This window comes from Leptidea sinapis, chromosome 33 (assembly GCF_905404315.1).
Source record: "Leptidea sinapis chromosome 33, ilLepSina1.1, whole genome shotgun sequence".
Lineage (NCBI taxonomy): Eukaryota > Metazoa > Arthropoda > Insecta > Lepidoptera > Pieridae > Leptidea > Leptidea sinapis.
The window spans coordinates 5,293,033-5,365,121 of NC_066297.1; the positions used below are offsets into that span (position 1 = coordinate 5,293,033).

The following is a 72,089-nucleotide window of genomic DNA, read 5'->3' on the forward strand; positions in this document are numbered from 1 at the left end:
AGCTTCCCATTGGTAAAATATAATATGCATACTTTTCCCTCAAACAATCAAAACCTCTTTACTTCTTATATGTCTAAGTAAGGTTCTCAATATTCAATAGAATTAAGTTATAAAAAAATATTCTGTGGCACGAGCAGATCCTACTAACATATATTCCCGCCATTGTATAAATCGGGCTCTACATCTAACATATAAAAATGGTTTTCACGTGTTCGTAAAGTTTGAATCGAGTTGTAAGTATTTATTCTGTGGCATGAGTAGAACCACGGCATAAATTAGTTAAACAAATTAGCAAACTGTTCTTTATCAACTGTGATCGATCTTTCAAAGAAATCATTGAAAAAAAGGGCCAAGACAGCGCCATAATGCATACCATGAGCTCCATCTTGCTCTAACATACGTAAACGATTGCGACAGAGAGAGACGGGACACTTCTTATTCAATTGATCATGTTTTTCTTACGGCAGTTGACGTTCTATCGCTGTGGTGTATAGACGTGTGGTTTAAGTAAATGTGCGTTCTTAATTGTGTTTCATGAAACTTATATTGTGTGGTTGTGATTATTCGGATTATACAGTTATATTTAAGGTTAGTTGACTTAAAATTACTTTATTAAGTTAAGATTTAAAAAATGTCCTGAAGAATTCAACTCTTAATATTATTTAGGTCTTAGTATAATATTTATTAGACAGTGTGAATGGAACTTAGAGACAAATCTGGTATATTACGCTCAGTTTTATTTACATTTATATACTTTTATTTGATATTTAAACACAAAACTTTAGCATGGTTTTGCAAATAATATGACTCACTTTATAAGATTTAGATTACCACGTCTCTAACTTAATGTAGGCTTTAATATTCAGAGTAATTTTTAATGTATTAACATCCATGGACGACCCATCTTTATCTGCACGTATCCTGATCTCTATGACATTGTGAACTTAAAGGCGATCTCAGACGGACACAAGTTCCCAAGGATTAGTAATTACTCTCGTGTGTCAAACGGTTATCAATTAAAGTTAGATGACATCCAAGGTCTCCTACTAATAAATTAAAAGTATTTAAATTAAATTATAAAAAACACATTTATATCGCGTATATTTATAAAATTAGCACCAATAAGGTTAAGTTGATGATTTATGTTATTATTTAGTTATGTTTAGAAGAAGGCATAAGAACCTAATAAATTTCCAGTTTGAAATAGCTTATTAGATCTCTATTTAAACTGAAAAACATATAATAACTTAGTAGATAATTTAGAGAAACGAGCTGTAACTATTATATTATTAATATCTTATTGCATTAAAATAAAACCGAAATCAATAAATGTGCTTGAATATGTCTGTTCATTGTCAGTACAATATTGAAAATTGAATATAGGTAGATAGATACGTTCACAAAAATCGTCACGTTTTTGCTCTTAATAGTGATTTTCATTATTATAACACTAGAAATAAGGGATTGCTTGTGACTAATTCTAGTAGGCTTCATAAGATACATAATAGCTTTAAGGGTAAATGTATAAACATTTTTTAATATAAAGTCCTTGCCACTGTTCAGGCATTTAAGTGAACAGAGTTAGTCATATTTAAAAACATCATGCATAAGATAAATACAGTAGAAACTCGGTGTTAGAGTTTTCGGTTTGTAGAGGGAAAATAAATTCAACCTTTGCACGACACGCCACAAATTAGAATATCATCCCCACCGTCTGGATGTGTGGCGTTCCTCGTCTCCTCATTGTACAGTGCGGTTTTCAAGAAACTTTCTTCCACGTACAAACAAGCTGTGAGCTTCCTTGTGCGATGTTTCCGGGACGATATGACATGGTTACTTTCAAAAAAAGTGTCAACACCTTTCTAAAAGGCCAGCAACTTGATTCCTCTGGTGTTGCATGAGAAGGTGATCACTTAACACAAGGTGACCCGTACGCTCATATGCCCTCCTCTTCCATAAAAAAATAGATGTTTAAAAGGCTTGTACGAAAATACTAATTGCTGAAGCTTATACAGGGCTTAGATTTTGAGTAATGAAGGTTTTAAAAAAGCCTTAGGTGAAGAGATGAGACAATTTTTCAGATTGTAATTATTTTTGTATAAGGCCAGTGTGAATGAAAGTGTTAGCAGGGGAAGACCTAGGCGGACGTTTCAAGATCAAATCAGGGACGTCTTGGAAAAAGGCCAGGTCAAGAGTACCCTAAACCGAAGAGCATGTATGAAAGGAATAATGAAAGTGGACGAAGCAAAATAAGTATGTAAGGAACGTAGCAAGTGGAAAGAAGTGGTCTCTGCCTACCCCTACGGGAAAGAGGCGTGATTATATGTATGTATGTAATAATTTTTGACTTATTGTGGTTTGAGACATTGTGGTTTTGTACAAAGGATCATACAGTTAGATATCGTGAACGTTAAAAATTGTGAATGTTAAAGAATAGTGGTTTGTGAGAAGTTAAGTTCACTGACCTATCAAAACTAGACTTATACTGTGATCTATTGAGGGTACTTAGACTTTGCTCAGACTTTACTCACGTAAAACTCAACTTGACTTTTACATTCGGTTGTCTTAGCTTAAGCTCAGTATAATTTCAGCTGTCAAGTGGCTATAAAAAGGAATAATTTTTTTTTATGAAAATAAAGGACGAGACGAGCAGGTCGTTGAGTTGATGGTAATTGATACGCCCAAAATTCTGAGCAGCACTACAATTGCGCTCGTCACCTTGAGAGATAAGAGGTTAAGTCTCATTTGCCCAGTAATTTCACTAGCTACAGCGCCCTTCAGACCTAAACACAATCAAAGATTATGCTTATCTTACATTCAGCTACGTTTTACTTAAGTAAAGTCTGAGCAAAGTAAGTTCGCTCTATAGATCTCACCCTTAGTTTTATACACATATGACATTCTTTTCAGAGTGATATATATTTTCATAGCGGTGGTAGTACAATTAATGATGTGTTAAGAAAATTAATGATTTTTATCACTTTTACTCGATATTCTCATAAAATTTTAATCAAACGTCCCAGACTAGATAACTCGGAAAAACATAAAAAAAATCTGTGTTTTAGTAAAATTTTATATTAAATTAAATTTTTAATAGTTTTAATGTACACACACGGCATGTTTCCGGTTGTTGACGATAAACTTAGTTAAAAAAGTAACGCGTTGATGTCTTTTATTCGACAAATATTTTGTATTGATAGGAGTTCAACGCACTCTTGTTATCATTTCAATTAGTAGAAACCTATCTCAATATTCAATCAAAATATAAAAGATAAACTTAAATAACTTTTTATTGGCTTATTCGCAACCTGGAGGTTGATGCAGCAGTTTTTTGGTTGTTGGGTTTCTATTACGATCTTCTTACTTTTCGAGCATATGGTAGATTCAATAATTTAAATCAAATATTTGTAATGACGATTCAAAAGTGCTTGGTTTAAGCCTATTTATTTAAGTTTATGTGACGTGTACTTTTGTTATATATTTGATACTTGTGAGGACCCGCCTCCCTGCCGTGTGAAATATTTGTATAGTTTTTTATCCCGACCACCTAGAAACCAAAACCCAACGATTTTAAGGTTTTCACATCAAGATTATTCTTTACTTTAAACCAACAATCAACGTTACTTTCTATAAATTTTATGGTTCAACCTTGTGCTACTTTACTAAATTGCATTATTTTTACAATATATGTGGCAGTTGCACTAATTAGACGAAACACAACAAGGAAAAATTACAAACAAAAAAGGAATATTTATACAATATCAATGCTTGCAATATGCAATGCAATCCGTGTATCTTAGTATTTCAGAAACTAGGGAAGTCCACCCATAATTGAATGGTTCCCATGGAAAATTATGTCGAAGAGCGCGTCGAAAGATGCCAATGAACGCGGTAAAAGGTGCCATGGCTCAGGCAACTTTGCGAATGTACATGTCGGTGACGCGAACCCATAAGATTTTCCCCTACACAACGAAAAGAAGTTTTCACTAAAAAAAATCTAGAGAGTTACTTATGCAATAGATGTATCAATTCGTATAAAGTTATCGAATGACGTATTGAAATAAAGATCTCAATGTGTACTACGTACTAAAGAAGCTATTTGAAACAAATTACAGGGTGTTGTTTGACAGCAAGCCCAGGGGCGGCGCATAGAGCTATAATTAATAATAGTTAGGGGCTATCCATAAATTACGTCACACGATAAGGGGGAGGGAGGGGGTTGCCGAAGTGCGACAAGAGGCGGGGTGGGTCCCAAATTTTGTAACGTCACACTTTTTTCAAAACAAAATATCCAAGTGATATCTTTTAATGACATATTAGTTAAATCGGTCACGGAGACATACATAGAATATGTTATCAAAAACCTTAATAGGTAGTATTAATAATTCCAAATTTAAGCAGAATCTAAATCTGAAAACCTTAAAAATTATAATATGTAACTAAAATATATTATTAAAAAGAGTCTTTATCCCTTTAGGCAAGGTTCTGATACTGGTAGTGTTTGTCCGAGGTAGCTGCCAGCTTTTCGGTTTCCTGTGATGTCGACTAATCTATTTGCTATTTCCATATGTTTCTTCTGTAGATCTTTATATGTTTCTTCTGGGAAGAATGTATTTGTGGAGGTTGGTTTACAATACCCGGAGAAGTGTGAGTCCCCACAGACTGAGAAATTGATTTTCTGTTACTCTTTTTGCTAGAAGGGCCTGGAGCCTGGATAAAAAGCCTTATAGCGCTAGGACCCCACGGAACAAGGGTCTCAACACCGAATGAGACAAAATCGTATACGGAGCCTTGCTCCTTGTATTAGCATGCTTTAGCTTTTTCAGCCGCTTCACAAGCCGCACCAGCTCTGTTGTTGGTTCCATGTAGATGAGAAGGGGCCAGCCAGTCTGTGTATTCTTTAAGGTTTTTAGTTTTAGGTTAATTGTTCTAAAATATTTTTTTATGTATAAATAAATGATAGACTATAGTACGTAATTCACGTTTATAAAATTATTACTTTTCTTGAGCACATCTAGATGTATATGTAATAAGATCTATATCCATATCTAAGTATTTTAACATACGTTTTTTTAAGAGGAGGAAAATACATTTACCTATTGAAGACCCCGAAACGCGGCATGTATGTCAGGCTCGGTTGTTAAGTTTTTTGTGAAGCACAAATGTGTAAAGTGTTCTTCGCGACTTTTACATTTCGTCCATGAAGTTCAAATAGTGCTCGAATGATTTTCGTATTTGTAGAAGATAATTTGCGGTGATCACTTAACATCATGTCACCATAGTCAGTTTATTCTCAGATCCATAAAAAAAATAGCTCTTAAAGTCCACTATCAGTTAGAGTTAGTAGAGAAAGGCTTTAGTCGTTAAATATAGCCGTTTCCTTTTATCTTATAGTATATGTTGCAGTTTCGTTATCAAAATGGTGTTTGGTATTTATGTTTGTGATAAGAATTGTGTGGACTTAAGTTCTAAGTGATTATAAAAGTATTACCGACAAAATTACTAGCTTTGGTAACTATAACATCGATTTTTCTAACATAAATTTATTTTTATTATGTAGGTATTTAAAATAAAAAAGAACTTCCTTGGGGGGGAAGCATGCAAAAGTTTTTTGCGCTATTTATGACTTAGATCCCAAAGAATCAATAAGAAATTTCTTATATGGTCTTTCAGTATAGGATTCTTAATAATGTAATGTATGTTTCTAACACATGTGCGAAGTTTCTAGAAACTGTGATTATCTTAACGGTAACACCAAAAATAAACATAAACTTGTGATATCTACTACTCGGTTATGTATTAAATTTATTTATTATAACATTAACTTGTTAACTTACAGTTTTACCCAAAGCGCCTACAGGGCGGTTAAGTTGAGTTAGGAAGTCTTTTGTTGGGCGATATCATAAAAATATGCTTAGATCCTTTATACGTCCAGACAAACTATGACACCTGTGAAAACGTCGACAAGTCTTCTAATAAATTTGTTTTCTATATTTTATGGGATCCCGTCGTAAAAGCATATTTTCTTAGATAATTTATACGTCTAAATAGAGTCTCTTGCTTTTAGAGAGATAAAAACAGGCAAGGGTTTAGTGTGCGTGACAAGCTAGGTCTTACACTCGCGATTTGTATGACACTTTGTATTAGCTTGCTTGCATTACTCAAAATAGAGGCAAACTGTCAACCTCACATGATCTATGTACCTACCTATGTAATCGTAATACAAATAATTCAGTCAATGACAATTTGGGATGTTGGAGGTTCGGGTATTAAATGATTATAAGTCTGACTGCGATTATAAGCTCCTTTATTACTCTATGCAACTCCTTATATACTAGTTGGAGATATTAGTGTGTGCATAGGTGTATAAAGGTAATACACACACTACAAACTCATTTTCTTCTTCTTCGTCGGATTACTCTTGACAGAGCAGTCGTGGTCACGTCGAACGACGAACGATTCTACGCCAGTTATCCTGTTGCTTCTCTGGCACATGTGTTGAGGGGAGTATTGGTTAGGGCTTTGATCTGATCTGTCCAGCGTATAGGGGAGCGTCCTCTTGACCTATTGCCTCATACAAACTCATTACATACTAATAATAATTCATTCTATATAATGGTAAAATAGTGTTTGCCGGGTCAGCAATTGTTTACACATAAAACAATCGCACATGTGACCAAATATAACTAATTTAAGGCCAATTTCTAAAACGTGCCTTGAAATGAAATAAAACATGAGTCCTACCCAAAAATAATGCAACAAGAAATAATTCTGGGTATCATAAAAACAAGATTCTGATATTAAAATAAAACCGTTTTCTCTGCCGACCGTACCGTGGTATCTCGGGGTAAATTTTAGGAATTCCAACCGACCGACGGTTGATCGTATCGCTTCTTCGATTCCTGTCTTGCTTCGACAACTCTATTGGTTTTAATGTACAATATATTAACATATAACTATAATATGTTTAATATTTATCATATTTACCTGCTGTCTCACTGTGGTGTCATAAACTTATAGTCGGAGTTTTAGTTCAAGATGTTCGAGAGAGTGAAGAATGATGTTGCCAACTAAAAATAATAACCTTTGCCATTGTGCGCGTTGAAATACACTAAAATATAATTTAGTAATTATAAGTGTAGTTTAAATACATAAAAACAAATATTGCATAAGGTTTTATCTTTGTAATGTAGCATAAAATATATCCGAAAATTAAAATGTTAATTTTTTGTGCAAAATTTACTTTGACACTGGCAATAAGATAGAGGCTCTAAACATTTGGCTGGTCTATATAAAAAAAACGTAAATGATGTTACAGGTAAGACTAGTCTTATTAAATTATCTATTTTATGTTTGGTAACCATTATCAAATAAAGACATTTGTAAATAAAATTCATTTTTATATATTTATGTTTTATATACTATAAATCAATATAAGTTAATAATTAAATTACCTAGAAAAATGTTGGTTATCTCTGAATTGTCATTTTGACAGTGACATTTCTTTGCTTACATTATTGATCTTGAATTACATTTCCGACTATAGTATAGACAGCGTAATAGAGAAACACTCTCCTCATTACGGCGAGACAAAATTTAATATGTTCATGTGTACTAGTTTTACAGATGTGTTAGTGAGTTAGTGCAGTATGTAGTATTTTGCTTTTGGTCAATCCCTATAACAAATATTAACGGCATCATATTCACGTATACAATATTTTTTATCATACATTATTTATTATCTAACACAATTTTTTTAATTAATGTATTCTGTAAAAAATAGAGTGCTTACTGCGTCTATAAAATGTAATATTTTTTACCAGCTGACCCGACAGACGTTGTTCTGTTCATATTTAAAAAAAACTTGCGGGTGGAATTTCGTAAAATCCGTTCTTAGCTGAGCGAAAGGAATATTCCTACCAAATTTCAAGTCTCAACGCCTAATGGTTCCAGAGATATCGTGATGAGTGACTATATACGTGGAAATCTCTTATATATACGAGTATATCGATTTTAGTGCATATGTTATATGAAAATAAACACATCACGAGAGTAGTATTGAAGAATCAGTATTTAGATTTGCAATGTTTTTTTTTTTAGTTGTATAGTTGGTATATGTAACAACACAATCTGATACAGAACACGAAACCATTATATTTTTAATTAATATCCGTTAGAAAACCTTACTTCTGGGATTACTTATACAAATAAAATTTGAAAATAAAATTTATTAACGACCTAGTACTCGAACCCGCGACCTCTCGAAGCCACAACCTGAGAGTTGAACAAGATGTACAAGATTAATCAACGATACGTCACTCAAACGGTTGGCTCAGAGGAATAGCGCTCACACGGAACGCAAGAGTTTGTGGGTTCGTGTCCCGCATCGTTCATAAATTTTGCCTATATTACATCAATCTACTATGAATTTGAACACACCAAAATGATAAATTAAATTGTTTTTCGAAAAATATCTATCAAATGTTAGCTTTTTTTTTAAAACACGAAAGTGACCGCAGAACTGTCCGACATAATGTTAAACGAGGTTTGTAAACCGAAAAAAAAACTGATTGGTGTGCAAGTATATCAAGAATTTTTATTCAGTATTGTTCTACAGTAAACCACAATATACCGGGTTTTGTTATTTGAGTTCTTGTTGCGTAAGTCGGGTTAAACAGTATTTTTCCACGCCGAGTCACACAAATCAAATTGAAAACAAAATTTATGAAAGATGTGGGAATTGAAGCCGCGACATCTCGCGTTCCGTGTGAGCGCTCTTCCACTGCGCCAACCGTTCGAGTTACGTATCGTTGATAAATATTGTATGTCTTGTTCAACTCTCGAGTTGTGGGTTTATCTACTGGATCTACTTTTCATTTGATAACCTGCTCAACCCCAATATTATATTAGGAAATTGACTTACGGCCGTTTTCAATAACGTACCTATCTCTCGTTACGGATACTTGCTATCACCGTTTAATGAATCACACAGGTTCTGCGAACTTAAAAGGGAAGTCCTTCAAATACTATTTACTAAAATGCAAAATAAATAAATTTTTGATTTTTGGCTTTTTTTTTTAATGACAAGATTTTATCTATCCATAGTTATGTCCAATATAGTTATAGTCCAATGCTTTATGTCGACAGGTTATTTAAATGTAAGTAAGCGTGAAGGATAGATTTGTCTACCTCGATAGTTAAACTAAGGATAAATAGGTTATTGAAAACGGATGTTAGAAGTCGCTCTTTCGAATCTAAGCAATTTGATATTTTTTCAAGTGATAATCCCCACTTCTGGGATTAATTACACAAATTAAATTTGAAAATAAAATTTATGAACGATGCCGGAATCGAACGCCGAGTCATTCACATTCGTTCAGTCAACAATTCCGATACGTCCATATTCAACATACAAATGTTTGCATCTACCGGGCTCGAATAAATGGGAATAAATAAATTAAAAAAAATAATACTTTTAAAAGCAAAACTTAAAGGCATTTATCCAAATCCAATAAAAAAGACAGTCCCAATAAAATGAGTTGATCAATTAATTCGCGACGCCTCGGACAAGATAAGCGAAGTGGAGTCAATAAAAATGATTGCATATACAAACACCTTTACGACAATTTACGTCGAACCTGTTCATGTTTCCTATGAGAAAATGTAAACCAGTTTATAAGAAGGGTGGTCGGAATTTAATTTAAACTTTTTTAAATATATTAGGGGGACAAAGGAGCGTAACACCTGACGGTTAGTGCTTGAGGCGAGTCGTGGGGCGGGTCACACACACACAAACGCTTCAATAATTGAATTGAATGTACAAATTAAAACTTAACAAAATTCATAATATTTTATATATACTAGCCGTTCCCGCCCGCTTCGCTTTTTTTGGCGAATTTTAAAAGGAAATAAATTAATGAAGGAACGTTGAAATTCGAAAAATAATGTAGCTATAAATCATCTAGGATAAATTTCGCATCGAATGGTGGTAGTTTCACGTCGATACGATCAGTGGTTTAGGCGTGAAAGAGCCTTAAACAAGGACCATTTTCATTATATATATACAGTATAAAGAATAAGAATATAGAAGATATACGGCCTTACAAATAAACTTGGTATAAAGTTATAACTGATTATAAACAAAGAAAATGCAAAATGTTTACAATATCGTTGACAACACTGTCAATACAATGATAATTATGAAGTTTTCCGAATGACAAGCTGCCTTGCAAATAAACGCGGGAAACTTTATAAGTTCGAACAAACCATTCGTAAGCAAAATGTCTATTTGTAAATATTTTACATATTCTTGGTTTATGCTTAGTTCTAACTTTATGTAAATTTTATTTGTAAGGCCGATACTGTATATATTTATTTGGAAACAAATACAAACATACAAACGATGCAGTTTGCCCGAACCGATACGACTTAGGGACCTTCAACCACACAGCATACTCTCAGCTTAAAGACCGGCAATATCTTGAACCCTTTTTGCAGATTTTCATGTTGCAAGGCCCTCTTATATAAAAGGTACAGATACAGCCATACACGCGAAATAGATAAAATAAGATTTAAATAAGGACATAAGCTTGTCTCGATATAAACAATTCTCCCAAACTCATCATCATCATCAGCCGGAAGACGTCCAGCTGTGGACGTGGATGGATGAAGCTCGGTACTGCACTGCCCTTACTGACTAGTTCATAACTAATCACAAATTATTTGTCGTATATTCCTGAGATAATTTATACGTCTAGATAGAGTCTGTTGCTGTTAGAAAATCGATAAGAACAGGCCAGGAATATAGTTTAGTGTGCGTGATAACCTATGTCTTACACTCGCGATTTGTATGACACTTTGTGTTAGTGTGTGTGCATTACTCAAAATAGGTTAACTCTAAACTCAATTTTTTCGACGTTTTACAGCTGTATCTAGACGTATAAATGTTCTAAGATATATCCAATCAGTCTTCTTTTTTTATGCCAATACTGGACAAGACGAATAGTAATTGATACGCCCTGTCCATTACAATGCAGTGCCGCTCAGTATTCTTGAAAAACCCAAAAACTCTGAGCGGCATTAAAATTGAGCTCGTCACCCTGAGACATAAAATGTTAAGTCTGATTTGCCCAGTAATTTCACTAGCTACGGCGCCCTTAACAAAACACAATAACGCTTACACATTACTGCTTCACGGCAGAATTAGGCACCGTTGTGGTACCCATAATCTAGCCGGCATCCTGTGCAAAGGAGCCACTGGTAAAGACTCTGGTATGGTCTTTAGACCTAAGTCCATTTCAATTTGAATGGCATTCAATGGAATCGAGAATCAATTAAATTTTTGTCTAATTTCAAATCACTGATAAAATCCAAGTCTCCTCACCCCGCGGTTTCCTAATTACTTCACAAGAACGTGAGTAATTTAAACAATAGGACAAAACCTTTAATTGTGACTTCTGAGAAGGAATACCATTCACAAAGGCATTCTTATATCATTAGACTAAGGCGAGTTTTTGCGATGACATATCGACTGCGACGGTTATGTGAACATTTAAGAGTTTTAATTATTCACCTGTGGATGTCTGGTAAAGCCGAATTTGGTTATTATATACATATACACACATATATAATTTTATTACAATAATAATAATAATGCCATTTTATTCCGAACTAAAAAATATTTAACATTTGAATAACTAATAATCTTAAGCTATAAAGTATAAACTATAAAATGTCTCTTAGTTCGGCGTGCCGATCGGCAAAGGCCTCCTCCAACGATTTCCACTCTTTTCTGTTTTGGGCAACTCTTCTCCAGTTAGGTTCTGCTGTCAATTTTATTTCATCTTCCCACCTTGTGTGCTGTCTTCCTCGTTTTCTTTTGCCATCCTTTGGGTACCATTCGGTAAGTCCTTTGCTCCATTATTTTCTCCCCACTTTGTATTTTTTTTTTTTTTTTTTTTTATGGAATAGGAGGACAAACGAGCGTACGGGTCACCTGGTGTTAAGTGATCACCGCCGCCCACATTCTCTTGCAACACCAGAGGAATCACAAGAGCGTTGCCGGCCTTTAAGGAAGGTGTACGCGCTTTTTTTGAAGGTACCCATGTCGTATCGTCCCCGAAACACCGCACAAGGAAGCTCATTCCACAGCTTTGTAGTACGAGGGAGAAAGCTTCTTGAAAACCGCACTGTGGAGGACCGCCACACATCCAGATGGTGGGGATGATATCCTAACTTGTGGCGTGTCGTGCGATGGTGAAATTCGGCGGCAGGAATCAGGTTAAACAGCTCTTCGGAACACTCCCCGTGATAAATGCGGTAGAAGACACACAATGAAGCGACGTCTCTACGCAACGCCAAGTGATCCAGCCGTTCACAGAGCACTGAGTCCCCGACAATTCGAGCTGCTCTACGTTGCACGCGGTCAAATGGATCGAGCAGATACTGGGGTGCACCAGACCAGAGATGACAGCAATACTCCATGTGTGGCCGGACCTGCGCCTTGTAGAGCGCTAGAATGTGGGCCGGCTTGAAGTATTGCCGTGCTCTATTGATGACGCCCAGCTTCTTCGAAGCCAATTTGGCTTTGCCCTCCAGATGGCCACGGAATTGGCAATCGCTCGAGATTTCGAGACCCAGTATTCCGATACTAGGCGCGGCTTTAAGAGAAGTGTTCTCGAAGAGCGGTGATACGACAAATGGGTTTTTTTTTTTAGTGGTAAACGCGCAAACTTGAGTCTTCTGGGGGTTAAATTGGACAAGGTTCAATTTACCCCATTCCGCGACCTTCTCGAGAGAGGACTCGATAGAAGACACAAGTTTCTCCCGGCACTGGTCGACGATTTCCCGAGAGAGACCTGCATGGCCCGTGTATACGGCATCACCAGTGCTGTCATCTGCATAGCAATAAATAATATAATAATTTTATTTAATTTTTTTATTAATAAATAATAATTTTATTACACACGGCCAAAAAATATTTTATTTATCATATCAATGTCAATTAAACTTTATTCAATTAGGTTTAAACTAAACGCTTTTGAATCGTCACTATAAATATTACTTTTAATTACTGTATCTACCATATGTTCGGAAAAAGTTGAGCTCGTGAGAATAACATACAAGAAACGGCTACTCTTTTCAATCAAATAGAGTATTTTACAATGACTGTAATATACATAAAAAATTAGTTTGTAAGGTGCTGCATCTAATATATGAATTGCGATTAAATAATATAAAATATTTCATAAAAAGTAATAAATAATGAACTGTATTAATATAATTAATACTTTATTGGATGCATCAACCTTAAAAGCTTAAATTCATTGTTTGTGTAAGGATGCTTCATGAACATGATGGTCGTGATTACAGTCACAATTAGTAATTGCATCCAACAAATACAATGATATATTAACTATAACAGGTCGTCCTGGAACCACAAGTAGCACCCGTTCATGAGTTGACGCATGGACCAGCCATCTTTCCCGTAATGAAATTATTCCTTTGCATAATCGTAGTTCTTAATTATATCTCAATCACATCCCCCATGACGCAGTATCCTCAGGGGATACAAGTAGCTAACTACCAAGAGAGATCACTAGATGTAAGGTAAAAATAAAAGTTAAATTTTTTTTGGGGCCTGGATCCGTCGCTGACATCCCCATAACACTCTATCAAATTTACTAATAAGTTGTTTTTGTTGAATTGAATACTTCTTTAGCCACTTGGGCACTTTTTTTAGGGGAAAACCTTATGGCTTCACGCAATAAATATAGTTAGACACTTTTTAGATGGGTGAAATCTAGTGAGATCGCGTCACCCAAATGTTTATAGCAGTATATCTGTAGCTATACAGCTGATGTATTGTGCAACATTAGCGCTTATCTTATAAGTGAAATTTAATGGATTTAGTCAAAATTTCAATAAATTTATACTGTGCTTTGTTGAAATAGTGTTTTTGAAAATTAAATTTAAAAATAAATTGATATTAATAATTGTCTTCCAAGATTTAAAATTTTAAAACTTAAAAGTTCTAAGTTTTCTTTTCTACCGGCAGTTTCCACAACTGTCAATTACTGTTTAAATGTAGTCAACGATTTTAGGGACATTTTTTTTTAAATATTTTAAAACTTATTATTATGGTTAACCATTGCATGAACCCAGTGTCAAAGTACAACATAAAAAGCGACAATGACCCAAGTTCAAGGAATTCGGTTCGTGAGGACCACATTTCAAGCTCTAAGGTCACAATGTCACGAGTTTCATTGTGGTAAAGAATTTAATTCAACACTGTATTCCCACGAAACTAACAATTTCAATTATATGCTTTATAATAGATTTTAAGAAGAAAAAACTCGGATTAGTCAGTTTTAGATCCGACGTGAAGGGCCTACTATCGTCTAAAATATATATTTTTTTTATATAAGAGGGGGCAAAAAATGGTGTGGAAGCCGCCCATGGACATCTGCAACAACAGGGGCGAAGAGATGCGTTGCCGACCTTTAAGGTGGGAGTACGCTCTACACTTGAAGGTCCTTAATTCGTATCATCAGCATCAGCTGGAAGACGTCCACTGCTGGGCAAAGGCTTCCACCAAAGATGTCCACCACGATCGGTCTTGGGCTGGCCTCATCCATTCCGGCGATCCTGACCAGATCGTTGGTCCATCTTGTGTGAGGCTTATCAACCAGCGGAAGGCTCTTTTCCACCAGATACCAGCTAGATTATGGGTACCACAACAGTGCCTATCTCTGCCGTGAAACAGTAATGTGTAAGCATTACTGTATTTTGGTCTGAAGGGCGCCGTAGCTGATGAAATAACTGGGAAGTGAGAATTGCCATCTTATGTCTCATGGTGACGAGCGCAGTTGTAATGCCGCTCAGAATTTTTGGTTTTTTCAATCATCTTGGGCGATACTGCATTTTAATTGGCAGGGCGTATCAATCACCATCTGCTGAACGTCCTGCTCGTCTCATCCTTTATTTTAACTTAGAGGAAAGTCGAAGAAAAAACAGGATGTATTTTCTTTTAAATCAGGATGTATTTTCTTTTAAATCATTCGGGTCGATTTCTGTCGAAAGTTCAAGGAATGTTAATAAACTAAATATGCGGTTATTGGTTACTTATAAATCGAGGACATGACTCCTTTCACGACTTTCTTCTAAGTCACGAAAATTCCGACTTGGCCATCACTGCCCTTCAATATATTTATTTATGCTACCCCGCCATAACAATGACTATCTTTTTCGTAACACATTACAAAATTAATTAAGGCGTAGCGTAATGCAACACAACTAGAATCACAACAGTTTACGCTCGTCAGTTTGGTATAGACTGAGAATATACCAGCCTATAGACAAATTGACAGCCCGATAATGCGTGACCAATTTTGATTTGATATTCAAAACACTAAGAAGCTTATTCCTAATGTTGCTGACTGTTTACGACTTGTCAAATGAAATCAGTTACAGTAACATTCGATTCGCTTTTCTCTTCTATCTTCCTGTATATCCGTTATAGATTTTCGTCTCTCTATGGTGTCGTAATGTCGAATTTAACTGTTATGATTATTGTTTTGAAGTGATAACTTGTTATGGGACGGTAAACCGCTTCGTAACGTAACGCGTTATGGCGCCAGTCTGTCTGGCTTCCCTTTCTCTCACGCATACCACAGCGGTAGGCAGACTCCGCCTCTCTCACTCTAACCAATTGTTACTTTTATAGGATTAAATAATGTACATACACAAAACTCTGATGTACATATTCAAGAATTGTAACTAAGAATCAAATATATTTTATAATCAATAAAAGAATTTATTAATAAATCAACTTTCCTTACATTATCATATTTAAAATATACATAAAATTTAAGTAATAACGTAAGTTTTTCTCAAGTTAAACAATGTCAGTAATAAAATAGTTCAACTTAGATTAGTTCAAGTAAGTACTTCAAAAATGGTTATAAGACAGGATGTATCAAAAATCATAAAGGAAAAAAAAAAACTTTTATTAGAATAGTAAATTTTATTTGAAATGGGTCCGGTCTACTTTTCGGCTAAAAGGACGTGTTGCAAAACAAAACCACATTATTATGTACCTCATTAAATATTCATGGATAAAATATAAATAACAAAAGCATAGATATATTGTTTATTACTTTTATAATGACATCGGTGCAAAATGGAAAGATTTGTCGGAATATTCATTTTACACTTCAGAGCTTTTGCAATATATCTAAATAGTAGTGAGGTAAAAATACGAACAAAAGATTTATTAAAATATAATATCAATATTGGTAGGTATTATTTAAAAAGTCACTCAAATCTTACTTAATAAAAAAAGCATACTACTCATTAAAAGATTTTCTTGACGATAAAATAGTAAATAATAAAAAATAGCTTCGACTGAACTCAATATCATTGTGTAGCTAATGACATTATATTATAAATTAAAATGAATAAGCCTATGAAATAATAACTATTGTATGATTGATGTTAATCTAAGTTTGCTTGGGATGTATATTTTTTTTAGTATAGTACAGTATATTATAATTGTTACATAAATTAAAACGTGAACTATGTATTCCTCTATAAGTTTGCATGCCTTATGGGTTAGGATAAGAGCACCTGTTAATTATAAGCCAACAACATCTTATTATTACCTTATCTTGCAAATAAAGATGATTTGATTTGATTTAATTATTATATTTTATAATAAACATAAGCTACAGGATCTAAAGGATGAGGATAAAATATTATTGAGATCGTCATAATACTATGATAAAAAAAATGTAAGGAATCTCATTTAATATTAACCGCCTTATTCATAATAAAACGCTCATCGAAGGTATAAACCTATACTTAGTTAAAACGTGTTTTAAGCCTATCGAATTTTCGATAAAATTCCTTATAATATATAATAATATTCCTGATAAATCTCCGATAACTTATGTATATCTCTATAGTTGTCTATGTTGCCATTTCGTACAAAATAAAAAATCATGATTTAAATGATTTACCGAGGAACTGTCTATTGAAACTGACATCTTTTCAATGTCAATGGCTTGTCAATTGTCAAAAGTCGATGTCAAAATAAGTTCACTACTACAACACTACTAAAAAATTAAAGTTTTGAGTAGCGAGCCTATTCTCTAGGTTGGTAATGATAAATAACAACAGCAGCGAACTGACTGACATAGACAAAACAAACGTCAAATGGATCGTCGGCTGATCGATGACGGCCATGTTTTTTGCTATCGAGGGCTCAAAATAGGTTCATAGAAGGGTCCTACTAAGCTACTATATAAATCATGTCCGATATATCGAAGAGATAATTTTAGCTCTAATATGTGATTATGAATACCATTTTTCAACAAGCGTCTATTGGTGATGTTTTAAACGTTTAATAAGATCGTCGTCTAAAAGTAGAAAGTCTAAAGTGATATTGATTATAGATACCGACTTAGAACGACAGGAGCGCCCCATTTCTCCGCCATCTTTAAGCGCGGCTTACGCATAAAGTAAGACGCCATTTTGTACACATTAAAAATAATTTATAATGTCACAATGACATTCGCAATGGCGGGAAATAACAATAAATAGCTTTATTTGTTTTGTCTATGACATTCGATATTGTAACGAGCTGTAGCATTCTGCGTTTTATTCTCGACTTCATTAGTAATAAACCAATCTTAGTGCCGTATAAAAATGTTGAATTTATAATCCTTTAGTTTATGCCTGTCGGCTTCAACCGAATGGTTATATTTTAATATCGCTTTAAATATTGTGAAATAAACCGACACAACTAAAATGAGATACACAAGTGATTACAAAACCAACTCTATCCTCATGATTCCTTTATGTATTTTAAGAGATAAATTGTTAAGAATAAATTATAAGAATCTTATTAAACGAGTTTAATTTGCACCTAAAGTATCGTGTAAACCTTTTGTGTTTCAATTATTAGGAAAGTTTAACAGAACATGTGGCACGTAAACACATTGTTCGAGACTGGCTCGAGTACGCCCACTTGGTCGTAGTATTAGTTGCCGCACTTTACGACTAGGCCTGCGGTATCTACTTGGAGCGCAGCGGAGACCAATCCTAAATCTAAGAGTATATACATTATTGCAGCGACTAGCTGAAGAGGTGATGGACGAACGTGTAATACGTTAGTCCATCAATACCTAGTTGTAGCCAAGGCTTATAAAGTACTTTTCTCAAACAATGCGCGGACTTAAAAACCTTAATTTTTTCAAAGTCAAAGTCAATTAAACTTTATTCAATTAGGCTTAAATTAATCGCTTTTGGATCGTCATTATAAATATTTCTTTTAAATAACTGAATTTACCATAAAGGTATTCGTAAAAAGTAGAGCTCGTGAGAAGAACATACAAGAAACTCAACGGCCACTCGTTTCAATCAATAGAGTATTTTACAATGGCTGTAATATACAGAACAAATTAGTTTGTAAGGTGTTACATCCAAAATATGAATTCTGTTAGTTAAAAAAGTTTTTAATACCAAATATTTAAAAAAACTTAATAAAGAATAAACTGTAGAAATATAAATTATCATATATTGGATGCATCAACCTTTAGAGCTTGTATTCATTGCTTTTTGTTAAAGATTTCAAAATAATAAAAATAGTATATGCGCCCAATAAATAAATAAAATAAAAATAAAATAAGCCTTTACTGCTAATAATAACATTATTTTTTAAATATATATCCTTAAACTATTTCTTACGATTTTTTTAACAGCTTGTCGTTCGACATAGGCCTCTTTCAAAGACTTCCATCTTTCTCTCTCTTTCGCCATTCTTATCCATTCTGGGCCAGCCGCTCTCTTAAGGTCATCCTTCCATCGTTTTATTTGTCGACCTTTGCTTCTTTTGCATTCTCGTGGATACCACTCCGTTATGATTTTTGTCCATTTTTCGCTTTTGTCACGTAGCATATTATGTCCCGCCCATTTCCACTCTAATGTTTTGAACACAGTTTTGACATCTTTGAATTTAGTTGTACTCTTAATTTTTGTTAGTTTTATTTTATCACTTCTTTTAAATCCAATAACACTTCTTTCGATTCCGTTTGTTGTGTGCCCAAAGGATACATTAAATTGTTATTATTATTATAAATTTAAAATTTCTATGTGCATTTATAATAATGCTTGAAAAGGCTACATTAATTAGATTTAAATATATAGACTATTCAAATCAGTCACTATCTTTCAAACCAGCTTAGACTCTTTTAATGTGCTTTTGTGAATATTTTGTGCTTCGAAGGTAGTCGGTTTTATTTACGAGTCTTTCTTGTGTTTTTTATGTATTCAGACTGTTATTAAGCAATGTTTTGACAAGATTATTTATTGAAATGTTTAACTTTATTCACACGAATAACATGTTTGTGTGGTAAATGTATTTTTATACGCTTTTTATTAGCTTCACCTGTATGTATGAATTTTTTGTTTGTAGGTAATCGACTCATTTGGACGACTCATTTTTAACCCACTATAAACGGCCAGATTTCGTTCAAACTTCGTAGATATACGTTAATTTGAAAATTTATTCCATTTTTCAATTTGCAAAATAAGATTTTTGTTAATTTATATATTATTTTCATCTATCGTCGATAAGGCAGGAATTGATGTTCATTTTAAATTTCAACCATTATTTTTTCAACCAATAATGGTTGCAGGTTCGATGCCCACTTGACATTAATTTTTTATGTAAAATTAGCATTATTTATTCAAAACAACGCATTTACAATCAACATGGTTACAAGCAACTAAATGTAGATAATTGATTTTATAATTCAAATATTATTATCAACTTATTAATGATAAATAATGAATTTATAATAATTATAGATTCTATTTACTTATTCATCCAGATAGGATATCTGTGAGAAAATTGAGGTTGACAGTTAACTTCTATTTTGAGCAATACACGGACACAAACACAAAGTGACTTACAAATCGCGAGTGTGAGGGTCACGCACACTAAAGTAATTTTCCTGGCGTGTTCTCATCGTTTGACTAGCAACAGCCCTATCTAGACGTATAAATTATCTAAGGTATTTTCTAGAATCAATTCTTACATATTTCAACATAATTCTTTAAGTAAATGATTTAAAAATGCTTTAAATGGTGTTTGGCGCTATTGACTAACTTCTTAACTCTTATTCATAAGGACTTAGCGGAGATTTAAAACATCGCTAATATACGCTTGTTAAAAGATGGTATTCATAATCGCATATTAGAGCTATAACGCTCATTATCTCTTCGATAAAGCTAACGTGACTTAAAGTAGCTAGGACCCTTCTATAAACCTATTCTAAGCACTCGAAGGCAAAAAAACATGGCCGACATCGATCAGCTGTTCGTTAAATAATGTGATTTATAGCATCCCGCTCAAAGTTGTCGGATATACATCATAGATTGACAACCGACAGACTTCAAAACTTTGATTTTTGAAGTTTGAAATTATTTTGACATCGACTTTTGACAACTGACAAACCATTGACATCGAAAATATGTCTGTTTCCATTGACAGTTCATCATTAAATTAGTTAAAATCATGTTATCGTACGAAATGGCAACATTGCGTACTATAGAGATTTATATAAAGAATATGAATAAGGAATTTTATCTAACGTTCGGTAGGCTTAAAACACGTTTTAACTAATGTAGCTTTATACATTCGAAAAGAGTTTTATTATGATTAAGCCAGTAAAAATAAACAAATGTAGGTACATCACAAACTATGACGATATTTTAACAGCGCCATCTGTTGGCAGTATTGACAACAAAGTAATTAGATAGATTTCCGTAAACATTATTACCTATATCAAATGAAACAAGAATAACATTTAAATGTTCGCAAACCAAGAACAAGACTAGTTGAATCAAATCATTTATCAAACACATCATTGCTTGAACCAATCATACATTAAATTGATTTATACTATTAGTATTTTGATGATGCTGTGTTAATATTTTAAAGACATTCTTGGACCAGCAAGGTTTTAACTAGTGGGAGATTTTTTGTACAGGATTAGTATTGGAATTGTCGGGGATCCAGTACTCTGTGAACGGCTAGATCACTTGGCGTTGCGTATAGACGTTGTTTCTTTCTATGTCTTCTATAAGAGCTGTTAACCTAATTCCTGCCGCCGAATTCCACCTCCGCACGACATGCCACAAATTAGGATATCATCCCCTCCATCTGCCTATCTGGCGTCCCTCCACACTGCGGTTTTAAAGAAACTCTCTTCCACGTAAAACCAAGCTGTTCAATGAAGTTCCTTCGACATGAGTACCTTCCAAAAAGCGTGTACATCTTTCTAAAAGGTCGGAAACGCTCCTATAATTCCTCTGGTGTCGCAAGAGAAAACATTAGGTGACCCGTACGCTCGTCACCTCGCATTTTCTTATAAAAAAATTTGGTGACCTATCGCCCTAGTGGTAACTGACCCTAACTTTATTCCTGGGTTCTAATATCGAATCGTAAAAATCGTCTGACTCTATTCGTTTCATATCTCTTGTTGGGACTCTAATTCGGCTTCGAATCCTAATTCGTTAATTAATTCTAATTGAAATTGATATATATTTTTGGTGTGGGATGCGACTGGCTCCTTCTCATGTCCAAGTTACGTCAGTTGGTGCTAGGGCTGCTGCTTCAACTGTCGAAGATAGCAAACGACGGAAATATATCGGTCTCAATGAGTCTTACATCTTTGTGCCGTTTGGTGTCTAGACACTTGGTCCGTGGGGCCCAGAGGCGCTTCTCAATAGGGCTACTGGAATCCCAAGCGCTGGCAACTATTTCAGTGAACAGATCAGCCTGACTATCCATCGCAGAAATGCTGCCAGTATTCTTGGCACACTTCCCCATAATTTATTTATTTATTAAGGCTTACCAACTAGATACATAATTAAACATAAACGAGTAAGATAAACATTAATAAATGTTACTATTTACAAATCTAAATTAAAGGTATGTACAGTGTTACTAAACTTAAACAAATGCTAAAACCATTTTATAAAAATAAAAATAGTGAATTTACTAGAGACTAAATACTTACTGATCCATATTTAAGCTTTTTAATGACAAGGACACCTGTTTTTTGTAAAAGTTAAAATTTGAAAAAATATCAATATTATGATCTAATTTAAATATTTTAAAATAGCTTACACATATGAGTTGAATGGGAGAGTTAAGACCGTAATTATTTCTAGAAAATTAAACAAATATTGGGAAATAAGTACATATTAGACAATTAAATACTGGTACACAAATGCCAATTCGTAAAATCTTCTCGTCCCAAATACCACAGTGTCTGAAGACGAAGCTTTTCAACCAGTGTGTGTTGCCAGTGGTTGCTAACTATGGGCCTGATGAGAAAGCTCATGGTCACACAGAGGGCAATGGAGAAGGCTATGCTCGGAGTTTCCCTGCGAGATCGAATCAGAAATCAGGAGATCCGTAGAAGTACCAAAGTCAATGACATAGCCCAAATGATTGCGAAACGGAAATGGCAGTGGGCAGAGCACATAGTTCGACGGACAGATGGCCGTTGGCACAGTAAAGTCCAGGAATGGCGACCACGTACTGGTAGACGTAGTGTTGGACAAGATGGACCGACGATCTGGTCAAGATCGCCGGAATACGTTGGATGAGGGCAGCGCAGGACCGATCGTCGTGGAAATCTTTGGAGGAGGCCTTTGCCCAGCAGTAGACGTCTTGCCATGCCAATGTTTTAAAGAACATCTGGACAGTCCTTAAGGTTGTTTATGAGTTTGTAAAGTAAAATCAACTGGGACGCCTTTCGACGCATTTACAATTTCAAGTTCATATAGCCTTTTTTGGTTATTATAATTAATATAATCGACATGATGGAGTCTCGACACGATTTTTCTGCGCTGATTCTATTCGAGTTATTTTTAGTATATATTTTATTATAAGATTATTTATCTATATCACTGATTCGGAAAGGTAAGAAGAAGTAAATATAGTGACTGGAATCGTCAAGCGACTCAACAATTGGTGGATATATGATCTGATACAAAATATATATTTAAATACATCGGAAACCAGTCGTCATAAGTCGTTTCCAGTAATATGACTCGTAAATGGATGCACGTCTGTTTGTTAACGTGCTGGAAACATAAGCCAACTTTAATTTATTTGTGTATTACTTACAGGTGGGACTTACTCTTGCAATGAAATAATTATAATTGATCCTTTGTTATCTTATATGTGATAAAAAAGGTGTATGTATAGTATAAGAGACTTCTTATAAAATGATTTGAGTTATGGATTTCCGCAATAATAATTCTGCGACGATACGACATGGCTACCTTCAAAAAAAAAGCGCGTACACATTCCTTACAGGCCGACAACGCTCCTGTGATTCCTCTATTGTTGCAAGAGAATGTGGGTGTCGGTGATCACTTAATACCAGGTGATCCGTACGCTCGTTTGTCCTCATTTGTCATAAAAAAATATTAATACTAGGAATAACAATAAAAAGAAAAAGAATAAATGTATATATTATATATAATGCTGTACTCAATCATAAAAATTATGTAAAAAAAACTCTTTGTCATGTGTGAGGTTTGAACCCACGCTCTCGAGAATCACAGCTTAAATCTTGCGTATTAAATAACTCTGCCAAACTGACTCGAAAGCAGTAGTTGAAATTAATGATTCATCTTAACCCCTACTACGCAATTGGCTGTAATGCAATATGCGAGAGGTGGACAAAAAAATTGAGGCGATGTAAAACAATTTTCACCTTAACAAATCTCCAAATTACCTAAAAGTTCATATCGCAGTGGATCCCCGATATTTCGAGCAGTTCTGCGTATCGAGCGGTCAAATGGTTTGTTCTCCCATAAAAAAGCACGCACGGAAAATTTCATCTCATTTTCACTATCAGAATTAAATTTCCTTTGCTAGATTGACTAATACAATCTGTTTACTAACAAATGTACAGAGTTTCTTGCGCCGCTTCTTCTCTCTCGGAGCGCCATTTGTTTCCGAAGCGATAGTAGTATCTAGTGTACTATAAATGGCATCAAAAAGAATTCTAAACGCACCAAGTTTGAGAAAATAAACGCCTTTTATGCCTATACCATTAATATATTTTACTCATAATACGGCAACTTTAAGAAGTCCCTATATAAAAGTCTATAAAATATAGTTATAATAGAACATCCATTTTTCACACATCTTCATAATCCGCACACAGCACTTCTAGTAAACTAAAAATCGAAGTATTTGTCAATGTATACAAAAAGTGCAAAAACTCAACTGGAATAACTTAAGTTACGATTATGAGCTTTACGGCGTAGGTGATAAAGTTGATAACGGTATAGTTTACGGTGTGTAAGAAGTTGTATAAATGTGAACACATAGAGTTGTCCGACATGTTAATAAAGTGATAGATTTACGTTAAGAGCGGGTTCCAAAGGGCAGCTTGTAGCATTTTCCGTTTTAAAGTTGCGTACGACGAAATAAAACAGAGATCTACAAGTTTTTTTGTATGAGAATTCTCCTAAGAGAATTTTAAATTTTTTTTTTCTGTGGGACCTCATTTTTTTATGACAATAAGCGATGAGACGAGCAAGGACGTTCAGCTGATGGTAATTGATACGCCCTGCCTACAATATAGAGCGGCTTAGGATTCTTGAAAAACCGAAAAGCCCTGAGCGGCACTAGAATGATTGCACTCGTCACCTTGAGACATAAGATGCTGAGTCTCATTTGCCCAGTAATTTCATGAATGCTTACACAATAAGTGATCACCGCCCATCACGGCAGAAAAAGGCGCCGTTGTGGTACCCATAATCTAATCGGCATCCTGTGCAACGGCGCCTCCCACTGGTAAATGCCCTTAGTCGCCTCTTATGACACCCTTGGATCTGAGACTTTCCTATTATTTTTACGTCCCGAGGAAGCACAGGGCTAAATTTTGAAGATTACTAAAATGCGTACGCTAAATATGTATGTTGTAGTCGTACAGTTGCGGAATATGGCGCGTGATTACCTACTAACAATATGCGTATTTCTTCTATGGAGAAGAACCCATCGTTCTTGGGGTCCCGTAGACTTAAAAACTCATCAAGTAGATGTCAAGGCTTCGTCGAGATTAGATATCTGACACAGAATAAGTTATCGCGGATTCAAAGAGCTAATGTTGCCAGTTTTTTGGGTTTATCTGTCAGTGTTTGCGAGAAAAAAAAATAAATTTACTTCAATCACACGTAAAATACAGCATAGACAAATTTTTGTGTTAATTCGTAATAGGGAACGCCAATCCATGATGGCTGGTCCATGCGTCAACTGTTGAACGGGTGCTACTTATGAAGCGTGGTCGATCTGTTGTAGTTAATAAATCGTTGTATTTTTTGATGTGATAACTAATTATGACAGTAATCGTGAACATCACGTTCACGAAGCATCTTTATGCAAACAATGAATTCAAACTCTACAGGTCGATGCCTCCAATATTGATAATTTATATTTATACACTTTTTCTTATTACTTTTTGTGAAATATCTGATATTTAAAACGCTTTATAACTTTGGACATAAATTTATATATTGGATGAAAATTATTACATGAAGAAAATTTCAAACTAATTTGTTATGTAGGTAAGCTTAGATAGATTATACATCTAGATAGAGTCTCTTGTTGTTAGACAACCGATAAAAACAGGCCAGGGATATTAGTTTAGTGTGCGTGACACTACGCGTCACTTTACTATTTATTAGCTATACGTTTACACTCACGATTTGTAAAAAAACTATGTGTTAGTGTGCGTGAATTGCTCAAAATAGAGGTTAATTCGAAAGGGATTTTTTTTTGATGTTTTCACTGCTATCATGATATAGACTATATTATAGTCTATCTAGACGTATAAATGATCTAAGTAGGTAAGTAAATATCAGCTATTTCAAAATACTCTATTGGTTTAAAAGATTGGCCGTTGAGTTTCTTGTCTTCTCACGAGCTCTACATTTTAAATGAAAATCATTGGCACAATATTCTCTTGTTCATTTGCATAGTTCTGTTTATTGAGACATAATTTTTTTGTCAAATTGTGTTTAATAATTTATGGTGGGCGGTGATCACTTATTGTATAATGAAACTTTCTGATTGAACCCGAAAAGCATGGGTTGTAGTCTGTGACTATATCGTTAAAAGGATTCGTATGGCAAAACAAAAATGCAATTTTGAAAATGAGCAATCGAGCTCAGTTAAATGGTTAATTTAGTGGCTTTTTCTGTTAAAAATTAAAAGTATTTATTATTTCAAATAATGCTACTCTAGTGTTTACAAAATAAAATTACCAATACATTGACGTAAATGTTATTTTAAAATGATTATCTAGTATGGAGGTAGCTCGACTTAGAATTTAAAATAGAGGCATATTTAGGGCAGGTCATTATAATAAGGGACAGTAAAAGAAAATGTACAAAATATGTTATTGAATGCAAATTTAAATACGGAAAAGAAAATAGAGGAAGACTAATAATCAGATGGGAAGATGATTTAAGAAAGGTGGCAGGAACCACCTGGAGAAAAACTGCTATGAATAGATAGTCATGGAAGATCTGGAGGAGGCCTATGTCGGAAGATTAGCTGATAATAAAGAAACTAGAAAGTGAAACAATTGCCATGTTAATGTACTGTATTGTTTGCAAATAAAGACTTTCAATTATTCATTATATAGTTATGTTATGGAATTTCACGTGACGATGGTAAGAGGCCTGATGGCATGACGTTGATTCCTTGGAGTCGTGGAAAGCCACTGGTGTGGGATGCGACTTGTGTGGACACGCTCCCTCTCATATTGAACATTCATCTAGAGCGGGAGGTGCAGCGGCGGTATCTGCCGAAAACCTAAAGCGGAGGAAATATTCATCACTCGGTGATGGATACATATTTGTTCCCTTTGGGGTGGAGACGATGGGTCCTTTGTGTTCATCCGCACAAAAACTCGTAAAAGAGCTATCCAGGCGTCTAAACGATTTAACAGGTGACCCAAGATCTGCTACGTATCTCTGTCAAAGAATAAGTTTGGCTATACAAAGAGGTAACGTTGCCAGCTTCATGGGCACCTTACCTGCCGATAGCGATCTTAATGATATTTTCTATATGTAATTAATTAAATTTGTTAGATTATTTAAGTTTTATTTTATTATTACTTATATAAATAGCGTTATTAATTATTAAGTCATATGTAAATAATCTGTAATATTAAATGACTGTTAATTAAAAAAAAAAAAGAGTAAGTTATGAAAAAAAGACATTATATACTAGTACTTAACTTCATAGAACTAAAATTTTTGTTTAAAGTTTTATAAAATGTAAAAATTTTCGTTAAATGTCCTATAGAGTCCTCTTAAGACTGCAACTTCCTCAATTACCGTACCGTTCCCCCAATCTGAATTTACGATCATTTTACCCAAATGCAATTTATTTCACGACCTAAACTGTTATTACGAAATATCGAACGAGATTTTTGCGTAAAAAATGGTGTTATACCGACGTTAATATTGCCATACTTGAGATGATGTGCCATAAATTCGGTGTAAACGCGTGACAATATAAGGCTTGGACTGTCTTGTTGATAATACAGAAATAAATTTCGAATTTGATGCGGTATACTGTCATTCAGATGTGCCCACAAGTTTCAATGAAACGACTCACACTGTAATGAAGAAAGGGGCATAATAAATAACTGTATGTACAGTGTATGTCCGACGCTGTTCTGCAACTACAAATATTTCTGTACCAGCAGTATAATTAGCTGTATATGCAGTGTTCTTCCTTCTTCTGGGGCAGTACTGCCGTCACACAACTGTTAGTGGGCAGTACTGCCTACCTGAATTACTAACATTTTACCATTTATACGTATACCCTATTGAGTAACTCTTTAATTTAAATTATTTGGTTAAATAAAGACTTTATTTACAATACAATATATTAATAACAAAATGTCACTTTGAAATTTAATTACTGATTACCGTTTATATAAATTATTATCATTTAGTATGAATGCATTTAGTTTGAATGCATATTCGACTGCGCACAAAAGAGGATCATGTCGATTTAAAATCACTGACGATTTAAGCGATTTGATTACATTGTCGTAATTTTAATTATCTATATTTATATAGTTTTTCTTGAACTATTTAGTAAACCACGTGTTATTCCATTTATATATTTCAAATCGAATTATTTAGCACGTTATAAATAACATAAGAGTAAACATTGTTTCGTCAAGTCGTGAAAGACAGTCGGAAGAACACAGATATTGATAGTAATTCAGATTTACAACAAACAGATGGCGTGGGCGAATAAAGCCGAGTGTGGGCGAGATATTAAATTATTTGCTGTATCTAATCGTAAATCAGGGCTGTTTTGATATTATGCTTCATGTTGAGTCTTTGTTTTAGTTCAGAGGTCCTCGGCCATTTGAAAAGTTTTCTATTGTAGGTAGACCCAGTAGCTAAGTATTTTTTTTCATCAAATTTTATGTTGTCTGTTGCATGAGATGTCTGATGAGATGAGATGCATGAGTATTTTGCCCTTTACCAAGGTGTACACTCGGGCCTCCTCTTAGAAGATCATCTAGGGCCTCCTCTTAGAAGATCATCTAGGGCCTCCTCTTAGAAGATCATCTAGGGCCTCCTCTTAGAAGATCATCTAGGCTTTTTAGTTATGATAATAGTAAATATTCTGAGTAAGAAAAGATTAAATCTCAGTCAAAAGTTTGCTGCATCCACAAACGATGAACTAATCGACTATGTACCTGATGAGAAAGCGCATGGTTGCTCAGAGGGCTATGCTCAGAGCGAGATCCCTGCGAGATCGAATCAAAAATGAGAAGATCCGTAGGAGAATCAAAGTCACATAGCCGAAATGATTGCGAAGTGAGAGATAGCCTTTGGAGCAGTAAATTCCTCTAATTGCGACCACGTACCGGAAGACGCAGTGTTGGTAAGGCCCTCACAAGATGGCCCGACAGTAAGGGAAAAATCACCGGAATACGTTGAATGAGGTTAGCGCAGGACTGATCATCGTGGAGATATTTGGGGGAGGCTTTTATCCAGCAGTGGACGTCCTCCGGCTGATATGATGATGATGATCACAAAAATCTACATAAAAGGCATAAAAGGCATTTATTTTCTAAAATTGGTTCCTGTAGAATTCTACTACCGCTTTAGAAACAAACGGCGCTCTGAGAGCTCTCCCAGCATTTTTTTGCGCTCCTAAAGATACTTACACGCAAGTCGGATGACCAAGCCGTAAAAGCTATAATTTTTACACATTCTGACTTACGTCAGCTTTTCAAAATCAGTTATTGGATATTTACCGTTATGTCCCAGTTGTTCACTTAGAAATGCACAACTTGCAGCCTTGTATTAAGTCAAGTCATGATAATTAATCATTAGAAAGCATTTAACAATTAAAATATGAAATTTAATTGATACGTTTTCTAAATCTTTTGTTAACCGTGTTTATTTAACTTCGAGTTATCAATAAAGCCAACACTAACGAGTTGAAAAATGGAAATGGTTTTAATCTCAATTTTTCTGTAAGTATTTGTTGTCTAGCAAATATGAACTGATTTTAATGATTATTTGTTGCTTGAATAAGTTATATATCTCGATTATAGTCCTAAATTTAATGTACTAATACCAATCCAAAGGTTGGTATAAACGCGGTGAAAACTAACTTTGTTTATAAATTGTAATTGATTTCAAAATATTCAAAAAATAAAACAAACATAATTATTTTATTTTTCGGCCCAGTTGCAAATATAAAAGCACTTTCTGAAAAGGTGTAGATGTATTTAAATCAATCATTACTTTTATATCTTGTGTCGAATGTTTTTTTTTTGTTAAAAGCTACACGAAAAGGTCAAAAGGTGACATACATTTTTAAAACAAGGCTAATAAAAAGAAAGTTAGTAGTGTATTGACGTATAGACCTACTATCAAAGGACCCTGTCGATAAGTAACGAGTCAAAATGTTATGATAAATAAAATACATGTACAAGATAATGTTTAACAAAATTCTTACAAGCTGCAGGAAAAAAACGAGCAAAGAATGAACATAAAAAATGTTGTACGGTCAAGGATATCTATAGAGTTGTTACAACGTTTGATTTTTCGTTTATCAACGCTAATCGATGAGATATTAAGGATCTATCAAAATTAAATCAATTCAACTTCTATTATGTTCTTCTAAACTAAAGATATGGCTAGTTATTACCTTAATTAATTTGGTACATATGATAAAGAATTAAGATTGTATAAATTAAATTAATAATTTTTAAAATATAATTGAACAATAAAATTTGAGCATTTTAATAAATCTATTCAATGTTGCAGTGAATTGTTGCCCGATTGTAATTGATAACTGAAGCACTATCATCTGATATACTTCAGAAAATGAGGATATTTTTTGAGATGGCTGCGGTATGGATTATTTTATATATTATTGATGTCGATGAGAACATTTTATTACAGAGTTAAATATTTAGAATGCACATCTAGCGAATTTTGTTGCTTATAAGTATATTTTTAGTATAGATTTTTAAGTTTCCTATTCAGTCATTTACACATGCTGTAATATTTAATGAAAATTCAACATATATACAAATATCTTATACAGGAATGAAAATAGCATTTTAAAAAAGCTGGGATTTTATATTTTACTATAATTTATGTTATTTATTCATAAAGGCTTACCAACTAAATACAATTTATTAAATTATGCACTAAGAATTAAACAAATATAATAAAATAGTGTAAATGTACTTAAATTATAGGTAGGCACAACATTACTATAAGAAATACATGTGGTATTTTAAAATCTAAAATCTATAAATTTTGGAGAGCAATATATTTTTTTTTTTAATTAAGAAAGTTAAAAGAAGATATCAGTGTTTTCATCTATATTAAAAATACAATTATATAATTGTAAGATTAGCTGTAGAGGAGAGTTTAAGCCATAATTACGGTGGTGGAATTTAATGTGCATTGGGGAAAAAGTACTAAGCCGTCAATTGAAGGCAGGCACATGCAAACCGATTTGTGATAAAAGCGAAGGTCAGTCCATATCATAGCTTAAAAGTTTATGTAAACACAGCAATTGTGAAGCATTTCTACGTTATATACATTGATATATTCTATTTAGCTTTTAGTATTAATTTACATAAACTGTTGTCAACATGTGCAATGCGCACTTCAATGGCTATATTGTCTGTGAATTTTGTTGGCCCGTCGGAATTATTAGCCCGTGTAGGAAACTTTCAAATAGATGAGTATAATTTTCAAAAAAGCAATATAATTAAAAAATCTGTTATAACAACTCTCTACAGTTCCGCCTAACAACCGGTTATTACACATAAACAAGCGTCTAATAGAATTATTATAACAGAACTAACTCAATAATTGGTGGGTGTTGCTAACTGTGTATAATCTTCATTATTGTTTATTTAACCGCAGTTTAGCGCCTAGTTAGTTAAACTGTTCTCAGTCGATGGTAAATTATGGGTAATTAATTGTTTTTGGGGTTCTTAAACGTAAAAAAAAAAATATTTTATAGCTAATAAAACGACTTCTGTTAATGTTTGTCTGTCTGTATATCAGTCTCTGACAACTAATTTATATAACGCGTTTTTTTATCTAGCTGTGGAAATACAAAGTCTAGTCTTTATTGAATTAGGCTTAAAATAAATGATTATTTTAAATTACTAAATCTACCATATGTTCAAGAAGAGCTCGTGAGAAGAACATACAAGAAACTGAAAGGCCACTCTATTCAATCAAATAGAGTAATTTATAATGTAATTATACAAAACAAATTATTTTGTAAGGTGATGCATCAAATATATGAATCGTGTTTGAATAATATAAAATATTTCATAGAAAAGTGTATAAATATAAATTATCGTATATTGGATGCACCAACCTTTAGAGCTTTTACAAGTTTGAAGTTTCATTGTCTACGTTATCGAAGAATGAGTCTGTTTTATAGAACAGAAAGGTTAACTTGTTGGTATTTAATAACTTTGCAATTAAAATAAAGTCATAGTGTAGGACATAGTTTTATAGAATAAAACGATATACTGGTCACCTTATGGCAAGTGATCACTGCTGCCCATTCTATCAGGCAACACCAGAGGGGTCGCTTGAGCGTTGTCGGCCTTTTAGAGTATGTGTTTTTTTATGTTCGATCAACCAGAAAGCGCAAGGAAATTAATAAATAAATAAATAATAACATTATTTTAGTAAACCAGAGGTTGTTTTATGGAAAAGGAGGACAAACGAGCATTCGCGTCACCTGGTGTATAAATTTTCATGCAACGACAGAATCACAGGAGCGTGTATGTGTCGAAGGGGTTGGTAATTTAAACGCACTTAATAAAATTGAAATATCTGTATTTTACAGTTTCCACTAATAATAATTATAATAACTGACTCAATACATTTTGGGCAGCACCTTACTATTCACAATAAGTAATGCCTACTCGAACTTAGCGCTCTAGCTTATGTAGAGCACGACCGTCTACCGTGATGATGCTACCAACTGTTAGTTGGCACTGCTGTAGTGCCAACTAACTAACACGAATCAAGTTAACTAAAGATCTCAATATTATATGCTATTAGGGTTATTTCTAAGCATAGTGATAATTATATTAAATAGTATTCAAATATTAACAGTAGTTACATAAATATAATTATTAATTGGGATATCTTATTCGTTCATGACATTGGTAACGCTTGTTATCACATCAAGCTGATATATGTGAGTCGTATTGTACTGGGAACACCGCACAAGGAAGCTCATTGTACACACACCCACAGCTTGGTTGTACGTGGAAGCAAGTTTCTTGAAAACAGTACTGTGAAGGAACGCCACACATCCAGATGGTGGGGATGATATCCTGTTCTGTTATGTGTTGTGTGAAGGTGGAATTCGGCAGCAGGAATCAGATCAAACAGCTCTTCAGACACTCCCCGTGATAAACGCGATAGAAGGCACACAATGAAGCGACGTCACTCCGTAACGCCAAGTGATCTACCCGATCACAGAGCACTGGATCTCTGACAATTTGAGCAACTTTGCTTTGCACGCGGTTAAATGGATCGAGCTCATACTGGGGTCCGCCGGCAGGAAACGCGCTGTGTAGAGCTAGAGAAATATTTTAGACACAAAATCAGCAATTGGCAATTAATTATAATACTTACTTATAGAAATTGTATAAGTTTTTTTGGTTTTATAAAGAAAACGTTGAATTTGAAGGTTCGTAACTTATATAGAGAAATACCGACACACACTTGACCGATATACGCTTTGCCTAATGTACTTGTCGGTGTTAACAATAAGAGGCGATAAAGTAGTGACGTGGGAGAGGACATTATACTTATCTCAACTTGAACAGGGCATAAATAATGTGACATTATTACAAAACGGCTTAAAACTTACTTATACAAAGGCTTTGCTTATGTAAACGTACATTATTTATGGAATATTTTGCTGGTAAATGAAGAGTTCCGAAGAGCTGTTCGGCCAGATCACTACTGCTAATTCGAACATCACATCCATTAATAATTATTATAATAATAATGACACACTCTTACAAATATTATCTTGCCCTAAACTAGGCATAGCCTGTACTATGGGCACAAGACAACGATATATTTAATACAATATACATACTTAAACATACATAAACACAAATTAACATCCATGCCTCGGAAACGAACATTCATATTCATCATATAAATGATTGCACCTACCCGGATTCGAACCCTCTATCTCAGTGGTCCCTAACCACTGGGCTAAAGGAGTCGTCAAAATCACACCCCTTGACGCACTATAAACAATTTCCCTCACAATCGCCTATTAAAAGGTCGTCAAATTTTTCTGACGACATTTGTCCGAGTAGATCATACGAGATTGTGGTGCGAAATGTGCGAAAGGGATGGACATCTCTTTCGCACATATCGTGGGCGATGTATTTTTTTTTATCAATTGAAATGTAATTATTTAGCAAAATGATTAAAAACGTCATGTGAGTTACACAATTTTGTCAATTTAAACGAGCACTTACCTTAAGTATTTAATTTTTTAATTAAAAACGTCAAGTTCGTTACACAATTTTGTCAATTTTAACGAGCACTTACCTTAAATACTACATTCCATCCTTTTTAAGTTTGGATATGCTGTTATTTGGATAGTTTTTCGTTGAACACTTTGTCATTGCGTGGCGTTGTATTCAAAGCGCGGTCAAAGCACAACTGAACGAAAACTCTGCCTTATTTTTGAGCGTGATTATGGGTCTAGTTATTTATTGTACGTCATTAATCATACTACATGTTACCAACTAATATATTATTATGACCACTTAAATGTGTGGCGTCATAGGTACAGAGTGGTTTTCAACAAAAATTCTTCGGCATAAACTCACCCGAACTGTGAAATCAACTTCTTAATCACACTTTATAAACCAAATCGTTTTCTTTTGTACACACAACAAGATATTATAAATTTTTGGTACGGTTAATATTTATTGCTATGAAAGAGCGCGGCCTTCTGTCACAGGTATTCCTCACCTAATCGAAGGTCACATCTAGGCACTATATTTGTACCATATTTTTTACTGAAATAAATATTTTTCAATTATCAGCTATTACCGCTTTTTATTAGGGCTTATTTAATAATACATTTTTAATCAAATGAACTGAAAATGTAATCCCATTCGACTTTGCATCTCTGGTAGCATATGGAAGTGAGAACGGAACACCAACGACGTAATTATTTGAAAACTGTCAACTGCCAGTTGTAAACAATACCTACGCAGGGCCGCCATTGCTAATGGTCAATTTAACGAACTACGCCGTTTCAGCGTACTTACTATGACAGTACTACTTTTATGACAGTAAGGGACGAGACAATAAGGACGTTCAGCTGATGCTAATTTATAAGCCCTGCCGTAATAATGCAGTGCCGCTCAGGATTCTTGAAAATCCCAAAAATTCTGGGCGGCACCACAATTACACTCGTCACCATGAGACTTAAGATGTTAAGTCTAATTTGCCTAGTAATTTAACTAGCTAGGGCGCCCTTCAGATCGAAACACAATAATGCTTACACATTACTGCTTCACGGCAGAAAAATGTGCCGTTGTGGTACCCATAATTTAGCCGGCATCATGTGCAAAGGAGCCTCCCACTGGTGCAACGCCTAATTACTGGGCGCGTTGACGATTTCTCGTTTGTACTGTATTCTAATAATACAGCCTACTGAAGAATGCTGGGAGAGTTTTTTAATATTTTAAGCTTTGATTTATTTATTAGCTTCACCTGTATGTATGTTTGTTTGTAACCGTCTCATTTGGGCGCGATTTTGACCTACTTTAAACGGCCAAACTTCGTAGATATATCGAGGACCGAAGACAATATATTAATTTGATAAAATTATTCCATTTTTCAATTTGCAAAATAAGATTTATGTTAATTTATATAATTTTCCCATTTATCGTCGATAATGCAGGAATTGATATTCATTACATTTAGATTTTTAATTTCCACCATTACCTTTTCAACCAATGCGTATTTTTTTTAGTTTTTTAAGCTATTTTTATTTAAAAGTTCGTTTTGAATCTGTACTATCTAAATGACCGTAATGACTAATAATGAAAAAACGGAGAGTTCAAAGATCTTTCTTTAACACATATTTATAAGTCTAAGCGACCAAAGAGCAATTAACATATTTAAAACCCAACCCGGAAACACGCAAGCTCGTAAAAACCTTATCAGCAATATGTATCTCTTGTCGAGTAATTAAAACATAAACTGACATATATACACGTCAATCAAATCTGGATTAGACAGACAGACTGTTTTTATTCATATTTTGTGTACAAAGTCTTTATTAACAAATCTTCTAAACTAGATCCTTAAGCGATCATTAAAATTATTACATTAAAATAAAATACCTTATTAAATGATTTAAAACACAAGTAAGGACTGTATTTACTATTAAAATTTGCCATAATATTTTTTATAGAAACATAATTTGTTCTAAAATGTATGGACCATGCGGGACTCGAAGCCGCGCCTTTCGCGTTCAGAGTAGATACAGTAATTAAAAGAAATATTTTTAGTGATGTTTTAAAATCATGACAGCTCGGTGTTATTCAAACAGCACAAATAAAGATTCTGCGCGACTGAACAAGATTTAATTTTCAAATTGTTTCTTTTACAAAAGTATTAAAAATGAACACATTGTATTTACGTCAAAAACTGTTTCTTGGAATATTTTTTGAAAAATATAAGTTATTATTTCGTGTTTACTGGGTAAACGCCTCCATTTCACGCAGGAATGCCCTTGAAGATTGTTAAATAGATTAATTAATTCTGGGAATCCGTTTTTGCGATCCTTCTTTGAAGGCTTTGGCAATGATCAAGGCTCGGAACCTGGCCTTATAACTCAACAACCTCGGAAGATGTCATATAAATATACGTCTTTTTATTATAAGTTAATTTCATTGTTCAGGGGCACATAGATCAAATTACGCATCGCCTTTCTGACTATTATGACAGCTATACGACTTAGATAATGTATTTCATTGAAATATTTAAAACGGATGATTTATGCATTATTAAATGCTAGTTTATTTTGTATTTTTAATTTTATTATATAATTTTCTAAACATTTATTGCTAAGACATGATCTGATATCACTTTTGAAGTATTAAATTTAATAAATTAGAGAATTTAAATTACATACTTTTTAAATTACATTTTTGCGTAAAAGATAAATTTTTATTATTACTCAATTTAACCTTTAGAAAGTATTTTATTATGTGTAACACTCGCGTTAATCAAAGAAGAATATACTAAATTACAGAATTACAAAATATATTTTTTTGTAAAATTACATTTAATTGTACAATATATAGTCGCATAACTAACATTATCATTCTCTTGTTACAGATGATCAACAAAATGGTGTAAGATACAAAATCAAAATGGCCGAAGAAGTGATACAACATACTTACAACCAGAAAACAAAGGAACCGAAGAAATCAATGAATGAATTAATTAACATCAAAAATATACACAAACCAATTGATATAATAATTTACAATATGAAAAGTCCCAACTGTGTAGTGTACAACCACTTCAGCAATAAAGAAGACTACAGGAAAGGCAGAAGGGAATATAGTCTTTACAAATACTGTTTTATAAGCGTTTGTCTCAGTTTTACACTTGGTTTTGTAATAGGGGCTTTTATTATGGGATCCCAAATAACCAAAACACCAAATTTTAGTCAAAGAAGAATAACCCTTAATAATACTTTAAGTAATCTTAGAACATTAAACTCAGTGAAAGTGCCAAATGAATTAAAGGAAATAGAAACTAAAGAAAGAGATTTCACCGCTGTATCGTTTACTGGTGATAACAATAGACATAAGATGGATATATACCCGAAAAGTTTAACAGAAGATATGAAAGAGATTCTGAAAGATAATAAAGTCAATCACCATAAACATAAAATAGAAAATGTATTCAATACAACATTGCATGTACCCAATTCAGAGACTATTCTTTATGAGAATATATTTTGGGGGCCAGAGGTCGAAAATGCTATGCCTCAAGGATATGGAGAAAGTACAGCAAATATTTGGGAGAAATATGTTAATCAAAGTGAAATTGTTAAAATGGAAGCGGGTTGCGGTCGCATGCAGAATCGTCTAGTCACTTTCAACAGTGGTCTCCAAGCTTGCGTAAGATATCGTCAAAATACAGACCAAATACAAGGAGAAATCTTTAGTTTCTATGTAGCTAGGCTGCTCAATCTTACAAATCTCGCACCATCTGTTGTTAAAGTTGTTGATCTTAAAGATAAGCTATGGGCAAACGTAGCTAACGACATATCAAATGCACAGTGGAATACAAATAGAGCAGTGGTACTAACGCAGTTTATTCCAAGCTTAGAATCAGCTACGATTCCAGAAATTTTCAAACCATCCAATCGTCATTTAAACAAGAATGATATCCTAGAAATGGTTTCTAAAGAAAAAGAAGCAGTTAGTAATAAACAGTTTCTAATTGATAAGATAAAGTCGAAAAGTATTAAAGCTAAGAATGATAAAAAGAAAGCTTTTGACCATATCGATATGAAACTAAGTAAGAAAACGACGGAATTATTTGTTGAATTAGCGCAATGGTCGGATTTGATTATTTTCGACTATCTAACAGCAAATTTAGATAGAATTGTAAATAATTTGTTTAACTATCAATGGAATGTAAATATAATGGATGGGCCAGCGCATAATTTAGCTAGGAAAATGGACAGTGGGTTGCTTGTGTTTTTGGATAATGAATCCGGATTACTTCATGGTTATAGACTACTGAAGAAGTATAACGTTTATCACAGCTTAATGTTGGATAATTTGTGTGTGTTCAGAAAAAAGACAGTGGACTCACTAAAGACTTTACACCAAGGACTGATTGGTGAAAAGTTAAGTGATATATTTCATAAGAAAAATAATGCTGTAATTAGAGATATTTTGCCTCCGTTACCGGAGAAAAATTCTAAAATATTACACGAAAGAATAGGAAAGGTTTTGAGTCAAATCGAGAAATGTGAACAATCTTTTGGTAGATAGTTTTAAATGTCTGTGATAGAGCATTTATTTAAAGACTGCTTGTATTAGACTTAAATTATAAAATAACTTGGTCTCATTATGAGTTTATAAGGAATTACTGCTCGTTTAAACACTCGTAATTTACCATGTCATATCTTGTCCAGTGTTAATTTCCAATTATAACCCCCAGTTGAGTTGTTTGATAGACAAATATTGGTTGCAGCCAAAAATCCAGGATCATCAAAGTAAGACACGTATTGTCCAAAAAGTCGTGTAGTTTACTGATTGTTGCAAAGTTATTTTGACGCGTTACGGTTCCTTAAATAGTTTAATTCTGTAACACGCCTTTATAAAGACATCAATAATTATATCATACCCTCAAAAACAGAATTTCGTGCGACTTCGCTTTAATTGTATTTTATATGTAAACAAATGTAATATATTATCTATTTAAGTGTTTTGCAAGTGATATCATTTGATACCAAATATTATTTATTGTATAAATTTAAATTTTGTGCCAGTGTTAGATATAGTATTAATTTGTATATTTTGTAAATGTTTTAATGCGGGAATTAAATGAGTTTCGCTATTAATTACATAATGGTAAATTATTAAAGGTATTGTTTCAGTTATCATTTCAGAATTAAACGGAAATATGTTTAAAAATGTACTTGACATAAGAAGACATTCAGATGTTTTTTATTTCACGTTTTAGTGCCCTAGTACTTATAAAGTGTCAACATTAGTCTAAGTTAGTGTAAATTTGTTAAGACTATGTTTATCTAGGTATATTGTGATATGTGTATTTATTTTAGCACCAGACTTATTTGTAACGGCAAAATGTGCTAACAGCAACGCAACGAAAAAAATTAATGTGAAATTTAAAAAATGTGAAATCTTGAAAAAAATTAAATGAATTATATATTGAAACCTATAAATAAAATATCACTTAAAAGCTGAAAATGCTTTTATACTTGTCTTGTAATGTCTTTACGCCAAGCCTCAGGAAATAAATTTAATTCAAGTATTTTGTAAAACCTTTAAAGATATGTGTCAAAGATAATAATGTTTGTAATTATACAATTAAATATTTGGAAATATTAATTTAATTTATTTATCAAGTTAAATACATTATAATGTTTATTTTTGGAAATAATTCATTTCAAAATTCAGCAACATACGTTTAACCCATTTATTAAAATGATATATTTAATAATATGTTAACTATTGATCATATTACTACTTGTAAAAGAATTTTACTTACAAGTTTATTCAATACAAACAAAAACATTTTATCTCTTTCCCATCCACGTTCTTTAAATTCAAAAGCTCATAGATTTTGACAATTATGAATAAGTCTTTCGTAACCGTATCAGTTACGGGAACTTATGTAAATAAATGTAAAATATGTAATTTTAATAAAAAAAGATCTTTCATACTCTGTGTTTGTAATTCAAGCCTCATACATAATTAATGACTACTTGCATGATTTGTGGTGTAAGGGCGCTGTCAGACAGGTGGGACTAGATTCAGCGTGATTGCTAGCGTTTCTTTGTGTAAGAAGTGTATATCTGATCGCGTTGCAGATCTATAATCGTGTGTATTGGGCGCTCAATAAAAGATACTCATATCATATGTAGGTACTTGGAAACACCGTAAATTTTTTTTTCACTTTTCCACAATCAGCTTTTACGTGGATAAAATAAATTGTTTAAGAATCGCAATGTGGATTCACCCTGAAAACTTGAGACTTTCTGGCGTAGAGTGAGTTGGTGCATTTTGGCGTAGAAATGAAGTCCAGCAGATCTTCTGAACACTTCCCGTGATAGATGCAGTCTCTAATAGCAGGACATTGAACTGTCCACAGAGTAATGGATGCCCGAATTCAAAACAGCCTTTGTACCAACAACAAAATTGAATCGTAATCCACATTAATGACATTTAGACATGATTGTAGGAGTCATAATTAACAACTAGGTTGAAATTCGCTTGAACATACATTTCCTGAAAAACTGTTATCATTTTATTAGACACTGACAGTTATCCAATTGTCATAGAATCTCTTTCGTGCAAATGTATAACTAACTGTTTTTATGATTTCAAAAGAATTATCAGCAAAGTGGGGCTAGAATCAACTTCTTCGATGTTACACTCATAAATTTGTTGCGAAAACTTTGCACCCGATTTAATCACATTGTCTGCACAGATGCGAGTGTGAGTTTTGGCATGGAGAAAATTTACATTAAGAAAAAGTGCAGACAGCTGATCTGTTTTACCTTGATAATTTGTTACTTAGTGTGCTATCACTTTTTTTAAGTAATTGACGGACGAGTTTGTAGTGACCCTATCTACTTAGTGGCCTCCTAAGATTTTGGATGCGTAGGATGAGATGCTGATATGCCAAATGCTTGCATGATAAATATGACAGTATGCTTGTGGGTCACGATTATTTCTAATCACATAAATATATATTTGATAATGTGTATTGCATTAAAATATATCAAAACCGGTAGAGGTTTACTGCAAAATTTTCCTTATAAAGTACATTATATAAAGTAAATGTTACAAGGTACATAAGTAAATCACTTTACTTTACACGCTATCCAAATATTTATTTATAAATTCAGATATTTTACTGGGTTGAAAAAGTAGAATTCCTACTTATTAATAATAAATACAATCAAATACAATTGTAGTAAATACTCACGTTAAAATTTAATTATAGACTTACCTGTTCTCTTCTGAGCTTCCAAGTAATTTTCAAAATGTTACATCAGAGTGCGTTATTCAAGAATTCGAGCAACCAAGAACAGCACAATATAGTATTTAATTAGTATTTGCCAAGTTTAGTAAGTACTTGCACTTATTTCAATTTGTTAGTATTTAAACCCTTGTACCTAAGTTGATTTACCTACTGACTCAAAAAAAATGTAGTACTATTTTGGTGAATGATGATGATGAAATCTATGCTCACCTAAGTATAAATTAAGTATCATAATTAAATAATATAGTCAATTTACCTATAACGCTATTTCACTTCCCATATAATGCATATAACTTGGGGATTTCCCATAGACATATCTCTGCACTGTGAAATTTATAATGATTAGTACAGTTCATAATAAGCTTCGCAAACCTTATGTTGTTACAAAATTATATTATTTTCTTAAATTTGTTAAATAATAGAGTAAAACTAGGTAAACAATTGGAAATACTGGTTACGAATTGTGATTAATTATTATACATATAACGAATTATGAGGTCATAAAAATGCGTTATGTGAAATAACCTATATAACGCATTTTCCGATAACACGGACCCACTCTACCGCGTTATAGGAAACATTACGTATATATTAATATGAGGTAAGTAAACTTTATATTACAAAACCATGTTCTTTTATTAAAACACGCAGTAAAAAAGCCGCAGTTTACTCGCCTGGTGTGGAACACCTTTAGACCACAGAATAAATATCAATGCTTAATCAGTAGACAATGTATTAATAAAACATCTGTTTAGACTTAAACACTTGTTTAACATGATGCTGTGAGATGACTTAATGTTGTTAGAAATACAATGTACCTACTCGTACATTGAGCGGAACAAAATATGAGAAGTTATGAGAAACATGAGGTTGAAATTTTTCCGAATAATTTATCTTTTTTGCTTCTGGTTTGTATATATTACGTAATAAGTCAAGTTAAGTCTCTTGAGACACGGCTTCGGCCTAGAGTTTCTCAAGGTATGGAAGATGGTACGTGTAAAAGGGGGTGGTTATTTAAATCATACAGAATTCTCGTTATCACTATATTTGGGTATTATTTAAATCACACAGAATTCCTGTAATATTTGGTTAAATTTTCCACCTATTAGATTTTTTACTATAAGTAATGAATACTCGAAACATAACCAATAGTGTTAATGCTTACAAATTACAGCAGTGCTAAATAACTTTCAGTTATACATAAGTCATATTGAAGTTACTTTAAAAATAGTTGTTTATAATTATGACAAAGCAATAATAGTAAGTAAGTAGCCAAACTTATCCTCTGACAGAGGTGCCAAACCTTGTTTTTTTTTTGTTATGGAAAAAGGAGGACAAACGAGCGTACGGGTCACCTGGTGTTAAGTGATCACCGCCGCCCATATTCTCTTGCAACACCAGCGGAGTCGCAGGAGGTGAGGCAAGGGCCTCACCTCTTAAAATATGACTTATTGTGCCGATGAACCCCAAGGACACATCGTCTCCACCCCAAAGGGAACTAATATGTATCCATCACCGAGTGATGCATATTCCTCGCTTTAGATTTTCGGCAGTTTCCACTCCACTGCACCTGCTGGATGTATGTTCAATATGAGTGGAAGCTACCGTGTCCACACAAGGCGGCATGTCAAAGTCAAAGTCAAATAAACTTTATTCAGTTAGACTCAAACTAAGCGCTTTCGAATAGTGACTATAAATATTTTTTTTAAATTACTGAATCTACCATATGTTCGAAAAAAGTTGACCTCGTGAGAAGAACATGCAAGTAACTCAACGGCCAGTCTTTTCAATCAAATATTGCATTTTACAATGGCTGTTATATACATAATAAATTACTTTGTAAGGTGCTGCATCCAATATATGCATCATGTTTAAATAATATAAATGATTTCTGTATAATTATAATTAATCGTTTTTTAGATACATCAACCTTTAGAGCTTGATATCATGATCGGACAACCCTATATTACATCATGAACATGGATTTATACAGCTATTTAGTTCAGCATTTTTGAGAAGTTTCAAAGGATTTTTGCCAAAACTCCTCATCATCCCAATTCCTTGATCAGTTTGCAAACTACATCCGCACGTTGTCAAATTAAATTAAAATCATATTATTCGTGTAGGTCATGGAAATGACACTTATAAATGTGAAAAGATTTCTTTTCTTTTACATTTACCACAATGAAACTTATTGCCACTCTTAAATACACATGTATAGTGATGCAACAAAAACACTCAAACGTCAAACACTAAATGCCATTCACGAGTAAGTCAAAAAAAGAAAATGTAAATTGATAAGAAAAAACACAAGATTTATTGAGTACAGCAGATGTATCAATCCACACAAGCGTTAATAAATAAATGTATTTTACGAGCATTTTATTAGAGATTATAATATATAAAAATTACTTTAATTTCACTAACCTGCAGCAGAGTTTCTGGTAACAGAATCATTCAGCCACCACAAGACGCGCCCGTTCAGGAGCATGACGCATGAACCAGCCATCGCCTTTTTAGGGAAAAGAAGGACCCGCCCCATGTCGCCGCCACAAGCAATCACCTACCCTTTTCCGTGTACATAGACAATAATGTTATTTCACCGGTCAGATCGTAAACTGCAGGTAGACTAAACACTTCTGAAGATAGACATCCATATATTTAGATATTATATAAAATTTGTGTAGTCAATCTTGGTCAATCTATGTACTATTATCTACTTTCGGTATTACCCAACCACGTCAAACTCATGTATTAATCGTTTTCTTTAACAATTTCTATATTTTTTATCTTGTTCTGACGTCCATTCCTCACTCTATTCCAAAACTCTATGTTTCAGAAATATTCAGGAAATTACAAGCATGAACTGGCAACCCTATAGACCGTGACGCCATGCTTTATGCTTATTCCAAAAGAAATTTTATGATAGATTTGACAACTTTGGAATTCTCTTTAAACAAACAACTACAGTTAATAGTCGATTTCAACCCTAATAACCAAGCAATAAAATTCAATTTCAATAATAAAAGTAAACAAAAAGGTCCAGTCATTTTACCCACTCCTCAAGACAGAATTGTTGGATAAACAACTTTAAGCTCTAACATTTTGAGTTTAGGTTGGTTTTATAATGCAGATTAATCTCTTTGTAGTATCAACCTATTGAGACATATTATTAGTCGTATTATTTTTTTAGTAAGCTTATAGAATCCTCCCCATTCATTTCGTCGCGACCCTAATTAATTAACTATAGTTTTTTTTGTCTGTGGGAAAAATTCTGTAACAAGATATTAATAACTGGAATTTGAGAAAATTGCATTTACAAACCGGTCCTTGTTTTGAGTGCGTTATGATTTTAGTAATATGATATTTGACATACGCGTGTTCCGGTAAACAAAATGGCGGCACATATTGGTTGCTGAAGCAATGAGATATTATTAGTTAGGCATTGCTTTTATGATTGAATAATAAAATAATGAGATATCGCTTAATGAATTTAGCCACTATTCATTATTTTTAAAGATTGAAGGCTTAAAAGATCTTTTCATCGAGGAATATAGGTACGTGGGTATACTAATAAAGTTTTTTGACTCGCCATTTGTAATAAATTATTTAAAAAAGAATTACGATATTTGAAAATGGAACTATCCGAGAGTAGTTATATTGAAGTTCATTTTTTTTTTAATTTTAAAATTTATGAGCGCTTTGCAATTAATGTAACTGGAGAAAACGTTTGCGCTTTCACTGTAGCTCAAGTCAAAAAAGCTGCCAGAGACTTCAATTATTGGCATTTGGTGATGAAGATCCATCTCGTGTATTCAGTGAATTCAAAATTGATCGGCATCATCTCTGTAATCGACTATTGCGAGCTTGTGCCATTTCATTTCCTGACATATCTGAGAAGCAGAGTATAGAAGAAAGAATATAGAATTTTGCAAATATCTTGATGCAGCTAAATGGAGGCTGTTTAGTCCGGGAAATACATGGAATTAGCGATAAAAACCTGAATTCAACGTTACACGGAATGTTAAATCATACAAATTGCTTTCATAGTTACCTCAAGAGTTCCAATAGAGAGTTTGAATGAACAGCACCGGAAATACTTTTATTTTGTATCTTCTACCGCATTTATCACGGGGAGTGTTCCGAAGAGCTGTTTAACCTCATTCCTGCCGCCGAATTCCACCTTCGCACGACACGCCACAAGTTAAGATATCATCCTCATCATCGGGATGTGTGGCGGTCCTCCACAGTGCGGTTTACAAGGAGCTTTCTTCCACGTACTACAAAGCTGTGGAATGAGCTTCCTTGTGCGGTGTTTCCGGGACGATACGACATGGGTACCTACGAAAAAAGCGCGTACACCTTCCTTAAAGGCCGGCAACGCTCCTGTGATTCCTCTGGTGTTGCAAGAGATTGTGGGCGGCGGTGATCACTTAACAACAGGTGACCCGTACGCTCGTTTGTACGTGTCCGTAAAAAAAATATAGAATTGCACTTGAAAATTCATTTGCTTAGTAGCATTAAGATGGTTTTAAATGAATATCCTTCTATTGCGAGATTGAATTGGGTCAGCTCAGCAGTCATGGCCAGCCCATTTTAACATGTGGGATACATTGTCTGACCATAAGTTACCGTTAAATTAAAAAAAAAAGTTATTTCTACGATTGCAAAGCGTTTTTCTAAACATTAAATTCCAATTCCAAATCACATTAACCCCCACTGATGGCAAATAAAGTTGTAACCAATAGGTTAACTGGCGTGCAAACTATACACAAGATATTTTAGACCTTAAACTTTAACTGTAAGGTCTATATTAAAGTACAGAATCGATTTGATTAAAATTATACGTCACATTTTACTGTGTCTGATTGTTGTAGTTTGAGAGATAGTGATTAAAATGCTCTTTACAATTGTTTTATAGAATTAATTGATAATTTTTCTTGCATTTTAATATTACACAAATACTCGTAAAAAGATACAGAGAAAGCAGGGGTCCCGTGAAACATTATGGTAAGTGGTAAAAATACCTCAATGGAGTTTTAGTAACATAAGATAATTTTCTCGCCGACGAAATAAGTAACGAATTCAGCGTAATAATTTGTGGCTTATAAATATATATATATATATATATTATATGCAGTATTTTTTGGTTTTTGCCCATTTTGTGCCCGTTTATATATTATTTTATACATCTGAATGTCTTTAAAAAAATGATTTAAACCACTCTTTTTGCTTCGGTAGAGTTCAAAGAGCAGATAGCAAGTATTAAAAAATATTCACATATAAATGATTAATCTGTCAAATTATGCCTTAAAATATTCTACTGTGTCACTTACTCACAGGCTTAACTATCACAACGAGATTAGTGGAAGCGAACCTTTCATACTTAGTTTTCACTTTTTTATATTTATTGCACAAATATACATACATACAGAACAGTTACTCCAGTCAACTTTTATTTATAAGAGTGTAAGTAATTAAGTAAATTATTTTTTTAATAATAGAAGAATAATACTTGAATGCCAAGCAAACGTATAAGAAGAGACTGATGTATTTGGGAGCCCAGTAATAAAGTGTTTTTCTATTCGATACTATTCTATAATACTTAAAATCTTTTTTTAATCACCATCTCTTCGACTATATCGTTACAATACGTGTGATGGTGTTTCGATTAAGTACGGCTCGTTTGTGACTCCTTTTGTGATTTGCGATGCGTTAGCTTAACGTTTTAATTATCGGAACGGTTTTTCGTCAATGTTTTAAATTAGATCTCTTTTACATCTTATTCTTGATCGAATTGCCTAAATAAGAAGCTGTGGGCGGGCTTTTAAAAGCTCACAATAAATCGCATGGTAACGCGGTTTAACCTTTACACTTGGACTGGAGTTACCGTGGTTGACAAGCACCACGTAGCTTTTTTTTTTGAAGTTTTTTTTATGAAAATAAGGGACGAGGCGAGCAGGACGTTCAGGTGATGGTAATTGATAATCCCTGCCCATTATTATCCAGTGCCGCTCAGGATTCTTGAAAACCCCAACATTTTGAGCGGCACTGCAATGGCGCTCGTCACCTTGAGATGTAACATATTAAGTCTCATTTGCCCAGTAATTTCACTAGCTACAGCACCCTTCAGACTGAAACACAATCATGTTTACACATTACTGCTTCTCGACAGAAATAGGCGCCGTTGTGATACCCATAATCTAGCCGGCTTCCTGTGCAAAGAAGCCTCCTACTAGTAAAAAAGTTCTCTTCTAGCTGAGAAAAATCTGATAAGTTGTAGAATGTTTAAAGAACTTTGAGTTCAATCAAGAATCTTGAGCCGCACTGCATTATAATGCGCAGGGCGTACCGCATACCACCAGGTGCACGACTCATCTCGTCGCATAAAATTACATGTCTATTGTAATATCTTGTACCATACCCTCGCGTTTGAGGCCGAATCGTACTTGGGTGGCTTATTACCTACAACTTTAGATATACTCAAATTAAATTTGAAAACAAAATTTTATGAACGATGCGGGACTCGAACACGACCTCTCGCGTTCCGTGCGAGTGCTCTTCCAACTGAGCTAGCGTTTCGAGTGACGTATCGTCATAAAATTTTGTTTACAAATTTTTTTTTGCGTATTTATCCTAGCAGTGAGAGTTATCACTTTAAAAACATAACAAATGTGTTTAGATGAACCGATGCAAGTATATAGTATTATATTATATAACCGAAATTGTTCTAAAAACGATCGAAACACTTGTTATACCGAATCACGAGTCAATTTGAGTCACGCTATGATGCCAAACTGCTGGAGCGCGTATAAATATATCTGAAGTTTGATGGTCAAATACGTATTTATATTAATAAGCTGTTACCAGCCCTTTGTTTCAATTTTAAGACAGGTTAGCAATAGAACATAATGCCACCATGATAATATATATATGAGACTTGATCCTGCAGACAAACTGTCCAAACAGTTTTGCGGGACTATGTTAATTTAAGATTCTTTCTGTAAATGAATGATAGTAAAAATCGTTGTTTAAAGTTTAACCTGTCATTTATTTTTCAACGACTTCAAAGTAAGGTACGGGTATTAAAAACGTGTGTACCTACTATAACAGGAACAAGGAACTCTTTTCTCGTTCATCGAAAAATAACAATAAAAGAAAATAGTATTTACTTTGATTTAAATATTACACATTTAAATAAAACACTTTTAATAGATTAAAACGCGTGTAACTGTTTTTACATTAGATTTTTTTAAAGTTATATTTTTATTTTATTGTACTTAAAACCGACGTTTCAGTTCAGTCGCCCTGGAAACGAGATCTGGAAAGGTCTGGAAACGTCGGGTTAACTAACACATAACTACATAAAAAAAATAACTTTTACGTTAAAATCTAATGTAAAAACAGTTACGATGACAAGCGTTTTAATGATTTAAAAAGTGTTTTATTTAAATAAAAGAAAATATCAAGATCGAAGCTTGTCCATACGTGTTTGTTTTATTTTTTATTCAACTTAAATTTCATTCAATATTTCTAAGTAAAATATATTAAATTTCACTTGTAACATATAATAAAGTTATACAAAACTTACATATAGGTACCTACACCCAATAATAAATCAAATCAAAATCGCTTTATTCATATAAGTCAAGTAAGTCACAGTTATGTATACAGAGTGCAATTTAAATTATAGACATAAGTAAGTATACTATACAAAGAAAACTGAAAGTAAATAAAGTTAAGTTTAAAAAATAGGTTCAGAGAAGTTTCACTAAAACTGGTATAACCGTTAACTGCAGCCGGTAACTGATTTCACAAAGTAACTGTGTGAGACAAGAAAAATCTGTTTTTTTTTCAGCAATAATCACGCACTTCTCTCGGTATTTGAATACAGAAAGTGTAGTTTGGCGAAATGGAACTAACCAAACATTCTTAAAGTAAAAATAATATTTACAATACTATGATTACATAAAATTTAAACTATCATTACGGGGAAGCGTACCAAGAATACTGGCAGCATTTCCGCGTTGGATAGCTAGGCTGATCCGTTGACCGAAATAGCTGCCAGCGCTTGGGTTTCCAGTAGCTTTATTGAGGCGCGTATATAGTAACTACTTTGTAAAAAATTGTATAACTTTACATTGATTTCTTTGACGTAAATGAGTGAAGTAATATTGATTTGATATTATAATTATAACTAAAATATTACCGTCAAACTGATGGTGTCCAACGAAACCGTGTTTTCTAGCCATTTTTAGGCTTATTCGAATAATTTTCATGAGAGATACTAAATTAATAAAAACTGAGAAAATATATATATTGCGTTCCTCCAGAGTGCGGTTTTTAAGGATATTTCTTCCATATACAATTAAAATATCAGCATCTGGATGTGTGACTTATCTCCACAGTGTGGTTATCAACAAACTTTCTTCCACGTACAAACAAAATATTATCTTCACCATCTGGTTTTAGTGGCATATCTCCGCAGTGCGGTTATCAAAAATCTTTCCTGGTTTTTGGTTGTCCAAAATATTATCGTAACCATCTGATTTTGTGGCATAACTCCGCAGTGCGGTTATCAACAAACTTTCTTCCACGTACAACCAAACTATCAAATGAGCTTCAACTTCCGCAATCTTTCTTTGCGGAAGCTTCAATGAATACCTATCATTGCATTATGGCAAGGGTGCCTTAAAAAATGGGCGCACGCCCACCTTAAAGGCCATAACCGCACTTATGATTCCTTTGGTGTCCCAATAGTGCATAGGCGGCGGTGATCACATAACTTGTTCAGATAAACTACTTGTTTTCCTACATATTCAATACTATACCATATTCCAAGATCTTTAAATGAAGCACTCATATTTATATCAATATTTCTCAAGCAGGCACAAAGTCCATGTTTCTTTCGCTAATAAATATTTGAACATTCGTATAATATGTTTATCCGTTTTAGATAATTTAAATAAATTATGACCGAAGACCGCCCGCGCCTGGGAGACACTTTTTAAACGCGAATTGTAAATGTCAAATGGATGGTGTTATACAAGCAGTGACGGTGCATTCTAATCTTCGTCTTTATTAATATTTAATATTATTAATATTCAATTAATTTTTATTATAAAGAAAGATTTGTAGTTTTCTCCATATTATGTAGATATGTTTAGTGGTAATGAATCAAATCAAAAACTATTTAGATTTGGATATAGATTTTAGTAGGTCTTTCACTAATTGAATTGTCATCATCCATCATTATTTCAGCCGGAAGACATCCATGACTGGACAAAGGTCTCCCCCAAAGATCTCTATTAAGATCCGTCTCTCTCTCTCTCCTGCGCTGCCCTCATCGAACCTATTCCGGCGACCTTAACCAGATCAGCGGTACATCTTTTAGGGGCCTTGAGAGTGAGAGAGAGAGTTGAATTGCATATTAACACAAAATCAAACAGGTTAACCTAAATAGCAAATTATTACTTACATTAGTAAAAAATAAACTTCATAGCTTCTTCCCTTCATTTCTCTTCTTTTTAACAAAAAGAGCAAGAAGTTAATTTTTTTACTTCTTACTATCTATTAAATTTAAGCTTATTGAAGGCAGTGACTAGATATATATTTTTCAGCATAAGTTTTCCGGCGGCAAATAAAAATCGTTGATAGGTCGATAGCAAGGTGAGTATATTTGTAATTATAAAATTCTACTAAAAGAACTTTATTTGAATAACACACCCAATGACAGATTTAATAGTCCCTCACAAAATTTGCTTAAATAATAAGTAAAAGCGTGCTTCTTGAAAATGTAAGAAGAGTTAATCAAACACGGAATAAATATTGGAAACTAAGAGATGTCCTCAAAAGCGACCATCCAGTAGAATTGAAGAAATAGGTAATGGACTCAAATCTTCTTCCATGCCTAACATACGCATGCCTAATATGGAAATATAATACCCATATCAAAAAGTTACTACATTCCAAAGGGGAATAGAGCACAGTATGCACATTGCAAAATTGCAAGACTAAAGATGAGTAAAAATATCATGGATTGAAGAAGTTGATATTGAATATAGTATTCTCTGCAAAAGTATATTAGTTAATGGCTTTTACCTCAGAGGTACTCAAATGTAAAAACTGTTTTAAGAAATAAGAAATATAAGTTTTTTTATTTTATTTAAATTATCAAAAATTATAATAAAAATAAATTATTTAGGTAAATATAGTGGCGATCTGTAGCGTCCCACATAATATGGAAATTCACCACCAACCAAATTAGTTACTCCTTGTAACATCACCTATCTACAAATGAAAATCCCGGTCAATATCAGTTCATCCGTTTTGCAGTCTATTTGAAACAAACATATAAATAGGCTTATAAAAAAATACATTTATATTGATAGTACAAAAATCGTATGAACATGCATCCAACCTGCACCGATACAATATTTTCTTTTCAGTTCCATTCTTTTTTAGACGGTATACTTTTATTCGTAAAACATGTCGCACTCTTGCATAACACCGTTTTGATGAAATACGCAGACGCACGTTAATATATTGGATTGTATATTGATTTCTACAATAAATAACAAGTTTTGTATAATTTCGCAGTTAAGAGCGACACTCGACGTAGATCTGTACTACCAGCTTTAACTAAACATTGCATGACAACTCAGTTCAAATAAGTATTACAATCTAACTTCTACCCGCGTCCTCGCTTGTATTAGGCCTTCTCCACATATTTAATAACTACAACAAACTGCTTCTATTTCCTTTCAAAACTAACGCTTACCGTCATTATTTATATTATGTGGACTCGACCCTTAGTTAAGGCACATTGACAATTTAAAGGAAAACTGTGTGTTGACGACTTCTGGTTTGTTTTGTACTATTATGATAATACTGACACAACCTAACCACTAGCTAATGCACACATTGACAAATCAAAATTGATCACGCAATATGGTGCTGTCCGGCGCAAGTATATTTTTTTCCTTTATTATACCTGCAAGACTATAATCAGGTGAGTTGCAAGAGGTGGAGGTTTGGCGAGGTGGAGCCACTGCCCCATCTCCCCTTAATTAAGTAACACATCGGCTCTCTTGAGTCTTCTAATCGGATTTTGCTGCAAGAGTTTACTGGATAGCGGGTTTGGGTGAGTTGTCAAACGAGCCTTATAGTTGATTGAGTATTGTTTTACTTCGTCAAATATGGTTGGGATTTCCAGATACTCAAGGATTTCCGAGTTTCGAGCGTACCAAGGCGCCGATGAAAGTACCCTTAGTATATTGTTTTGAGCTCTCTGGAGGTACATAATGTTGGATTTGCTGGCTGTCGACCGTAAATAATAATAATAAGTTTGTTTGATAGGGTAAGGCAGACTGTCTACCGAGAAGCCAGAGTAGGTTTTTAAATCTAAAGTTGATTTCGTTGCGCTTATTAAGCTAGTATATAAGAGTTATCTTCACTTATGTTCGCCTGGTACAAATAAAAACTGTGACGAGACTTTGGATGTATAGAGCGTATTTTGGACTTTGCTAAGACTTTACTCACATAAAACATAGCTTAGTGTAAGCTTGTTATAATAACTACTACAATACTAGACATATTGTAACGAAACTAAGCAAAAAAAGCCCGCTGAGTTACTTGCGCCCGTTCTCCTCAGGTCTGATGCATACTATTTCGAATGGGTGGTGATTTTAAATCCTATTTTGAATAAAAATATTTGAATTTGAGATTTGTATCTATATCATATACTTATAGCGTAGTACTTGAAGGAATTTTTGTTATATATAAATAAAGTCAAATTCACTTTTAAGAACAGCTCCGAACGACTAAAATAGAACTGTCATCATAAATCGCATCGCAAAATTCGGTCAGCGAAGGTGACGTACAAACATACGGTACAGATAAGAACAAATAACTTAAAGGTTTTCAAGCTCGCCGCTAAGTGGGGGTCGTGAACGATTAAGACTGCGCCACGCGCGAACTGTATCATATGCTTGGGTTCAGTATCGGAAATTTCAATATTTTTAACTTTCTGCTAAGAAAATAGAAGATTTTCAAAAATTCGGGAAGTTTTAAGGAACCCTGTTATTCAAAAATCGAGTTTTCATCAGATCTCGACGTTTTAAGGTGCTATTAAGCATTCCTGACGATTTTTAAGATGAATAATTTATAAAATAGGGTTTTATTTAGCTTATTTTTTTTTATTGCCTGATACAGAACAGATACATAGCATTTTTATCAGATAAATTCCAGTATAATCTCACGGGTTTATCAGGGTACAGAGATCAATTCATTTCATGAAACCTATTTTTTTGGAAGTATCTTTTAAAGCGTGTTTTGATTTTCGTGGTATTTATGTACATTTCTTGCAGCTCGTTAATGTATTTTGGTATTACGGAATTGACAGTTCTATTCCTATATTTATTATTACTTGTTGACCCGACAGACGTTGTTCTGTATATAATAAATAAAATAATGTTTTTTATTAATTAGTCAATAATATATCATAACATCAAGAATTATTTCGTAAAATATGCTCCCTGTTGTTGTAATGAAATTGTTTCACAGCGGAACTGTCAAACCGTCGTCAATAAATTCTCTCATAGAAAATATGTCCATACAAAACAAATATCGGACGCCGGGGGTCACATCAAAGGAAAAACCAATTGTTGTTTTTATTTTATTCCGAACACTTTCATATTTATTCACCTTTTAAACCTTCCCTGGACTTCCACAAATAATTCAAGACCAAAATTAGCCAAATCGGTCCAGCCGTTCTCGAGTTTTAGCGAGACTAACGAACAGCAATTCATTTTTATATATATAGATTTTTGTTATGTTGTATTTGTGATTTATATCTAGTTGCCGTAATCCTAGGTAATTTAATCATAATCATCTGAGGTATGTATACTATTATTGGGTAGGATTTTTAATTTCGATTAAAATAGAAAAATCTTTATCATTTAGATTCATAACATTTTAAAACAATGTTTTTATATAGACATAGTATGATGCGAAAATAACTTAATATATTTAAGCTTAAATAGTGACAGTTAAGCTCCGTAAAATCTTCTCGTCACACGTACAACAGTGTCTGATGGCGAAGTTTAACCAGTAGTTAGTGATGACATACGGAACGCAAACGCGGTTGCTAACTATGGACCTTATGAGAAAGTGAGAGACCTCATGGTCGCTCAGAGGGCAATGGAGAGGGCTATGCTGGGAGATTTCCTGCGAGATCGAATCAGAAATGAGGAGATCCGTAGGAGAACCAAAGTCACTGACATAGCCCAAATGATTGCGAAACTGAAGTGGCAGTGGGCAGCGCACATAGTTGTGAACAGAGAGAAAAAGTGCCACTACATAATATCAATACTAACAAATTAATGTATTAACATTTTTTTAATTACCATTTACGTATAGAGACGCAACCAAAGAATCGCACAAACATCAACTCGACTTGAAATAAAGAATGAAAAAGCATTGTATGGTTTCATGAAACCACGGTAAAAGTGAAACTTATTTTCACATTATAGAATTTTAACTAAAAATGTTTGGAATAATATTTACATTAAATACTGACAAAAACAAACAAAATAGCACTGGCACAAATGAGTCTGTCTGTCTGTCACACTACACGGTCAGCTATTGCAAACTATATCCGCAGCCCGTCCGTCACGCGACATGCAACACACAGACGAAAAAATTTGAGACGATGTAAGAAAAGCTTAAACCCAAAACCAATTAAAATAGTATAAAAGTTATTGAGTGCCCAAAGTGTATGCATATAAGAAATAAAATCATCCTATCCATATTATGAAAAGATACTATAATATAAGTATAAATATCAGTCAGAAGACGTCCACTGCTGGACAAAGGCCTCCCCCAAAGATCTCCACGATGACCGGTCCTGCGCTACTCTCGTCCAACATATTCCGGCGATCTTGACCAGTTCGTCGGTCCATCTTGTGGGCCTACCAACACTGCGTCTTCCAGTACGTGGTCGCCATTCGAGGACTTTTCTCCCTCACCAGCCATCTGTCCGTCGAACTATTCGCCCTGCCCACTGCCACTTCGCAATCATTTGGGCTATGTCGGTAACTTTGGTTCTCCTGCGGATCTCCTCATTCCTGATTCTACTATAAATATATATCAAATGAAATCAAAATCACTTTATTCATTTATGAAAATCAAGTTACATTTACCGCCACTTCGGAAAAAGTTGATCTTTGATGATTGGAAGTTGCAAAAAAACCTTTAAACCTGTCAACCTTTTAAATCAACATTTACAGTTTTATCTTTTTACATATTATTTCAAATACACTATATCTTATCTAAGCACAAAGTTGAAGTGGTTGGAAGCAACCAGGCCTCAATGTTCCCGACAATGCTCGTTGCAACTGGAAATAGAACGGCATTTCTTTGCTGCATTTAAAGGCAGTTTTCGATATGCAGCGACGAAATGTTGGAATAATATTCCACCACCAATCCACCAATCAATAACTTTTATGCCAGTGTAGTTTACCTACTTTTAAAGCTAAACTAAAGTAATTTGTTTTTGGTACTCAAAAACAAATATTATAAAATATATCATCATCAGAATTTTTAAAACATGTATATAAATGGAAATTATATATCGAAATATGATCTTTTTTATTTAAAAACTTGTATAGAAATTGAAATTAATTGAATTCTCGTCCATTGGTTGTGCTAGACATATTATGTGTTACTAGAGGTAGCTGAACGATACAAATGGTCTAGTTGACCAGCCAACGTCAGGGTGTCGAATTTGCGAGACATAGTGCGCGCCCATCGTAAAAATTCACTGTGCTAATTTTACCCCAACTAGCCATTAGAAGAATTACATCAAAAATCATATGAAACCCAATGAACCCTAAAATTGTCACAGTACTCAACCCTCAACCTAATGGCAGGTATTTTAAGGAAAAAATCCTTTATGAATCATGTCTTATCACTGTGTTTAAACCATGCGATAAATAGAGTAAAATGTAGTCAAAGATGAAACTTATATACACAGACCCACCATATGCACACTATGGTAATTAATGTTACACAAATAATGATCTTTTATTTGATCAACATGAGAATCGCACATTTTACTAAAATACTTTTTATAATAAATCAAATTAAGCGTGAATGTTGATAAGTTCATTGGAAATCATAATTAAAACAATCTTTCGTAATAAAAAATGCAGTGATAATAATATTTGCATTAAAATTATTTTAAAATTTTATTTCAGCGGTCGCGATGTAAGTCAGAAGAATATAGTTTGGTAAATCGTAAAACGTCAGCATTACTGACGTCACAATTGTTGATTTGCTGGCGATCACTCGTAATTGGATCATTGAAAGGCAACAGCACGAGTAATTGATCACCTTCGTATATTCTACGGGCAGCGTAACAGAGAGGTCCGTACCGTACGACAGCTCGAGCACGAATGATTCCAGTGCCAAGTTTTATTCTCACCCCTTGTGTGAGGGCGGAAGGAGGTGTCAGACGTTGGGAGAGTCTTTGGATTGATTATGAGATCTTCGCTATTAGCTGGGAAAACACCATTTTTATAATCATTTTTCTTGTCCTTTTTAGTAGACAGTCAGTCAGTCCTTTGTCGTTTTCGTCCTCTTGTTGGATTGTTAACCTCGTCTTCGTCAATGACGTCTCTAGAGTATGCCTTCATTTTTCTCTTACTTACACTCTTCATCCATGTAGTGGCGCAATTCCCACCAGAGCCTCTAGTGTCGACAGTGTGGCCGTATTTATAGTGCTCAGTGCACGAGTTTTTGATTAATGCTTTTTAACACTTAATTTTCACATTACAATATAATCAAATGATGAAAACTAATTATTCTCATTTTTATAATAGGTGTATTGTTGTATTTGTGCCGATATACACTGACAATGACATTGAATTGACATGTTTAAATGTCTAGGTAGGTATATTATGTAAATATTTTTTTTATTCTTGCTATTACGACGTGGTTTTTGTAATCTGACGGTGAACATGCTCACTCGTTGAGCTTAGTTTTATTTTTATACTCATTTCATTAACGCCAGGAATTTCAATTACTAGCCGTAATGTAAAACGAGGCCTTTTTCAAACCAAAAACTAATCTTTGCCGCAAGTATACCCCGGGGGGTCAGTACTTAAATTTTATTTAAAAATTCCAAAGCTACACTTCGCCTACTATAGTTTTTGTGCCTATCTTACTAAAAACTATTTTACGCCCCTGCTTAACAGTATACATATACACAGTTTCTTAAGCTTTTTATTTTTTAATACTATTTAGGTTTATAAACCTTATAATATATATCGTATAAGTAAATGATTCTAGCAATATTTCATATTTCTTACCTGTATACTTACCATTATAATTTTGAAATTTAATCATTAGGAATACATAAAATGAGTAATCCCAATTATGTAAATATAAACAGAAGAATAAGAGGAGCATCTGTTAAATTAATACTTAATCTTTGCCACAAGCATAACCCGGGAGGTCTGCACTTGTGACACACGTACAGATAGCTTAGTTGAGTGCTGTATTGACACAAAATGCAAGTAACACTATATTTACATGTATGTTAGCTTCAATACTTTTGTTTTTTATGGAGTAGTGGGGAGATTAATAATATTACAATAAAAAAGAAAATCAAAGCAAAAAATGTAGCCTTCTGTTCTACGTTTGAAATGGAGATGGGCTGAATTACGAAAGATGATAGAAAGTAGAAGAAGATACAAAGTAGTAATGAACTGGTACCCTATAAATAGGAAACGAAGTGCGATGACATAGTAGAAACAGCGGGAAAGATGTGGACAAGAATTGCAAGAGATAGGAACGAGTGGAAATTAATGGAGGAGACTTTAACCACTAAAGGCGGTCCTTATATCGAAAATAATAAATAACTATACTATCATAATACTTTTATTTAAAACAGTGAAATATTAACACATACTAATAAATACAATTTATAAGTAAATACCTAAATATATACATGTAATTAAATAAAGCTCTACATAAATAAAAGAAATAAAGTGGGGAGTGGGATGGTAAGCGTGTTTCGGAGAAGGTTTTAGTTTATAATATGTTGGTGATCCTTATCCGGAACCTACATTTAATTGAGTTACAAATACCTATATATTCGCATAAAAAATAATATAGTCAATGACAATTCATACAATAATTGGGCGTGGGGTATTTTATTTATATGGCAAAACAACGTTTGCCGGGTTAGCACTTGTGCACACATTAATGAGTTATTCCCTGAAACACATCATCGTCCCTCTTATGCCAATCAGTCACAATCGCTTCAATCGCACAATCGGAAACGAAAGACGTTTTTTCTGGGATGGCACCCGCTCTTTCTCTCTTTCCCTCTCTCTCTCCCATAGGGATTGGATTCTCTTTACTTCTTATATTGATTGACAACACTAAACTAAGTAAAATAGATCGTATCGATTAATTTAATCGATTCGTAGTAATCGTGTCGATTGACAAACCAGGCAAATATCGTCACTTCAAAGTGTCGTTATCATTTCTCGGGGAGGGAGGATCGAGGTCGCGGTAATTACATCACACCAGGTCAAATATCTGGCTAATATCGCTGTAATACATCGGTATTTCTCTTATCTTATAAAAAAACACAGTGCAATTGAACAAACAGGCATTATAATGTCTCAAAATACTCATTAAGAATGTTGTAAAGTACTTAAAACATATCGTTCTTACGTCTTAAGTACGCAGCACTAATAATTTGTATATAGGTAAATATGTAAACATTTACAAAAAACTTTTACCTGCCCTTAACATTGACACCAAAAAGCTTTGTAATAATCCATCTACCATCTGTCTATAATCTGTGACACATCATACCGAAACTCACACTTTCATAAAAAAAAACTAGAGCTCTTCACAATTTGAAATTCGAATGCTATGCTCTGTTTACCGAGAACATAGGATTTTGGCGGGTCTTTGTAGTTTGACGTCCATTTTGACGGGGCTTGAGAATATTTTGCTGTAGCACGGATTTGGCGTCAGTAAAATAAGAATGCGTCTAGGTTTCTGATAAAATTCGAAGACCTTTAACGAGTAATTTAACAGTTTTGTAGTTGTTTAATAAATCACTAAGTTTTTAGAGATCGTCTTTAATACACCAGATATATTGATTTAATACAGCGAGCCTAAGCTTGAGACATACGATGTTAAGTCTCATTTGCCCAGTAATTTCACTAACTACTTATAGGCTGGTAAAGCTCCTGTGAAAAAAAGCGAACGTCTAAACGTTAGCTATGCTATGTTTAGTGTTATATTTTTTTAATGAAAGAAGAAGAACAACGAGCGTACGGTCTGCCTGATGTTAAGTGATCACCACCACTATATGGGCATCTTGCAACACCAGAGGAATCACAGGAGCGTTGCCAGCTTTTTAAAAAAGTTAAGGCAATTTTTGTGGTATCATCCTGGAAACACCGCACAAAAACCTCATCCCACAGTTGGGTTGTGAGTAGAAGAAAGTTCGTTGAAAATCGCACTTTAGAGGAACTGTGGGGATGATATCCTCATTTGTGGCATGTTGTGCGAAAGTAATTTCAGCGGCAGGAATCAGGTGAAACAGTTCTTCGGAACAATGAAGCGAAGTATCTAAACAAGTGATCAAGCCCATCATAGAATACTGGATTCCTAACAATTCAAGCAGATCTGCGCTTATTAGTTAAGTTTTTAACGTCACTGAGCCGCGTATTCATTCTACTTCTATCGTCACTAGAAGATAAAAATTAAATATATAATATTGCTGATTTTAGTCTGTTACGTAAATAAAATATTATATTTAGGCCATAGTACGGTATCCACCTGGATAATCAATTTATAGTGTATTGATACCACGTTACATTAAAATTGTGATGAATTGGTTCAATTTATCGCCCAGTCGCTATCTGTTTTGCCTGGCTCCGAAAACTGACAGCAACAAATGGATCTTATTGTGTGATACAGATTAAAAATAGTTAGCTGAGCTTATTCAAGTTTCGGGAATTCGGAGCGTTACGTTCCTTTGTACGCACTAATCCGGGGTGAATAGATTTTTTGCTGAGTTTATTGTGTGTAATGGAACACGGACGTCGAAGGAATTTTTGCAAAATCAATTTCGGTCTCATAAATCAATTTGTATTCAATGAATTGGGATTGCTTTTATTTTATTCTGAACAAAATTTTTGGTTCAAAAATAGTTTTTATTTCTTTTGTGAAACACAGTAGTGTTGCCAGTTGTGTACTGTTGTATCCCCTTACCCTTATTGCATTTAATCATTTAATTCAAAAAAATATATTTTTCATTTTACTATTGTTGACGGACATTAAGGCTAATTATTTGTGTTTTTTTATATATGTTTCCCCCGCACTCTGACATTTATGAACTGATTAAATTATAATAAAATTCCAGCGACGGATAGTTTCTATCTTCAGTTTAAAACCAATTTTATAACACTTTCACATACACTTACTTATTTATACATTGTCTCTGTTTTTGCTATAAAAAAAGCGGAAAAGGAGAATCCAACACTTTCTCTCTTTTTGTATTTAAGCAGTAAAGCACTTTCAATATCAATTTTAAAATGCCGTCATGAAGGTACAAAAAAAAGAAAAAGAACACAAAATTGCACGGGTGACGTACGACAAAATACGGTAGTAAAGGAAATTTTTTAAGCCCATTAAGATGCATTTAAAAGAAGCAATATACAGATTACAGAGTACTGGTTACATCGAGAAACTTCAAAGAAAGAAAAGAAAAGAAAATTCAAAGCGTTTTCTATAAAAAATTGTATATTTATAGCGTATTAGTGTTGGCACAGTTCAAAGTGGCTCAAGCGGAAGATCGGCGCTTAGCATGCATATTATGTGTGCCAGCATATGCCGAGCATGAACCTATTTGCGGCTTATGTACCTAGTTTTTTAATATGTGTATTTTTTTGTTATTTTTGTGAAAATAAGGGACCAGACGAGCAGGACCTTCAGCTGATTGTAATTGCTACGCCCTACCCATTACAATGCAGTGCCGCTCAGAATTTTTGCGTTTTTCAAGAATCCTGATTCCTGTTTACAATAATTGCGCTCGTCACCTTGAGACATAAGGTGTTGAGTCTCATTTGCCCAGTAGTTTCACCAGCTACGGCGCCTTTCAAAACGAAACACAGTAATGTTTACTCATTACGGCTTCACGGTAGAAATAGGCGCCTTTGTGGTACCCATAATCTAGCCGGCTTTCTGTGCAAAGGAGCATCCCACTGGTAAAAATGTATGTATGTACGGTATGTTGTATTTTTAATTTAATAAGAATTGTTTAAGTTTTAGTGATTTTTAGCTGCATGTAAAATATTTTATTATAATGATTATTAAAATTGTTTGGTGAAACATGGAAGGCAAGGGTGTAGGGATTTTGTTAAGGGTTAACCAAGAAAATATCAAAGATAAATGTGAATCTAGATTCGACCATTCATAGTACAAATATATATCAATCGCCAGCCAATAGAATTAACTTTGTATTTGTTTAATACTAGGCTACCTATATTATATTACTTTACGGTTAAAGAGCGAAAAAAAATAATACTAAAACACTTTCTTGTGCCATTTCTTCTCTCTCAAAGTTTTTTACGTACGCCTCGGAATCGGCGGTAGTGATTTGATTGCACCAAAAATAATTACATAATTTGAAAAACTAAATAAATATTAGTATATTCTTTGATGAACGCGAGTGTTACACATTTAAATAAAACACTTTTAGAGAATTAAAACGGGTGTAGTTGTATTAAATAACTGTGTTTTTACATAAGATATTGCATAAAAGTTACATTTATAAGGACTGGAAACATGCTCTGAAATGAAATGAAAAGTCACGAAATGTCGGGTTAAGTAAAATATTAATAAATATGTGACTTTTACGCAAAAAGTATTGGAAAAAGATAGTTACAATTACACGCGTTTTGATCCTTTAAAAAGTGTTTTATTTAAAGAGCTATTTACATAAGTTATTTATTTATAAAATACTAGCTGACCCGAAAGACGTTGTATACATAATACATAAAATAATTACTTTTTTCTTATGAATTTGTCAATAATATTTCATAACATCTAGAATTATTTCGTAAATTAAGCTCCCTGTTGTTATCACAGCAGAACTGTCAAACTCTGCGTTACTAAATTCTCTCATAGAAAATATGTCCATAACAAATAAAGTTTTGTAAATAAAAATAATTATGGGTCCCAAATCGCACTAAAAACTATCCTATCTCTCAAGTTGGACTAAATTGCACTCCATGAAGTAATTCCCATTAAAATGCGTTCATTAGTTTAGAAGTTCACTGGGAACGTACATCAGGACACTGGATTTATATATATTAAGATGTCAGTACCTATATCTTTTACTCCCTTGAAATAGTAAACAAGTCAGAAGTGATCCCTTCTTATACAAGCGTCTAATTTTCAAGAAATCATACACAAGTGTGACATTTTGTGTTGTTTTATGTTAAAATTAGAACTGTATGTTTGTCCGTCGTGTTTGTTGACGAAAGTCACGGGTCCGTATTAGTTCAATATTTGTTTTGGCTCGTGTGTTGTCGAGTTAAGCTGGAATCGTGTTTATTTACCTGGTTCCGTATGATATTAACGGAAAAGTACCGAATATTCGATATTTGAACGAATAATGAATTATTAGGCTTTGAAACCAGTTCGAACTGGTTACGCTATATGCGTATTGCGTTAGATATAATTTATTCCCTGATGTATTTTAATTGCAAAAAAAATGACTTGATTTATTTTTTAATCAAAGTACTAGTAACATTGGTTAAATAATATTTTCTCTAAATATTATTATTTTCAAGGAACTTTCGTGGAACGTACAACCAAACTGTGCAATGAGCTTCGTTGTGCGAAGTTTCCAGGACGATGTTCGAAAAAAGCCCGTTTAAGGAAGGCTTAAAGGCCAGCAACGCTCCTGTGATTACTTTGGTGTTGCAGGAGAGTGTGGGCGGTAGTGATCACTTAACATCAGATGATCCGTACGCTTTTTGTCCTCCTCATCCATTACAAAAAAACATAATTGTACAATATTAATATTTTAAGAGAACTCTTCTCAACATATCCTCTAATTATCTTAAAGAAAAAAATTTACAATTACTATAAATATCAACCCTTTTTGGACGGTGCGCCTGAAAGACCGACGCAAAATCGACGCACTAGAAATGTGGTGCTAGCGACGACTGCTGCGAATTCCTTAGACTGCGTTTCGGACCAATGTTTCGATATTTGGAGGAACTCAAGGTGAAGGAGAGATTATCGTCGACTGTACAAATACGAATCCTCAAGTACTTTGGGCACGTTACACGAAACTCCATGGAACGACTCGTCGTCCAAGGACGAGTGGAAGGCAAGTGGTCACGACGTCGGTAACCTACGCGTTGGACAGATCTGATAAAGAATGCGACACAAACCACCATAGTGGAGGAGCATTGCGAGGGCTGCATCATCCACCACAGATACGTCTTGTGTGTACCCACAGTCTCATCATGCAACCACGACCATTGTCAAGAGTGAACGACTAAGGAGGAGGACCCTTTTTTAAACAATTATAAATTTAAAGTAAAATATTCATAATATGAATCTGAATATTATATTTATAGCTAGCTTCAAAGCAGATCTGTCAAACCGTGGATCAATAAATTCTCTCATAGAAAATATGTCCATACAAAAAAAAAATTGGAAATAAAAATAATTATCGGTCCCAAATCGAAATAAAAACTATTCTATGTCTCAAGTTGGACTAAACTGCAATGATTGATCCGTGTAACAACTGCCGAATGTAGTAGTCTCATTGACTCTGCAAAATGTCATCGTACTTAAGCTTTCACAAGTTATTAGGGAACGCTAAAAGCAAATACCACACTGTCATAAACTTTTTCATTACAGTAAACCCCAAATTTGTTCGGATTAGCTCATTTGTAGTCTAAACGAAAATTACCCTTTTATATTTCAACCGACTTGATAAGGAAGCAGATTTTTAAAACGTAAAGTTGTCTATGGGGTAATTACTTTAATTGAGCTTTTGACCCCGAAGATACAGTTTTCACTAGTTTCGGGGTCAGGGCTCCACCCTTTTTGATCTCTTTGGAAAACCGTTTTTTTTTAATTTGGTTAAAATTAACAAAGAAGCATGTAAATAAAAAAGTAGTAAAGTAAATAATAAACATAGTAAATTTTATAATTTGAGTTATATGAAGTGTCCAGCAGTGAGTGTGAAGAAATGAAAATAAATTATTTGTATTAATATTTTCGTCGATCACACTTTATCAGTGGGAGGCTCCTTTGCACAGGATGTCGGCTAGATTATGGGTACCACAACGGCGCCTATTTCTGCCGTGAAGCAGTAATGTGTAAGCATAACAGTGTTTTGCTCTGAAGGGCGCCGTAGCGAGTGAAATTACTGGGCAAATGAGACTTGACATCTTATGTCTCAAAGTGACGAGCAGCTGTAGAGCCGCTAAGAATTTTCGGGTTTTTCAAGAATCCTGAGCGGCACTGCATTGTTATAGGCAGGGCGTATCAATTACCATCAGCTGAACGTCCTGCTCGTCTCGTCCCGTATTTTCATAAAAAAAGAGCCGCGCTGGTCAATAGTCTAGCTTTAGTCAAATCGAGCCGATTGTAACTAACCGAGCGCTATATCCACTGATCTCTACTTTAAGGCCACGTTCAGATGACAAGCGCTCAATGCGCGTTTTGATAACGCGTGCTTACAACTACATACATTTTATACACACGTACACATGCTAACGCCCATTTTAATAAATCGCGCGTTGAGCGCTGCGCTAGCACTCGATTGTTGTAAGCGCGCGTCAACGCGCGCTTTTAGATCATTGGTTTTCTATGTTTCCGTTCAGTTGAGCGCGCGCTTTCGACGCGGATAGACATATTTTAGGGCTCATCTAGTTCGTCCCGAAATCGTCCGAAAGGAAACCGAAGCTTTTAATACGGAATTATTAATTGATAAAATAGAGAAACGTCCTGCGATTTGAGACATGACAAGTAGCGATTATTCAGATAAGAATTTAAGAAGACGGGCTTGGAAAGAACTCGTCCTTATATTCTGTAAAGGACATGACAATTAAGAAAAGAAGAAATTGTTTCTACGTCCATCTTCGACAAATGAAGAACTCAAACTGAAACAGGGCGACACGCATTTAACGCCTGACAAACGCGTACTATGTGGACACTATACAAAAATTTTGTTGAGCGCTTGTCATCTGAACGTGGCCTAAACCACTGGACTGGCGGCTGTCAAAGTGCTTTTGTGCTGTTTTGATTTTCGCCATTTTGGCACTGAGGGCCATGTAACGAGAACGGAATAGAAAAAACTAGAGGAAGTGGCATGTGGGCGTTACGCTGTCGCCACTATTGTGTACAAACGTACTTACTTGAGGCTCAAGTGAGACCAGTCATTTGATGTCAAGTGAAGCATAGTTATCTTTTAAAAAAATACAAATATGCCTTGTTGTGTCATTTTGGACTGTAGAAATTATAGCCGTAATAAAAATTTGTTCCACGAAGGGATTTCCTATCATAGGTAATCATAATTTTCCGAATTAAATACAATTAATTTTTTTATGTGTTGTGCAAAATATACAATTAAAAATGATCCATAAAATTACAACGTAAGGTTCATTTACCTTTACGTAATCGATGTAACTTATGTTAAAATAATTAATGTAAAAAATAAAAATATCTTGCTACTCAACAAGTGCATGCATATATATATATATATATATATATACATATGCACATATCGATATAATTTTATCGAAATAAATTTTATCTTTATAAATTGTATTCAAGTATTGCTCTTTTCCATGCATCATGCGATAAGGGTGTTAACAAATATGTGTAAGATTCCAGTTAAACTAAATAAGCGTTAATTTTTAAATTTAGACAAACATTTTTTTTTTCAATCATATTTTAATATTTGGAATATATTGAGCTTCCACCGATAAGGTTGAGTCGAGGTGGAGCAGAAAAAAAACCACATCACATCATGAAGTAGAGGAAATACGTAATAAAATTGTAAAAAATATGTCGAAAACCATGAATTCTGGGAAAGTCTGCCATCATTGTAGCATATGTACTTATATCATAATATAAATTATCATATATCATAAGACTAACAAGATTATTAATACTTCATCAGTACTTATAGCTTCATCTTTTATTAATCATTCTTTACTGCTTGTTTTGGAAATTTCATTTCTGGTCTGGCGCACCCCACTATCAGCTCGACCCATTTGACCGCGTGCAACGTAGAGCAGCTCGAATCGGGGACCCAGTGCTCTGTGAACGGCTGGATCACTTGGCGTTGCGTAGAGATGTCGCTTCATTCACACAATGAAGCGAAATGCGGTAGAAGACACATCTTCTACCGCATTTATCACGGGGAGTGTTCCGAAGAGCTGTTTAACCTGGTTCCTGCCGCCGAATTCCACCTTCGCACGACACGCCACAAGTTAGGATATCATCCCCACTATCTGTGTGTGTGGCGGTCCTCCACAGTGCGGTTTTCAAGGAGCTTTCTTCCACGTACTATAAAGCTGTGGAATGAGCTTCCTTATGCGGTGTTTCCGCGACGATACGACATGGGTACCTTCAAAAAAAGCGCATACCTACTCCTTCCTTATTCCGTTGCGGCCGGCAACGCTCCTGTGATTCCTCTGGTGTTGCAAGAGATTGTGGGCGTCGGTGATCACTTAACACCAGGTGACCCGTACGCTCGTTTGTCCTCCTATTCCATAAAAATAAAAATATATTCTTTCCGTCCGCGCATTTCTTATGGAAGAAGAAGTAGGGTTCATAAAATCTCATGTCTTACTAGCCCCTGTGTTTATAGAGAATAACGATGAATACTTAGAAAAAAATATGTTTTATGCGTATATTGCTTCCCAAGTAAATATAATATTGATATTGTAACTTTCTAAGACTATCAGTGTATGCTGTCTTGATTTTAATTGAATTCAGCTAAATATTGTCCATTCTTTTAAATAAAACTATACCAAGAAAAAATATTGGCCTTTTATTATTTTAGCTTACGACGTACTTATCAACCCTGATAACATCATTTCTAGTTTTCACTAACTTATCGATATATTTATTCATTTTCATATAACACTAGAAATTTTGACAGAAGTCAAATCTATGGTTACAGAGTTCCTATTACTTCAACTTTCAAGTTTTATATGTTATTTTTCGCAATTTAACAAAAAGTTCTGAGGTCATCATAATCACTTTAAGAATATGAGATTAGCGTAATTGTATTAAGTTCGAAATTGGTGTAAATAAATTTTGCTTTTTGTGTTTGTGAATTTAGGCGTATCATAAAGCCGATAATATAATAAATGTGTGAGTTTGGCGATAACGGTTTCCATAGTAAAATGACGTGATGCCACTTCTACTAGTTTTTTCTGTTCTGTGTAGCGAGAGTCTGCGGTAAAACTAGTGATGACAAACTAGTGGAGAACATAGATGGTGGGAAACTATTTACAAAAAAAAATGGTACTTTATTACGTTAATTCTTAAGTAAGTTTGTTTTTGTTTATTTTATTAAAAAGGTAAAGTATTAAAAATATTCACGCCTAGGAAGGGTCGTGATATGCGCTGCCCGTTTTCTGTGGCTATGGCATTTTTTTGTTAATGCATGTAAAATCTTCTATTAGGTATTAATAATGTCTATTTATTTTCCTCAACTTTTAAAATAGTATGTGTAATCCTCTAAATGCAAGATTTATATAATAATTCTCGTTGCTTCGAGGAGGTAGCCACTGGATTCATACAATGAAATAATTACGGCAGAACCTAAGCAAACACTTATGTCACTTTACACTTGAGTCCGACGGACATTTATTAAAGTAAAAAATTCTTTACACGCCTTGGACACTTCTTTCTTACTTTAGTTGCCATAAGCGTTTAGTATCAGTTTATAAATATAATCACAATAATAGAATTGATAACAAAGAGATAATTGTTGAAAGTAATGTTGATAAAACAATTCATAAACTTTTATACCTATGTATTTTGTACCTATGTATTTATTAATAGTTTAGTTTGTCTTAAATAGACATTAATCATTCTATTTCATTTAACAGCTCAATAAATGAAAAATTTATTAATTAAAGAATAAGTTTATAATTCTGTAGCTGTATAAGCTGTACCTCATAAACTTAAAAGTATAGAATGCTCCAATAACAACAATAGATACATTATTTTTGTTATTGTCGTCAGCCTATATACATATAACAATATAACAGTATGCAATAAAAAATATGTTTTTCTTTCATTAATATAAACTACATAGAGCCCTATATATCTTTACAATTCATGTTCGATTTTGACTCGCACTTGAAATTTTAACTTAAGGATATTAAATTATATTACATAAAATATAATTACATCATAAATATAATGTAATTCTAATACAAATTATTATTATTAATGAACTATTTATATTTATATTATATATTTGGATAATTTGTTTGGTTAGGTTATTAGGATAAATATTTTGTCACTATCTGTGAAGTAGGTACTATAATATAATAAATTTACTAGTTGACCCGACATACGTTGTTCTATATAAAAGCCATTAGTAGCCTTTTTGATAAGCTAATGATTTATAGTTGAAAATAACCAAGAGTATAATATTTTATATATATTCTTCGTATTCTATACGAAATATTTTTTTTATTCGCTCCATAGACAAGGGAGAGATGCGATAATAAATCCGCCTTTTTTAAAGTTGATTATAGATACTATTTCTTGTTGCAACATATGCGTGTCGACATTTTTTGTTACCCAATGTAGAAAATAAGATGTACGTATTGTAGCTAAAAATATTGTATTGTCATCGGTCTTTGACACGTGTGAAAAATATATTCAAGTAAATCGGAAATCTTCAATATAATGAAAACCATGTTGAGAGATTCCGTTAAACAGTGATAGGTCAAAAGTCCGCTAGTCTCAAGTGGTAGTAACAAAACTAACAAACTCACAGGCAACAATACCGCGCAAATGAGGCGGCCGTTTAAAAAAAGGCAAAGGCATCAAATGATACAGCCGGCCGGCTTATCCAAATAGTTTTTATAATATAAAACTGCTTTATGTGACTTTACTATACTTTTTATTCTTTCATTTTGTTAATAATATTTTCGTTGAGCACATGATAGTCTAAAATAACATAAAAAACGGCTACGTCATTGGTTATTAAATTAAAATGGAGAGAAATCATAAAATAATCGTCGTGTTATAAAAGATGTGCCAACGGCGTATATAAACGACGAATTTTGTTGTAATTACACATTTATTTACAAGTGGGAGGCTCCTTTGCACCGGATGCCTGCTAGATTATGGGTACCACGACGGCGTCTATTTCTGCTATGAAGCAGTAATGTGTAAACATTACTGTGTTTCGGTCTGAAGGGCGCCGTAGGTAGTGAAATTACTGGACAAATGAGACTTAACATCTTATGTCTCAAGGTGACGAGCGCAATTGTAGTGCCGCTCAGAATTTTTGGGTTTTTCAAGAAACCTGTGTGGCTTTGCATTGTAATGGGCAGGGCGTATCAAATACCATCAGCTGAACTTCCTGCTCGTCTCGTCCCTTCATAAAAAAGAAAGTTATTATTATTACGGATACTAACGATCAATTTTTTATTTATTTGAAGCCGATATTCTATATGTCCTTCCTATGTTCAAATCAAATCAAAATCGCTTTATTCACGTAGGTCACGGAAATGACACATATGAATGTAAAAATTAAAAAATTCAAGCTCTCTTTTAGGTATAACTGCGTTTAGTTTTTATAGTGAAATGGGCTCCCAACTCAGCATAGTTGTGGTTTCGAAAGAATCCACAACGCTGGTCTTCTGCTTATAGATGCTACAACCTCCATTACATTCGTAAACTGAGTTTAGAAATGGTTTATCGCGTTAAGGTTCAACGGTGAAGTAAAGACTATAATATAATATTTTATAGTGGTACATTATTTGTGCACTCTTTTTATGTCACTACCGTGGTTATTGTCAACTCAATTTCATGAACTCTCTAAGAAAAAAGCGATTCACTCGATTGTATGGAACGTGCAGTCATTGATAGATTGACAGATGACGGCAATAATCTTGTAAAAAATGGTGATTGCCGAAATCCACTACGTTTTAAGCAACTGTTCGCTTTCAAACTTAGCCGTATTATACTTCGTCTCCAATCGCCGTACTGTAATTACTACTACACTGGCCTGCAAAAGTAAGTATCACACTTTTCAAATTATTTTTTTTTCTTAACTATAGAAGGTAGAGATTTAAGATTAAAAACATTTTGTTGCAAATTTTATCGGCTTTAATTCTTAGAAACTAAAATTATACATTAGTAACATTTTTAACTTAAAAAAGATAAAACAATGAAAATAGACATTTTTAGTTTAGTGTAAAAAAATTCAACTAAAATGTATTTACATGTTATTTAATTTTTACTAACTGGTATTGCCTCCTCGAGCTCTGATTACAGCTTCGAGCCGGTTTGGCATACCGAACACTAGGTTTCGGAGCCGATGTTGGGGAATATTCTCCCATTCTTCTACCAGGGCCTGCTTTAGTGCCCTGAGGGTAGTAGGTGGTGGTCTGCGATTTCTGACTAGCCTCCCAAGCTCATCCCAGGCATGTTCAATCGGGTTGAGATCAGGACTTCTTGATAGCCAAGCCATCACGCTGATACCGACCTCCTGAATATACTCTTGTACGATATGAGCTGTGTATGGCCGGGCATTATCATGCATCAGCATCGATCCATCACCCATATTTGCTAAATACGGCCCTGCATATTCATTGAGAATCTCTTGTGCATATCTTTGCCCAGTGAGGGTGCCATTTTCTATGGCTACTAGCTTTGTGCGACCTTCTGAAGATATGCCAGCCCATACATGTACACTGCCTCCACCGTATTGGACTCTTTCTGAGATGCAGGCTTGAAGGTATCGCTCACCAGGTCGCCTGTAAACACTTCGCCTTCCATCAGAAGTGTAAAGGGAGAATCAAGACTCATCTGCAAACAAAATTCTTGACCATTCTTCTTCAACCCACTGCATGTGTTCACGGGCGTATCGCAGTCTCGCTACTCGATGCTGTCTCTCGAGTTTTGGGCCACTCGCTGGTCTTCGGGGTTTCAAATTTGTTTCAGCAAGTCTTCTTCTCACTGTACTGTCACTAATGTAGTCCCTCCGGGTCTGAAGTAGCTGTTGCTGGACTTCAACTGCATTTTGGTGGCGATTTCTTAACACAGTGGAAATAATATAACGATCTTCTCGGGCACTGGTACACCTGGGTCTGCCCTTACAAGGTCTCCTCAGATGGTGTCCAGTCTCTTCGTACCTTCGCTTTACCTTCTGGACCGTTCGTACCGTCACACCCACCATTTGCAGTGCGACGCATACTGATGCCTAGTTCTAGAAAAGCCATGATCCTAGCACATTCTTCAACTGAAAGAGGCATGATAAATAATAGTTATGTGCCTTTTAGCATAAATTTTTAAAACAAGACCCATCGATCTTG

General features: G+C 34.0%; 1 protein-coding gene across 1 annotated transcript; it reads left to right on the top strand.

Moving 5' to 3' along the window:
* The first annotated feature begins 471 nt into the window (after positions 1-471).
* LOC126974806 (extracellular serine/threonine protein kinase four-jointed) lies at positions 472-40,125 on the top strand. The gene is made up of 2 exons (XM_050822489.1): positions 472-588; positions 37,030-40,125. Exon 2 carries the CDS (start codon positions 37,065-37,067, stop codon positions 38,706-38,708), a length of 1,644 nt encoding a protein of 547 aa, XP_050678446.1. The 5' UTR covers positions 472-588; positions 37,030-37,064; the 3' UTR covers positions 38,709-40,125.
* Positions 40,126-72,089: the final 31,964 nt, after the last annotated feature.

Coding starts and splice junctions, on each gene's coding strand:
- LOC126974806 (XM_050822489.1), top strand. CDS start 37,065: ATGGCCGAAGAAGTGATACAACATACTTACAACCAGAAAACAAAGGAA.